Source organism: Sander lucioperca, chromosome 24 (genome assembly GCF_008315115.2).
Source record: "Sander lucioperca isolate FBNREF2018 chromosome 24, SLUC_FBN_1.2, whole genome shotgun sequence".
Lineage (NCBI taxonomy): Eukaryota > Metazoa > Chordata > Actinopteri > Perciformes > Percidae > Sander > Sander lucioperca.
The window spans coordinates 19,665,786-19,728,285 of record NC_050196.1 but is presented as its reverse complement, the minus strand read 5'-3'; the positions used below and the strand labels follow the sequence as shown (position 1 = coordinate 19,728,285).

The following is a 62,500-nucleotide window of genomic DNA, read 5'->3' as shown; positions in this document are numbered from 1 at the left end:
AAAGTCGAAACCATTATAAAATGTTGTGGAGTCCCTATTGGTACTCTTACTGCTGTCGGTACCCCTACCGACATCTGGATTCATAGTTTATCCTAACCCTAACCCCCCTAACCCTAACCCTAACCCTAAAAAAACATTATGGTTAAAATTTTGCACCGTCACAGAAGGGTATGTGCAAACAGAGTGGTATATATACAAAGTCGAAACCATTATAAAATGTTGTGGAGTCCCTATTGGTACTCTTACTGCTGTCGGTACCCCTACCGACATCTGGATTCATAGTTTATCCTAACCCTAACCCTAACCCTAACCCCTAACCCTAACCCTAACCCTAACCTCTCCCTCTCTTATATTTCCTCAACTTAACTCCTCTCTCTCCCCCTCTTTGGCCCTGACCTTTGACCTCTACTCCATGTGCTCTCATATGCATCTTAACAACTAAACATCTCGAGATTGATTGGTGTGTGAGTTTGGGGGCCTCGAGGAGGGGCGGGGATATCCTGGGCTTTTGCTCCTGATTAGTGGTTTGTGCATTAAGGTCTCACAGCCTTCGGCTGTGAGACTTTCTTTAATTTCCCCTTGCCCATATCTCAGCAATAAAACATTAAAAATGCAAAGTATTATACATTCCCGTGTTTGTCATCATGTCCTCTATCAGAATATGCTAAAAAAACATTATGGTTAAAATTTTGCACCGTCACAGAAGGGTATGTGCAAACAGAGTGGTATATATACAAAGTCGAAACCATTATAAAATGTTGTGGAGTCCCTATTGGTACTCTTACTGCTGTCGGTACCCCTACCGACATCTGTATTCATAGTTTATCCTCTCTTATATTTCCTAAACTTAACCCCTCTCTCTCCTCTTTTTTGGCCCTGACCTCTGACCTCTACTCCATGTGCTCTCATATACATCTTAACAACTAAACATTTCGAGATCCATTGGTGTGTGAGTTCGGGGGCCTCGAGGAGGGGCGGGGATGTCCTGGACTTTTGCTCCTGATTAGTGGTTTGTGCATTAAGGTCTCACAGCCTTCGGCTGTGAGACTTTCTTTAATTTCCCCTAACCCACTTCCTGCCTGCCTGTCTGTCTGCTTGTGTGGGCTCTTGACTCCCTCTTACATTTCCCGGTAACCATCAGCGAATGCGCTGATGGTTACCGGGAAATGTAAAGTGGTACCACTTTGAACCACTGGGGGTCTCTGATGTGCCTGCACACACACACACAACACACACACACAGACAGACACACACACAGACACAGACAGACAGACACACAGAGACACACACACACACAAACAGACACACACACACACACACACAACACAGAGAGACACACACAGACACACACGCACACAGACACACACACAGACCGACAAACAGACACACACACACACACACACACACACACACACAACACAGAGAGACACACACGCACACAGACACACACACACACACACACACACACAGACAGACACACTCTCAATAGTGTCATTTATCCCCTATTTACATTTTCTGGGAAGATCAGCATATGTGCTGAAGGACTCCAGAAACGTGTCTTGATCAGAAATATGTAAACAAAAGTTACACGACAAATAGCTACCAATCGACTCCAAATGACCTGAAACGCACACTTCCTAAAAATATCCTGGAGGAACATTTTCCGGGAAAAACACTTGGTCAAATTTTCACAAAATCCTACAATTAAAGTCTATGGCGCGAACATTTTCGCTTATAACTCCAGAACGGTACGTCCTACACACTTGGAAACGGACTCCGTCTGACATAATTTGACCACCCCGAACACACAGAACTTGTCCCCGAGTCTCTACGGCCTTCCGTTCAGGAGATACAGACGTTTTGACTAAAAAACGTAACGTAGCTCGGAAACGAAAGGTCGTAGAGACAAGCGGGTGGTACCACGGGAAAGCCCATCATTGAAAATTGGGGGGTAGGTCAAAGTTTCATCGCTCTAGCACCTTCTGTTCTAAAGATACAGCACAAAAGGTAAACCATTTCCCATAATGCTTTGCGCTTGCAAATTTTGGGACAAAATTGCCCATATCTCAGCAATAAAACATTAAAAATGCAAAGTATTATACATTCCCGTGTTTGTCATCATGTCCTCTATCAGAATATGCTAAAAAAACATTATGGTTAAAATTTTGCACCGTCACAGAAGGGTATGTGCAAACAGAGTGGTATATATACAAAGTCGAAACCATTATAAAATGTTGTGGAGTCCCTATTGGTACTCTTACTGCTGTCGGTACCCCTACCGACATCTGGATTCATAGTTTATCCTAACCCTAACCCTAACCCTAACCCTAAAAAAACATTATGGTTAAAATTTTGCACCGTCACAGAAGGGTATGTGCAAACAGAGTGGTATATATACAAAGTCGAAACCATTATAAAATGTTGTGGAGTCCCTATTGGTACTCTTACTGCTGTCGGTACCCCTACCGACATCTGGATTCATAGTTTATCCTAACCCTAACCCTAACCCCTAACCCTAACCCTAACCCTAACCTCTCCCTCTCTTATATTTCCTCAACTTAACTCCTCTCTCTCCCCCTCTTTGGCCCTGACCTTTGACCTCTACTCCATGTGCTCTCATATGCATCTTAACAACTAAACATCTCGAGATTGATTGGTGTGTGAGTTTGGGGGCCTCGAGGAGGGGCGGGGATATCCTGGGCTTTTGCTCCTGATTAGTGGTTTGTGCATTAAGGTCTCACAGCCTTCGGCTGTGAGACTTTCTTTAATTTCCCCTTGCCCATATCTCAGCAATAAAACATTAAAAATGCAAAGTATTATACATTCCCGTGTTTGTCATCATGTCCTCTATCAGAATATGCTAAAAAAACATTATGGTTAAAATTTTGCACCGTCACAGAAGGGTATGTGCAAACAGAGTGGTATATATACAAAGTCGAAACCATTATAAAATGTTGTGGAGTCCCTATTGGTACTCTTACTGCTGTCGGTACCCCTACCGACATCTGTATTCATAGTTTATCCTCTCTTATATTTCCTAAACTTAACCCCTCTCTCTCCTCTTTTTTGGCCCTGACCTCTGACCTCTACTCCATGTGCTCTCATATACATCTTAACAACTAAACATTTCGAGATCCATTGGTGTGTGAGTTCGGGGGCCTCGAGGAGGGGCGGGGATGTCCTGGACTTTTGCTCCTGATTAGTGGTTTGTGCATTAAGGTCTCACAGCCTTCGGCTGTGAGACTTTCTTTAATTTCCCCTAACCCACTTCCTGCCTGCCTGTCTGTCTGCTTGTGTGGGCTCTTGACTCCCTCTTACATTTCCCGGTAACCATCAGCGAATGCGCTGATGGTTACCGGGAAATGTAAAGTGGTACCACTTTGAACCACTGGGGGTCTCTGATGTGCCTGCACACACACACACAACACACACACACAGACAGACACACACACAGACACAGACAGACAGACACACAGAGACACACACACACACAAACAGACACACACACACACACACACAACACAGAGAGACACACACAGACACACACGCACACAGACACACACACAGACCGACAAACAGACACACACACACACACACACACACACACACAACACAGAGAGACACACACGCACACAGACACACACACACACACACACACACACAGACAGACACACTCTCAATAGTGTCATTTATCCCCTATTTACATTTTCTGGGAAGATCAGCATATGTGCTGAAGGACTCCAGAAACGTGTCTTGATCAGAAATATGTAAACAAAAAGTTACACGACAAATAGCTACCAATCGACTCCAAATGACCTGAAACGCACACTTCCTAAAAATATCCTGGAGGAACATTTTCCGGGAAAAACACTTGGTCAAATTTTCACAAAATCCTACAATTAAAGTCTATGGCGCGAACATTTTCGCTTATAACTCCAGAACGGTACGTCCTACACACTTGGAAACGGACTCCGTCTGACATAATTTGACCACCCCGAACACACAGAACTTGTCCCCGAGTCTCTACGGCCTTCCGTTCAGGAGATACAGACGTTTTGACTAAAAAACGTAACGTAGCTCGGAAACGAAAGGTCGTAGAGACAAGCGGGTGGTACCACGGGAAAGCCCATCATTGAAAATTGGGGGGTAGGTCAAAGTTTCATCGCTCTAGCACCTTCTGTTCTAAAGATACAGCACAAAAGGTAAACCATTTCCCATAATGCTTTGCGCTTGCAAATTTTGGGACAAAATTGCCCATATCTCAGCAATAAAACATTAAAAATGCAAAGTATTATACATTCCCGTGTTTGTCATCATGTCCTCTATCAGAATATGCTAAAAAAACATTATGGTTAAAATTTTGCACCGTCACAGAAGGGTATGTGCAAACAGAGTGGTATATATACAAAGTCGAAACCATTATAAAATGTTGTGGAGTCCCTATTGGTACTCTTACTGCTGTCGGTACCCCTACCGACATCTGGATTCATAGTTTATCCTAACCCTAACCCTAACCCTAACCCCTAACCCTAACCCTAACCCTAACCTCTCCCTCTCTTATATTTCCTCAACTTAACTCCTCTCTCTCCCCCTCTTTGGCCCTGACCTTTGACCTCTACTCCATGTGCTCTCATATGCATCTTAACAACTAAACATCTCGAGATTGATTGGTGTGTGAGTTTGGGGGCCTCGAGGAGGGGCGGGGATATCCTGGGCTTTTGCTCCTGATTAGTGGTTTGTGCATTAAGGTCTCACAGCCTTCGGCTGTGAGACTTTCTTTAATTTCCCCTTGCCCATATCTCAGCAATAAAACATTAAAAATGCAAAGTATTATACATTCCCGTGTTTGTCATCATGTCCTCTATCAGAATATGCTAAAAAAACATTATGGTTAAAATTTTGCACCGTCACAGAAGGGTATGTGCAAACAGAGTGGTATATATACAAAGTCGAAACCATTATAAAATGTTGTGGAGTCCCTATTGGTACTCTTACTGCTGTCGGTACCCCTACCGACATCTGTATTCATAGTTTATCCTCTCTTATATTTCCTAAACTTAACCCCTCTCTCTCCTCTTTTTTGGCCCTGACCTCTGACCTCTACTCCATGTGCTCTCATATACATCTTAACAACTAAACATTTCGAGATCCATTGGTGTGTGAGTTCGGGGGCCTCGAGGAGGGGCGGGGATGTCCTGGACTTTTGCTCCTGATTAGTGGTTTGTGCATTAAGGTCTCACAGCCTTCGGCTGTGAGACTTTCTTTAATTTCCCCTAACCCACTTCCTGCCTGCCTGTCTGTCTGCTTGTGTGGGCTCTTGACTCCCTCTTACATTTCCCGGTAACCATCAGCGAATGCGCTGATGGTTACCGGGAAATGTAAAGTGGTACCACTTTGAACCACTGGGGGTCTCTGATGTGCCTGCACACACACACACAACACACACACACAGACAGACACACACACAGACACAGACAGACAGACACACAGAGACACACACACACACAAACAGACACACACACACACACACACAACACAGAGAGACACACACAGACACACACGCACACAGACACACACACAGACCGACAAACAGACACACACACACACACACACACACACACACACAACACAGAGAGACACACACGCACACAGACACACACACACACACACACACACACAGACAGACACACTCTCAATAGTGTCATTTATCCCCTATTTACATTTTCTGGGAAGATCAGCATATGTGCTGAAGGACTCCAGAAACGTGTCTTGATCAGAAATATGTAAACAAAAAGTTACACGACAAATAGCTACCAATCGACTCCAAATGACCTGAAACGCACACTTCCTAAAAATATCCTGGAGGAACATTTTCCGGGAAAAACACTTGGTCAAATTTTCACAAAATCCTACAATTAAAGTCTATGGCGCGAACATTTTCGCTTATAACTCCAGAACGGTACGTCCTACACACTTGGAAACGGACTCCGTCTGACATAATTTGACCACCCCGAACACACAGAACTTGTCCCCGAGTCTCTACGGCCTTCCGTTCAGGAGATACAGACGTTTTGACTAAAAAACGTAACGTAGCTCGGAAACGAAAGGTCGTAGAGACAAGCGGGTGGTACCACGGGAAAGCCCATCATTGAAAATTGGGGGGTAGGTCAAAGTTTCATCGCTCTAGCACCTTCTGTTCTAAAGATACAGCACAAAAGGTAAACCATTTCCCATAATGCTTTGCGCTTGCAAATTTTGGGACAAAATTGCCCATATCTCAGCAATAAAACATTAAAAATGCAAAGTATTATACATTCCCGTGTTTGTCATCATGTCCTCTATCAGAATATGCTAAAAAAACATTATGGTTAAAATTTTGCACCGTCACAGAAGGGTATGTGCAAACAGAGTGGTATATATACAAAGTCGAAACCATTATAAAATGTTGTGGAGTCCCTATTGGTACTCTTACTGCTGTCGGTACCCCTACCGACATCTGGATTCATAGTTTATCCTGCCGAATTGTGCTATACAAATAAAATTGCCTTGCCTTTTTCCAAAAATTAAATCAAACTATTGTATATTATTGCTCTTCAATAAAACAAAAGTATTTCTCATCTGATTACTCGATTTATCGATGGAATAATTGGTAGAATATTCGATTATTAAAATTATCGATAGCTGCAGCCATTACGTTACATGTAATTTAGCTGATGCTTTTATCCAAAGTGACTTACAATTGCTATATATATGTCAGAGGTCACACATCTCTGGAGCAACTAGGGATTAAGTGTCTTGCTCAGGGACACATTGGTTAATGTATCGCAGTGGGAATTGAACCCAGATCTTCCACACCAAAGGCATGCGTCATATCCACTGCTCCATCACCACCCCAGCTGAGTTAAAATAAAACAAGCAGCCATGAAAGACACAGAGTGATACATGTTGCGCGGCGGCCATGATAGTTGCGGCACAGCGGCCAAGAACACAAATGCTTAAAAACAATAAAAATGGCACTTACTTTTAGTAGATCTACCTGAAAAAACATTATAGCACCAACATTGATCCAAGCTGATAAACAGATAGATGATAGATAGTGATGACACGGCGGCCACGAGAGAAATAATCAAAGATAGGAAGGCATGGCGGCCAAAAACACAACACAGAATAAAATAAGACAGATCATGTTTTTAGATCCAAAAGATGTATTAATGTAACACAGCAGCCTATATAGATAGATAGATAGATAGATAGATAGATAGATAGATAGATAGATAGCACGAGAGCATGGCGGCCAACTCAGAAAACAGACATTTAAAGAAAATAAAAACTTACTTTTGTAGATCTACCTGAAATTACAAACAAGATGAGACATGTTCAGATATGGTTTCACGTTTGGTTTGACACAAAACATTTTCATTAAAGGGCCCATATTATGAAAAACAAAACACTTTTTTGGGGATTCGGGGTGTTATTTTGTGTCTCTGGTGCTTCCACACACATACAAATTTGGAAAATAAACCATCCATGCTGTTTTGAGTGAGATACAAGTATTTTTAGTTTGCCGTACAACTGTTATCACCGTTAATGTGTTACATCAATGTCAAGCTAAATGTTTTAATGCTGGTACAAATTGCTATAATAATTAGGTAGATACACCCCGAGCTAACGTTAGGCTAACTGAACCTATCATTTAACTTTAGGCTGTTTGCTGGGTTGCCGTCTTTTGTGCAATTTGTGTTTGTAAAGTTTAATATCCGGTGGCATTTTCATCTCTTTTTATATGCTGTTAGTGTATATGCGTAACGTTAGCAGAGATTTATAAATTGGTGTGTTTATCAGTTGTAGCTGCAGGATGGGAGGTAAAGCTGCACCTTGTTAACTTCACTAGCAACGTTAAATTAAAGCTAAAATGTATGAGTAGTTACCCATGTAAAAGGCATACCATTCAGTAACATTACATTACAGCATTCATAACGGTAAACATCTTTTTCTTATCTTTGCTGTCTTTTACCAGGGACTAAGGAATAAACAGAGGCGGTCTCTGAGGATGGAAAAGCCAGAAGGGAGAGATGAGGAGGAGAGGGAGAGATGACGAGGGGGAGAGATGAGGAGGAGGAGGAGAGGGAGAGATGAGGAGGAGGAGAGGGAGAGATGAGGAGGAGAGGGAAAGCAAAAGACAAGCAGGGAGACAGAGGCCAAAGACAAATGTTGAATAGATTATTTGCTATATTAGAGATTGGCATTCAAAAAATAAATGCATGGCCGCTCGGCTAGCTCAGTTAGTAGAGCGAGTGCCCATATGTAGAGGTGTACTCCTCGACGCAGCGGGCCAGGGTTCAACTCCAACCTGCGGCCCCTTGCTGCATGTCATTCCCCCTCTCTCTCCCTTTCATATCTTCAGCTGTCCTGTCAAATAAAGGCCTAAAAATGCCCAAAAAATAATAAATGCATTAAATTAACAGTTTTGTCTGTGTCTAAGTTTTTGGGTGTGTATATATTAAACTGTTTTTGAAGCCGACGGCTTGATTCAGTCTAAAATAGCGTTAACTCAAACTAAACACTGGGAAAAGCAGGCTACAGCTAAATTAAGACTTTACAGTAGGGGTTGAACGGTACACTGAAGTCACAGTTCGGTTCATACTTCGGTTCAGACATCACGGTTCGGTACAATGGAGGGAAAAGCATATTAAAAATGCAGAAAGCAATTTTTTTTATTGTGCATGTCTCAGGCTGTACCACCTAGTGTCATCCAGTCTCTCCCCTGAGCTAGTTGCAACAGCCTGAAGCATATAAAGTAAGATGTAAACAGTAAACAATAAGTAGGCTACCCCACATCATCTCCAGACTCCATCTGGAACTTGTAAACAAAATAAGACAATCAGCTAGTAGTGTGACATGGGAGACAAGCTCTGCTCTCATATGTGAATGCACAGAGCAGGGGTGTTAAAAGAGCAGCTTCGGTTACACAGAGCAGTTGGTGAATTGTGGCGTTAGCTTCACACGCTAACAGCGGAGCTAGCAGCAAACAGCGAAGCTAACCGCGGAGCTAACAGCTAACGGCAGAGTTAAAAGCGGAGTTAACAGTGGAGCAAACAGTGAAGCAAATGGGCCTGGAAGCCATTTGTGGTCGAGGCAAGAAGGGATACAGCTACAGTACATCTGTGTTTGGTTGTATATGGAAGGGACTAGTTTGCTTCGTGTGGACTCACTGGACCAACTCGACATGTAGGCGGAGCTTGGGAGCTTCAGAGCTAAGGAGGGGCTACAGATTACCGGGGTACCGACAGTTAGTCTACACTTTCCCCGTTACCATGGTAACAGTTAATGAGTGGGGCGTGGGCAAATGAGCAGCAGCTCATAAATATGTAATGAGCAGCAGAAACAGCACACTCTGAAAGGGACTGAAACAGAGGGCAATAGAGGGAGGTAAGAACACAGAGACCTATTTTAACTTGTTGAAACATAATATGGGCACTTTAAAAACAAGAAATATGAGCAGCATTACTGAGCAGCTGATGTCTTCTTACCTCAGGTGGTAAAAGAATTACCACCTGTTGTCTGTTGAACTTCTATCAGGTTTAATATTAATATTCTTCTGGAACTCGTTCTGTGTGATTCAACAACAAAGAAACACATTAACTACATAAACATAACTGAACAGAGCTGATATATATGAGATATAAACTGTTATCTTCGTAAACAGAAGGTAATAAACTGATATATCAGATATAAACTAGCAAAAGTAAGCAAAAGTCTTAGGCAGGTGTGAAAAAATGCTGTAAACTTAGAATGCTTTCAAAAATATAAATGATTGTTTATTTCATCAATTTACAAGTGAGCGAATAAAAAACAAAAACTAAATCACATCATTATTTGATGTTACTACCCTTTGCCTTCAAACCAGCATCAATTCTTATAGGTACTTGCAAAAAGTCAGGGATTTTATAGGATTGTAGTCAGGTGTATGATCAACCAATTCTAGTATATAGGTATATAGGACATCACTCCATGAAATACGTCCAAATACGTCATAAGATGGCGGCTGCCTGCTGAGACTCGGTGCAACACTCTCCCAAAAATGCTTAAATAAACCTTGGTACGAGACAAGACTGGTATTTAAAGAAGGACAATTTTAGCTTAAACCTATATCTTGTCAATGCGAGAAACAAGACAGTCATCTGCAGCCAAACAACATATTATGACGGAAGTAAATAAGCAGCTGGGTGATACAAACACGGCCCTGACTCAGGTCAATGATGATTTAATGGCCAAATATTTCAAAGAAGCCGACGTGAAACCCGAATCACGCTTTAACAGGCTTGAGAAACGCATTGATAGTATGCATTCAACTTTGTCTAAGCACACGGAGGAAATACGGACAATACACTTAGATACAACCCAGTTAAGAGAGCGTGTGAGTGAGGCTGAACAAACTGTCTCACAGTGTGTGGAAACAATGCACAAATATCAAAGTAAAACTCACAGAAATGGAGGATCGCGCACAACGAGATAATCTCCTTATATTTAATCTAAAAGAAGGAGTTGAAGGTGCAAATGCTCTGGATTACCTGCAAGAGCACCTTCCCAGGTGGTTTCCTGCTCTCGCTGACGCCTGCCCGGAGCTGATGCAATGTCATCGGCTTGGACGCCTGCCTGAGCGAGGCACTGGGAGTGAGCTGCGGAGACCACGGCCGCTGATTGTTAGATGTCTCCGGTATATCGACAGGGATCGTATTCTCAAAGAATCCAGGAGAAATCGGTCTGAAGTGGCTGATATTCAACTTCAGTTTGCAGCAGACTACAGCGAAGCCACCTCGAAGCGTCGTAAATTATGCTACAAGGTGATGCATGAAGCCCGTACAAAGGGGTTTCAGGCCTTCTTCTTCCAGCTTGGAGGGGGGTGGGATGAGTGGGGGAAGAGTGGGAAGGGAACGTTCAATCACCAATATTTTGTTTTCTACCTATCTTTTGAATATATCTTTGGATACATGGAGATTCTTAGTTGTTATCATTTAAAACCAGATAAGTATAACACTGACAAGATTTGATACTAGAGAGCAAAGCATGCATGATTTTGATAAGGACCTGGACCCTGATAGCCATGGGTTGAATGAAACAGGTGACATTTCTAAATATTATACTGACTATGAATTTAATTTAAATGTTAATTCAAGGGACAGTCTGTCGCTTGTTCATTTCAACATCAGAAGTCTTTATGCAAACTTTAATAAAATGAAGGATTATATCATTACATTTACAAGTCAATTTAATATAATAGCACTTTCTGAAACATGGATTAGTAATGAAAAGGGTGTAGACTTTGAACTAGAAGGATGTTTTATACCATGTAAATAGATCAGAAAAAAGAGGTGTGGCATTGTATGTTGACAGTTATTTGAAATGTAAACTTGTTGAAAAAATGTCTATTGCAATCGAGGGAATCTTTGAATGTGTAGCTGGTGAAATTGATATGGAGAAAAACAGGAATGTGATTGCTGCTTGCATTTATAGAGCTCAAGGATCCAAAATAGATGTTTTTCAGGACAAATTTGAACAATTACTTGATTCACAGAATAACCAGAAAACACTTTTAATAAGTGGTGATTTCAATATTGATTTTCTCAATCAATCTAAATGTAAGCTTACTTCAGATTTCTTAGATGCATTGCATACAAGATCTTTTTTCTTTAATTACACAGCCTAGCAGAATTACTAGCTTGTGTGCCACATTAATTGATAATATTGTCACAAATGATGTTCAAACAATTGTTCAAAGTGGTTTATTGATAAATGACATAAGCGATCATTTGCCTGTTTTCACTAAAGCTGTCAAAGAAACCCCTTAAAAGTGATAAACCTTGGAGGACATTAGGATTAATCAAAGCATGTAAAAAGAAAAATAGATTGTATAAAGAGTTTTTAAAAAATGGGACACCTAATTGTGAGGCCAAATATAAAGCATACAAAAATAAATTGAAAACAATAAGAGAAACTAAAAGGGATTATTACAATAAACAATTGAAAGATAAAAATGGCAATATGAAAACATGGAAAATATTAAATAATATAATAAAACCAAGTCCACAACATATTAAGATACCTGAATATTTTGTGAACGATGAAAATATTATGAGCAACAGCAAAGATGTGGCCAATGAATTTAACTCATTTTTTATTAATATTGGGGAAATCATTGCAAAATCAATTGATATATCTAACCAAAGTCAAAATGTCACCTGTAAAATGGAAAGTAGAATAATGCAGTCCATGTTCCTGGGTGAGGTTAAGGAAAATGAAATTGCGTCGATCATTAGCAGATGTGAAAATAAAACATCTACTGATAGTGACGGACTGGACATGATCATTGTAAAAAGGACCATTGACTGCATTATTAATCCTGACTTATTTTTAATGTGTCTATACATTTGGGTGTTTTTCCTGAGAAGATGAAGGTTGCTAAGGTCATTCCACTTCTCAAAAAGGGAGATGTACATTACTTTAATAACTATAGACCAGTGTCATTGCTCTCTGTTTTCTAAAATCCTTGAAAAGGGGTTTGCTCAAAAACTAAATATTTTTTTTAGAAAAACATAAACTACTTACGGAAAAACAATATGGCTTTAGAGCAAAAAGATCAACAGCTTTGGCATTAATTGAACTCATAGAAAAAATTGCATCTGCAACTGAGAATAAGCAACACACAGTGGGGGTATTTTTTGACTTAAGCAAAGCATTCGAAACCATATATCATAGTCTGCTATTGACAAAATCATACAACTATGGCATTACGGGTTTTGCTCATCAATGGCTCAAAAGTTATCTCAATAACCGACAGCAGTTTGTTCAAATTAATGGTCAAAGATCTGAGTTAAAAGATATAATATGTGGAGTTCCACAAGGGTCCGTTTTAGGCCCATTACTTTTTATTTTGTTCATTAATGACCTGTGCGAAGTGTCAACGGTAATACAGTTTTTGATGTTTGCCAATGATACCAACATTTTTTATTCTGGAGATAATCTGTTAGAAATTACAGAAATTATAAATTCAGAATTGGGAAAAAATAAGAAATGGTTTGACAAAAATAAATGATGTCTAAATTGGGAAAAAAAAAATATGATTTTTGTTAATTGTAAAAAGAATGAAAATGTAAGAATAGCAATTGAAGGAATTGATATTGAAAGAGTTAATGAGATACAATTTTTAGGTGTTATTTTGGATGAGAAATTGAATTGGAAAGATCACATAGTTTATATTAAGAGTAAAGTTTGCAAAAGTATTGGGTCTTGTATAAAGTTAAAGATGGTTTAGATTATTCTACGTTGCTTATGTTGTACAATTCCTTAATACTCCCATATTTTGGATATTGCATAGAAATTTGGGGTAATACATACACTACTAATACAAAACCTCTGTTTTTGTTACAGAAAAAAGCATTAAGGATTATCAATAAGACAGGCTAAAGAGAACACACTAATAGTTTATAAAATCTGGACTTTTAAAATTCAAAGATTTGGTTGAATGGAAATGGGATTTAGATTTTTATTTGGAGAGCTAAGCAGAGAGTTTTGCCTATGGTTATACAAAATGTATTTACTCCTGTATCAGAGGAAGATGGCCATAGTAGGCAATATCATTTTAAAACTCTTTTCGCACGTACTACACAAAAACGGAAGTGTTTGTCCATTTATGGAGTTAAACTGTGGAATACCTTGGACCGTGAACTGAAGTGCTGCAACAGTGTTTGTAAATTTAAGAATTTGTATAAGATAAAAATACAGGAATGTTATAAGAACGATGATGACTAACACGCTTAAAATGATGATAATGAAATGTAAAGATAGGTAGTACTGATAACTTTTGGTGTTTGGGGTGAGGATTGGGGTTGATTCACTCATGAAACAGCTGTTTCTTTTTTTCTGTTGTGTTTTATTTAAGTGACAGGCACTATAAGATATTTCTTCTTCCTGTTCCTTTTTTTTTCTCTAGATGAATTGTAGATGAGTTCTGGCTGAAATAAACATGACATGACTAACTAACTAGTTATACTGCATCAGCAAGGTCTCTCCCAGACAAATATTTCAAAGCAGACTGGCGTTTCAAGATGTGCTGTTCAAGCTCTTTTGAAAAAGCACAAAGAAACAGGCAACGTTGAGGATCGTAGACGCAGTGGTCGGCCAAGGAAATTTAGTGCAGCAGATCAAAAACACATCAAGCTTATTTCCCTACGAAATTGGAAAATGTCCAGCAGTGCCATTAGCTCAGAACTGGCAGAAACCAGTGGGACCCAGGTACACCCATCTACTGTCCAGAGAAGTCTGGCCAGAAGTGGTCTTCATGGAAGAGTTGCAGCCAAAAGCCATACCTCCAACATAGAAACAAGGCCAAGTGACTCAACTATGCACGAAAACATAGGAACTGGGGTGCAGAAAAATGGCAGCAGGTGCTCTGGACTGATGAGTCAAAATTTGAAATATTTGGCTGTAGCAGAAGGCAGGTTGTTGGCCGAAGGTACATACATACAGTACAGTGAAGCATCAGTTGTTCCTCTATGTTTATTTGGAAGTGGCGGCCCGCCACGGCAAACATTCTGCCACCACAGTATCAGAAATAGGGCAAACGCACAATGTAGTCACCTTTTAAATTATCCTGCCTGTTGGAAAGCCTGTCCACGCCCCCACAGGTGGACGGCGATACTGCAGTCTGATGTCGGTTTAGTGAGCGGCACTGCGCTCTCTGTTTAGAGAGGCAGCGGACTTTCCTTCCCTTCCTGTGGGAATCAGAGGTGGGAAACTCGGGCTAGATTTGCTAACGAGTTTCCCAGTTGGTGACATGTTGTTGACAACTGACGTTTGATGTAGGCGACTTTGGTTCACTGAACATATTTCAATGACAATAAATTGTTTATTGTGGACAAATGCCTCTGCCAAGAAACATACACAGACATAACATGTTTCGAATTCATAAATAGGCCCATGTATAAAAAAACACCTTATCCGTGTCCTTTCCCGTTGGTTGTCCTGCAGATAACACAAACAAACACCTGTCCATGTGCTGTTTCTATGCTCGCATAAGAAAACAGCAGCAAATCTTTTGTTATTGTGGCCTCCATGTTTTCACAGACCTGATGCTCTAGGCTACGGCCAACCGTTGGTGGCAGTCATGCAAAAAGTTGTTATGCCAAACGCCAATATAACAGAAGAAGAAGAACATGCATCCCGGCCATGTGAACACTGGCAGTCGGAAAAACAACGTAATCATGGGGGTGGTCCCTGTTATTCACAGGTGGCATGAACGCAGCATCAGTTTCAGGCTGCGCAGCAACGCTCAGCCTTCACCAGAAAAGTGCTTTTCCGTCCAGAGTCTATGGGGTCGCTCTGTCCATTAATTTGACTTTATATGCGGCACACTCGTTGGAGTCTACTTAGCTAATCATCGTTAATATGTGATAACGCCGGTTTATATCACACTATGTGTGCTCTGAGTGTTTATATGTTAAAGTTAACTTTTATAATATAGTGGAGGAGGTTATTGTGAAGTGAAGATTTGGTCAGGATTAATGGCGTCCTCAATGCTGAGAAATACAGGCAGATACTTATCCATCATGCAATACCACCAGGGAGGCGTATGATTGGCCCCAAATGTATTCTGCAGCAGGACAATGACTCCAAACATACAGCCAAGGTCATTAAGAACTATCTTCAGAATAAAGAAGAACAAGAAGTCCTGGAAGTGATGCATGGCCCACACAGAGCCCTGATCTCAGCATCATGGAGTCTGTCTGGGAGGACATGAAGAGACAGAAGGATTTGAGGAAGCCTCCATTCACAGAAGATCTGTGGTTAGTTCTCCAAGATGTTTGGAACAACCTACCAGCCGAGTTCCTTCAAAAACTTTGTGCAAGTGTACCTAGAAGAATTGATGCTGTCTTGAAGGCAAAGGGTGGTCACACCAAATATTGATTTGATTTCTCTTCTGTTCATTCACTGCATTTTGTTAATTGATGAAGATAAACTATAACACTTCCATTTTTGAAAGCATTCTTAGTTTACAGCATTTTTGAAGACTTTTGCACAGTACTGTATAAAAATCTATCTATCAGTTTGTTACCTTGTTTACCGACACTAACACACACACAAATTCACACACAGAGAAACACACACCAAGACACACACACAAACACACACAAACACACAAACACACACAGAGACACACACACACACCGACACACACACACACCCCGACACACACACAGAGACACAGACACACACACAGACAGAGACACACACACACACACACAGACAGAGACACACACACACACACACACACACACACAGACATTTGAATGCTTTTATTTGGTTCTGAAAGGCATCGCAAGAAAACATACAAGATCCAAATACTATGAGAAGCGTCACTGACAAGGTGACAGGTCTACATGGACACATACTTTTACAAGTCTTTCATTTATAATACTCAACACATTAAGGATGAACAAAGCATCTTCGTCTCCATATCTGCATGCTACCTATGATGGCTGAAACAGCAAAATCTTCAAAGTCTTTTTGCCTCCTTTTTTTGCAGCCCCCCTAGCTGCATCCCCCTGACCACATTCTTATGGACATGTCCCAGACTTCCAAATACCAGAGTTATTAATTTACACTTGTATCCAAGACACACACACACACACACACACACACACACACACACACACACGGTCGTCGGACAAACTGTCTGCGGCCTCTAGACCCAAAAAGAACAATTTTGCTCTCATCAATCCACAGAATGTTGCCCCATTTCTCCTTTGGCCAGCCAATGTGTCCGTTGGCAAATTTCAACCTATTCAGTATGTCTTTTTTTCAGCAATGGGACTTTGCGGGGGGCTTCTAGCTAATAGCTTTGCTTCACATAGCCTTCTTCTGATCGTAACAGTACTCACAGGTAACTTTAAGTCTTCTTTGATTTTCCTTGAGCTTATCATTGGTTGAGCCATTGCCATTTTGACTATTCTTCGATCCATTCGAATGGTAGTTGACCGTGTTTTCCCACGTCTTTCAGGCTTTGGATGCCATTTCAAGGAATTTGAAATAATTTTGGCTGAGCAGCCTATAATCTCTGCACTTCTTTATATGTTTTCCCCTCTCCAATCAACTTTTTAATCAAAGTCCACTGTTTCCCAGAGCAATGTCTGGAACGACCCATTTTGCTGAGTATTTCAGTGTGAAATGCACTATAACCAGCATGCACAACATTTACTTCCTTCCTTAAATATGGGCCATAATTGACAGCTGTTTCTTCACAGAATCAATCACCTCACTAAGTGAACACAACACTATTATTTTGAACATGCCCCTCTCAATTACAGATTCAATTACATCTATGTAATGAGCAGCATGCATGTCATGGGTCTGTTGGTTTTCTATGACTCTACAACACTTACTAGTAAATTATTTGCCATGTAGAAATATCACTTCTACCAAAAACATTTAGTGATGTTGGACTCCTATTATTTTGAACACAACTGTATGTACATATACACACATACAGACATATACACATACAGAAATACAGACATATACACATACATATACACACATACAGACATATAAATATACATATACACACATACGGACATATACACACATAGACATATACACTTATAGACATACATGCCACCCCCCTAACTCCGGACAGCAAAGTCTGACAATCACCCAATTTGCTATACTTGCATGGTATGATGTCTACTAACAGTCCTGAAAAGTTTGTCTTTGTCAGCCTTTGCGATCTCAAGTAGAGCTTAGATCGGCCCAAAAAAAAATCAAGCCCGAACCTACCCGAGCCCGAGCACGTTGCGTCCGAGCCCGGCCCGGCCCGACACATTAACTGTAATTATGAGCCCGAGCCCGATTTAAACCCAAAATTTTTTTAATACGTGGGCCGTTATAACTGACATTCTCAACTACAATTCAGAGTTGTTTGAACTACAGAAATCTGTTTAGAATAATACAACAAGGACGAAGCATGTAAACTGCGCTGTTTGTTTAGAATGGAACGGATCGCAAATGGATCTGAATGAAGAAACGTAAAAAAAAAAAAAAAAAAAAGAAACAATGATGAACAACATATTGTTGTCACTGCCCACGACTTGTTTAAACTTTCCAATCCTGAGTTAGGGGGCACAGTCCTTTTTTGGCATGGGTTCATGGAGACTGCCGAAATGTGCCTGCCCCCACCCCTAACTCAGGACAGCAAAGTCTGACTATCACCCAATTTGCTATACTTGCATGGTATGAGGTCTACTGAATGTCCTGGATAGTTTGTCTTTGTCAGCCTTTGCAATCCTGGGTTAGGGGGGTGCTGTCCTTTTTTGGCATGGGTTCATGGAGACTGCTGAAATGTGACACCCCCCCCCCACAACTCAGGACAGCAAAGTCTGAAAATCACCCAATTTGCTATGCTTGCATGGTATGACGTCTTCTAAAAGTCCTGAAATGGTTGCTTTTGCGATCCCGAGTTAGGGGGCTGCAGTCCTATTTTGGCATGCATTCATGGAGACTGCCCAAACGTGACTGCCCCCCCAACTCAGGACAGCAACAAAGTCTGACTATCACACAATGTGCTATACTTGCATGGTATGAGGTCTACTAAAAGTCCTGAGAAGTTTGTCTTTGTCAGCCTTTGCAATCCTGAGTTAGGGGGCACAGTCCTTTTTTGGCATGGGTTCATGGAGACTGCTGAAATGTGCCTGCCCCCGCCCCCAACTCAGGACAGCAAAGTCTGACAATCACCTGATTTGCTATACTTGCATGGTATGAGGTCTACTAAAAGTCCTGAAAAGTTTGTCTTTGTCAGCCTTTGCAATCCCGAGTTAGGGGGGCGCAGTCCTTTTTGGCATGGGATAGCCTGCCGAAATGTGACTTTTATTTATATTTTTATTTATATATATTTTATTTGTATTTAAATATATTTTTATTTAAATTATATATACATATATATTTTTTTATTCATTCATGTTTATATATATATATATATATACATACATATATACATACATATATATACATATTATATATATATATATATATATATATATATATATATATATATATATATATATACACACATACATAATATATATATATATATATATATATATTTTATATTTATTTATGTATTTTTTATTTATATTCATTCATATTCTTTTAATTATATTTTTATTTATACATATTTTTATTTATTTTATTTTTATTCATATTTTTTATTTATATTTTTATTTATTTAATGAAAGTCATAGCATATATATAGTATGTAAAAAAGTGATTAAAGGCCATAGTATAGTATGTCAATAAAAACAGCTATAGTATAGTATGTCAAAAAAAAGTGAAAAAGTAATAATATAGTACGTTGAAAAAAGGCATAAAAAGCCATAGTATAGCACGTGGAAAAAAGTCATGAAAAGCCATAGTATAGTATGCCGAAAAGACTGAAAAAAGTTATAGAATAGTATGTTGAAAAAAAGCTATAGTATAGTATGTGAAAAAAAAATGATAAAAAAGCCATAGTATAGTATGTTGGAAAACGTGATAAAAAAGCCATAGTATGTTGAAAAAAGTGATAAAAAAAGCCATAGCATAGCATGTCGAAATAAAAATAAATAAAAAAAAAAAAAAAAAAAAAAAAATATATATATATATATATATATATATATATATATATATATATATATATATATATATATATATATATATATATATATATATATGCCTGTCACGATAACAAATTTTGCTGGACAATAAATTGTCCCAGAAATTATTGTGATAAACGATAATATTGTCGTTCCAAGACCATTTTCATCTAATATAATGATAATGGCATAATAATGCAGGTACAACTTTTCAAAGATCAATACTCTTTTATTTCTAAAGAATATTTAACACTGGAACTGGAAGACATTTTAAATATCCACAATATGTCTTTGATCGTCTTTCACGCTGTTGTACAGTTGTGGAATTGCTGTTTGTGACACGTATGTTCTCCCAGGCAATTCGTACTGGCTGTCAAATGTTTGCAGCATTCCTCGAGTGTTTGTGCGATAGACTACAGACTCTGTACTACATTTAACAATTATTTATTAAACACTAAATATTAAATTTAAATAATTTATAATTAATAAATTAAATCTAGCCACATGGCGAGTAAATGTTTGTATCAAAATAGTTCTGTTTTTCAGTCTTCATTTTGGCGAAGGTGCAGCTTGGAGCTTCGTGGGGGCAGGCCGACAGACACACAGACACAGACACACACACACAGACACAGACACACCTCTGACACACTTTCCGCACTCCGTGTCCACTGACAGCAGGCTGTCCACAGCGGCGTGTATGTCCGAGCCTGTCTCCACCGCCTCCACCTGCAGGTTGTCAGCTGTGGTTTGGAATGCACACCATCTGAGAGAGTTTTCTCCTGTGCAGGACATGCCATAACTCAGGAGAGGTGTAGTATCGTGCCAGAGAAGGCAAATATGATAATTTCTGCAAAAGTTAAACTGCTAAAGTTTGAAGCTGGTTGGCATACCAACTCAACATTTATTTAGTTGTTACTTGTTAATAGTGTAACTGTTATTTGTTAAATTATTGTAGTTATGTGTTAGGTGACTTACTTATTATATATTTAAGTACTTACGTTAATATATTGTTAAATTTAAATATTTTCAATAAATAAATAAAAAAAAAAAAAAGAAAAAACACTCCATAAAAGAGCCTTTCTTTGATGTCATTTTTCAGTTTTTCAAGAATCGGTTTAGGAATCAGAATGTTTTAAAAGTAGTGGTTCTCCATAAGGGCACTTGGGCCAGTGCCTAGGGGCACCAATCATTCACAACCAGTGGGGGGGCACCACAGGACACAAGCCTTAACAATATTTTCTGTAAATTGTTATATTATTCACTTGAAATTGTTGAAAGACCATACATTATTCATTTATGAACACTAATTTCACAATAATAATAATAATAATAATAATAATAATAATAATAATAATAACAATAATAATAATAACAACAACACATAAATAAATCAATATTACATGACCACTATCACTCCCCTCCCCAATCTGTCAGAGTTGACTTGGTCCACAAGTACGCGCAAATGTATCATTTGGGGGATGGGGGCGGTTTTAACAATAATCAAAAGTGGCCAGTTTAACCCCCCGAAAAATGTTATAATGATGAATGTAAAATATTAACTGTTATAAAATTATAAGTGGTTGGCTTTCTTAATTCAATTCTTAATTCAATTCAATGTAATTGGCAAGCAAAGAAAAACATTTTTCACACAAACCCCTCCCACCTCTGGTGAGACTTGGTTGGGTCCAACCCTTCTCCGTGTTTTCCTAGCACACAGAATGGCATGTGCTCTTCGTGAGTTTATTCAGTAAGCAGAGAAGTGTACAAGACACAGTCTACGCTTCTTCTCCTAGAACTCATATTTCTTTCAGAGTACTTTGTGCAATAAATCCATATACTTAGATCTAATATTGATAGTCTTTTGTCCATATCTTATTCATTTTCGGTCATTTTATTGCCGTTAGCTGTGATGCTAAAGCAGTTTTAGCTTTCCCATGATGCTTTTGAACGTTTTTGACCAATCAGAGGAATTGCTTTCAGGGCCGTGAAATAAAGTCGGAAAAAAATACATATTTGACCAATCCACAATGCTGCAATATATAGTATTGATTTTGGCTTTTTGAATTGATAGACATTTTGAATTGAGACATTTGAATATAGTGCTCACTCCGCATATATGCCTACATGTATGTAGTTGGATAAGTTAGTAAATTACATATGAGAAATCCTCTTGATTATGTCTGATGTTTTTGGCAGGGGGAAAGCAAGTGTTGGTTTCTCTTTGCATAATGAAAATGCTTTGTTTTTTGTTAGTTTTTTTTGGCTTGTCTGCTGGGCTGATGTACTGATGTGTTTTGATTTTGACATTTTGAATTGAGTGCTCTGCTTTTTGAATTTGACATTTTGAATTGAGACATTTGAATATAGTGCTCACTGCTCATATGCCTACATGTATGTAGTTGTACAAGTTAGTAATTTACATTTGAGAAATCCCATTGATTATGTCTGATATTTTTGCCAGGAGGACAGCACAGGTAAAGGGAGGGAGGGGGGGGGGGTGGCTTTGAGGTATAGCACCACATTGTCTTAATACGGGCCTGGTAAAAATTCAAACGGTACCCAACCCTAATCATGAAGCGTTGCACACACGCATTTCTGCCAAAATAGCAACAGCCAATAAGGGAAATGACTGATTCAATAAAGTTTCAACAAAGCTTTAATTTAAAAACACTGGATTAAAAAATATAAAATACAAGACGTTTCAGTGTTCATCTAAACACCTTGTATTTTATATTTTTTTATATTTTATATTTTTTAATCCAGTGTTGTTAAATTAAAGCTTTGTTGAAACTACAATTACCTGGATGCATAAATGAATCTCCATAGACATATTCAATAAAGTCTACATCATAACACATATAAATATATATTTAAGTTCTTGTAAGTCAGCTTATGACAGAAATAAACAGTTTTACTACACAGAAGTTAAGTTAACATGGGGGTGGAGGAATAGTTTTCTCCAATAAACACAAAATAAACTCTAAATATTTCAGAGCCATTTTCAGAACAATATAACCATACACTATATTAACTCAAGATTCTCTCTTTTACCGAAACAACAAACTGCAGCAGACAGGTGAAGGACTGAACAACAATGAGCAGGTAACGCTGATTGATTAATGAGCTGATTTGCTGATTGAACTCAACCTGTTGTTTAAACTGGACACCAACAGTCAAACTCACCGGAACCGGCTCTGTTAGTCTCTCCAGAGTCTCACCGCTCAGCGGCTCCGGTTTAGTTCCAATAATCCGGTAACTCACGGAGGGAGAAGTGGAAATGTTTGTCTGCTCTACAGCTGCTGGCCTCGGCTGCTCTCTAAACTACAGGCTGGGAGGGGTGGGGCTACAGAGGCCTAGAGGGGGGCGCTACAGAGGAAGAGGGGCGGGGCTACTGATACCAAGAGGGGGCGTGGCTATGGATACTGGGAGGGGGAGTTGATCTCAAGTTTGATTAAAAGGGATTGTCAAAACATCTCCTAACCTTGTTTAAAAACTGTATGAAACTAACTGCATGTGTTTAAAACATACTTTAAATAATGCTTTATATTGGTTATATAAATTAAAGCTGTTTAAAGAAAAAAGTGCTTCACAGGGGCAGAAAACAGGAACCATAACATAGTCTATATCCACGTTCCACTTCTGGAATTGCTCCGGTGCCGCTGGATGTCCCTCATTTTGGCCGGATGTCCGTCTTCTTCCTCTTTCTTTGTGTTTCAGGTGGGTTTATGAGGACTATGGTTAACTGCTCCTCAGATCTATGCAGGGTTAGGGTTCCAGAAGCTGGAAATTATTGTCTTAAACCACTGAGCTATCTGACCTGACAAATCGGTCTATGTTTGTGACATGTTTGTCTTTTTCTCACTGCAACATATAAGGTTTGAACACAAAACTTTCAGTCTCCCAAATGACTCTCTAATCACCCTGAGCTATCTGACTTAGTACAGTATTTTAAAAAAAGTCATAGTTAAGTATGTTGAAAAAAGACATAAAAAGACGTAGTATAGTATGTCGTAAAAGTAAAAAAACGTTAGTTAGAATTCACTATATATATATTACATGTTTATAATGACTCTAGCTTTCCTCACAATATCAATATATTTATGCACTATTCATAAAAATAAAAGATAATATCTAAATCCTAATGTCGGTTCCAACATTAGGGGAGGACTCTGAAGAAGCTTTCAGGCTTCCTTCCTCTCCTGCACTCAAGTAGCTTTATATAAGTTATCATGTTAACTTCTTGGTTGCAGGAACCATTGCACCAGGGGTTAAGGATCTTCCACTTAATCTTCTCAAAGAGCTGCAACTACAACATTTATTTTCATCATGTATTAATGTGTGGATTATTGACTGGATGAATGGATGAGTTGTTCGGTCTCTAAAATGTGGATCAGTGTTTCCCAAAGCCCAAGATGATGTCCTCACATGTCTTGTTTTGTCCAAACTCAAAGATATTCAGTTTCCTGTCCCAGAGGAGAGAAGAAACTAGAACATTTAACAAGCTAACATCACACAAGTTGACCTGTTTTCAATGAAAAAAATGACTCACATGCAAAGTGTGTTATTGCAGAGGGTTCTTAGCATATGTTAAGTTAATATATATTTCTGTGTGATTTAGCGTGCCTGTGGTTGGTTTGGTGGGTTGTGTCGACCTCCATCTCCACCTCTGTCCCAGTGATTACCAAATGTTAACCCCTCCCTGGTTTGTCAGTAATCACATCTGAAGCTCAGCTGGGCTGAGTGACGGCTGATGTTTGCAAATCACTTCCTCTGCTGTTAGCGTGGAAGAGGGAAAACGTCCTAAAAGCTTAAAGAGCAGCATCTTTAGCTGATGAGGAGGGGCTGGTTGTGTATTTGTCACCAGAATCAGAATCGGAATCAGAAAGGGCTTTATTGCCAAGTACGTTGCACATACGAGGAATTTGTCATGGTGTTGTTGGAGCATGTCACACATTCAAATATAAGAAGGATAAAAAGAATAAGAATATAAACAATATAAGTATAAACATATACACACAGTATGTATTACTAACGATAAAATAAATTTAAATAAATAGTAAAATAAGTTAAACAGTAGTAAAAAGGAACGCTACAGCAGAGTAGGTACAGTGGCATGAGGAGCCAGAGGAGTAGTTTGGAGAGAGTCAGGGTGGGTTCCGGACCTTGTTAATAAGGCTAGTGGCGGAGGGGAAAAAACTGTTTATGTGGCGTGAGGTTTTGGTCCTGATGGACCTCATCCTCCTGCCAGAGGGGAGTGGCTCAAAGAGCTTGTGTCCGGGGTGGGAGGGGTCAGCCACAATCTTTCCAGCACGCTTCAGAGTCCTGGTGGCGTATAGGTCCTGGAGCGGCAGCAGATTGCAGCCAATCACCTTCTCAGCTGAGCAGAATGACACGCTGCAGCCTGCCCTTGTCCTTGGCAGTGGCAGCAGCGTACCAGATGATGATGGAGGATGTGAGGATGGACTCAATGATGGCTGTGTAGAAGTGCACCATCATTGTCTTTAGCAGGTTGAATTTCTTCAGCTGCTGCAGGAAGTACATCCTCTGTTGTGCTTTCTTCACAAGGGAGCTGATTTTCAGCTCCCACTTGAGGTCCTGGGAGATGGTTGTTCCCAGGAAGCGGAAAGACTCCACTGTGTCAATTGTGGAGCCACAGATGGTGATGGGGGCAGGTGGGGCTGGGTTCTTTCTGAAGTCCACAACCATCTTCACTGTCTTTAGAGCGTTGAGCTCTAGATTGTTTTGGTTGCACCAGGTCACCAGGTGGTCAGCCTCCCACCTGTAGGCGGACTCGTCTCCATCAGAGATGAGTCCGATGAGGGAGGTGTCGTCCGCAAACTTTAGAAGCTTGACAGACTGGTGACTGGAGGTGCAGCTGTTGGTGTACAGGGAGAAGAGCAGAGGAGAAAGAACGCAGCTCTGGGGGGATCCGGTGCTGATGGTCTGTGAATCGGAGACATGTTTCCCCAGCTTCACATGCTGCTTCCTGTCAGACAGGAAGTCAGTGATCCACCTGCAGGTGGAGTCAGGCACGCCTAGCTGGGAGAGCTTCTCCTGAAGCAGAGCCGGGATGATGGTGTTGAAGGCAGAGCTGAAGTCCACAAACAGGATCCTGGCGTAGGTTCCTGCGGAGTCCAGGTGCCGGAGGATGTAGTGGAGGGCCAAATTGACTGCATCATCTACAGACCTATTGGCTCTGTAGGCAAACTGCAGGGGGTCAAGGAGGGGGTCGGTGATGGCTTTGAGGTGTGAAAGCACAAGGCGCTCAAAGGACTTCATAACCACAGGTCAGGGCGACGGGTCTGAAGTCATTAAGTCCTGTGGTCCTTGGCTTCTTGGGAACAGGGATTATGGTTGAGGTCTTGAAGCAGGCTGGCACATGGCATGTCTCCAGTGAGGTGTTAAAAATGTCTGAACACTGGAGAGTAGAGAATAAACAGATCGACAGAGAGCTGTCTCTGTCACAGTGTCTCGTTTGAAGAAACTCCAACACAAAGCAGAAGTTTGTCAAGATGAGATTAATTAACTGTTTGCTATGTTTCCAGTACTACCACTTCATAAAGGAGACACCTGAAACCAAACCAGGAGCCTCTATAGCCCAAACCTGAGGACTGTGGGGCTGTTGAAGAAGAAAACCATCCCCTTTAAGAAGCACAGGCCTTCTGGAGATGGAACAGCACAACTGCTTTACAAATCAGAATCAAAATGGGATGTTGAATCATTAAAATCTGTCCGTTATCTTGTAAAATTGTCCCATTTTTAAAGGCTGTAGAAAGTGAACCTGCTTTCCTGTGATGCAACCACTAGATGTCACTGTTCACCAAGGATAACCCCCTAACCCTAACCCTAACCCCCTAACCCATTACTATTATTACTATCCCATAAATGGACAGAGTAAGGATGAAAATGTTACTTTTGCATCCAGTTGAGGGCATGTTTCTGTACCTTTTACTATCATCAAAACAGAGATGACTTTGTGTCTCTAAGACATTCTCCAGACTTTTCTTTCTGACTTATAATATAGCAGAATATTTTATTAATGAAGATAATATGTTACCTAGGAATGAATTCCATATTCTATAATCTTCAACTGAAAGCAAACTGTTTACTGAATGGCAGCCAGCCTCTATCATCTACCATGGTCAACACTATGTCTGCTTTTATTGTTGTCAACAGCGCTGGAAGAAGTATTTAGATCCTGTACTGCAGTAAAAGTAATAATGCCACACGGTAAATATACTCTGTTACAGTAAAAGTCCTGCATTGAAAATGTTCCTTCAGTAAAAGTTTGTAAGTATCATCAGGAACATGTAGTTAAAGTATTAAAGCATTTTAGAAAGTGTAAAGGATCCAAAGAGTTGTGTGTTTAATGGTCTACACACACACACACACACACACACAGACACAGACACACACACAGACACACAGACACACACAGACACAGACACACACACAGACACACAGACACACAGACACAGACACATACACACACACAGCCAGCATAGCTCTCTCTCTCTCTCTCGTAGCCCTGAACACTTACAACATTCTCAATGCTTCTGTTAACATGTAGGGACCTTCATTATGCTACGGTTGAAGTTTGGTGATATTTTGAGCCTGTTTAGTGGTACATAATAGCGATTTATTTTTACTTTCCCTGTGCCCCGAACTAGCATTGTAACCCTAATGACAGAGTGGGTACATATCTGTTATTAACCCCTAGGTTTGTTTTGCGCCGGAATTGTCCTTTAAGGCATAAAACTATGAGATTAAAACATACGGTAACTTTTATGTGATAGTCACTGCTAAACAAAAATCAAAGTCTATGCAACTGCATGAGGGAACAGAAATCCCAGAAAACACGTTTAGCGTGCTGAAACACTGCAGTAAGATCTGGACATTACATTAATAAACAGCATGTGAGGTTATTGGACGGGCATATTACAGGGTAAACAAAGACAAATCATGGACAAAAAAACTGGACAAATGTCTCAACTTTACCAACAGTTTGTGTGTTTTTGGTCCAGTTTATCCTCATAATGTTTTTAAAAATATATATCATTTAAATCTGGACTCAAAAGATTTCTGTTTAGCTTTGTGGCTTTAATGGTTACATAACTCGGTTTTAATCTGTAACTAGCTTTGTTTTTATTGTCTTTTAAAACATTATTTTACATTTTTAATATTGCTACTTTTATTATTTTCTCTAGTTTTTTAACATTTTCCTGTACTTGTAATTTTAACATTCCTTTATTGTATTTTTTGTGTACTCACCCTAGTCTATATCTTTCGCGTTGCCCTTCCGGGATTGCTCTGGTGCTGCAGGAAATTCCGCTGGATGCATGTATTTTCCATTTCCTTATGCTTTTTTTGTGTTAGAATTTTAATTTCGGTGGATTTGTGAGGACTATGGTTAACTGCTCCTCAGATCTCTGCAGGGTAAATCCAGACAGCTAGCTAGACTATACAACCTGAGTTTTCTCTCGCACGACTATTTTACAGCGGAGTTTAGCACCACCAATGACGATTCTGATTGGTTTAAAGAAATGCCAATAAACCAGAGCACGTTTTCCTCCCATCTCCGAATGCTGTGTGGAATAGCCAGACCTTCGTCTGCGCGCTTTGGAAGATGGTCTGGCAAAGCAAGACTAAACTCACCCTAACTCCTGTAAATCACTGTGAACTGCTTCATGTCTGAACCCTGCTAAAGAAATAAAACTGCCCTGCCTTTATAAAAAGAAAGATAACTGATAAAACAAATCAGACGACCAGGAACCACAGGACAAGATGTGTATTTTCTTTGCAAGAAGGTTTATATTAATTAAAACCAGATGTGGAACATCAACAACGTGAAAACAAAGTTATTGTGGGAGAGAGACAACGAGCGAGAGAGGATGAAAACATGACCATATGCAGGCATCATTTATGGTTATATACAGTACAGATCAACACACATACTTAAAATGCTACCAACAAATGGTATTGTAGGAATAAATTAAAGCGTTTTATAAAACTCCATGCTGTAATGGTTTGTCGCTGTGGACAGTCTGGTTCAGACCGTTTGTAATAAATAAGGAATAAATCGACTGAATTATTGGTTTATTATGTCATCATTTTTGTCAGGTTTGGGCCCAAAATGAGTGAAGTCATCGTGTTTCTTTGTTTTGGGCTGAGTTTAGTAAAAAATATCACCCAAGAGTTAAAATAAACCATGGAAAGATGGACAGATGAACACAAACAGCTATCATAATCATCTATACACAACACTAACACCAACAATATTCATGTTATTTTACAAAGGAAGCTGACTCCAGATCAGTCCAGTGCTGCTGCATGCGCTTTTTCAGTGTACAACCTCCGTTTTTCGGTTTGTAAAACCTCCATTTATATGTCCGTAAAACCTCCGTTTATACTGTATGTCCGTAAAACCTCTGTTTATCTGTCCATAAAACCTCCGTTCATCCGTATTGAGTGTTTCCATTCAGCAGAAGCTCCACTGTTAGGTCCAGTCACTGCTTTTTATCAGGAGGACTCACTTGTCTGGCTCCTGGTCAAGTGATTACGTAAAGTTTTTCCAAATATCAGTGTACATATATAAAAAAATAAAGAGTCAGCAGACTTCCTGAGATGCAGTTTACCCAAGGAACACCTGGAGAACTGCATCGAAAGGTGACAATTAACATCACTGCTAACTGAAAGTAGCATGTGTCCCGACATTTCCTCCCTGCTCACTGTAACCACATTCCCATGGTACAACAATTTGTATGATATCCTACAAAATTAAGCGACTGCCAGCCGGTCACATGACAGTTAAGTTTAGCAGTCTTTACAGTGAAATGTAGCTGAGAAAAGGTGACTATGAGCCAGGATAGGGTGAGACCAGACCAACTGGACTGCCGGAGGGTTTCTCTCCTCAGGTCAAACAACAACTGGTGTGTATGAAACACACCCAGACTCTCTCTTGAAGGATACATCTGTAAATATTCAATATTTTTCTTATATATAAGTCCCATGTGCAGACATAAACCAACACTGACTGTATCTGATATATCTTCCATCATCTTTTTGGGGAAACCACTCAACCTTTTTATTAATAAAAACAATATACACAGTATTTCTGAGCTGTTTTTAAAGGTTTCTGTCTTCAGTAGGAACCAATGCGATTAGAGCTGAGTAGTAAAGTCAGAAAGTATCCAGAGACGGACTAATGCTGCATAACATTTACCTCGGGATTCAGAAGCCGGAGCTGGGAATGACGTCACACCCGAATACGGATTCCAGTTTATCAAGTCAGAATTATTGTTATTTCACGGTGGGGTTAGCTCTAGCCAGGTTAACCACTGTTAGCCATTGATAACAACGCATTATGCTGTTTTTGTGCTTACAAACAGCATGTCCACAGATAGACGTTGGACAGGACTGTGTGTACAACTGATTTAATGAGACAGAAATAAGACAGCAGAGCTATTAAACTGTATATTGCTACAACTTTCACTGCTGTTGATACACAGATCGCCATGTTGGGTTGTTAAGGTCGGGGCCGGTGAGGTTCTCCTGGGTTTCTGTTGGTCTGTTGGGTTTCAGTTGGTTAGATGTTCAGTCCAGGGTTAGGTGTTCAGTACGGTCTCCAGGGTTAGGTGTTCAGTACGGTCTCCGGGGTTAGGTGTTCAGTACGGTCTCCGGGGTTAGGTGTTCAGTACGGTCTCCGGGGTTAGGTGTTCAGTACGGTCTCCAGGGTTAGGTGTTCAGTACGGTCTCCAGGAATAGGTGTTCAGTACAGTCTCCAGGGTTAGGTGTTAAGTCCGGTCTACAGGGTTAGGTGCTCAGTACGGTCTCCGGGGTTAGGTGTTCAGTACAGTCTCCGGGGTTAGGTGTTCAGTACGGTCTCCAGACAGCTTCAGCTGCGGCCATGTTGGTCGGCGAGCTGCTGTGGCTGGACTCCACCTCCACACCGACTACTTCGTTCTGATTGGGCAGCGAGGGGTGCAGGAGAGTGGAGCCTGTGGAGGCGTTGGTGCATGGTGGCAAGATCCTTGGCGGGGAGCGTGAGTCGCCGCTGCTGCCCCCGGCCATCATAGAGAACTGGTAGGAGCCGGCGGCAGTGGAGTAGTACAGGTGGTATGGCGAGGACGTGGACTGGAAGCTCTGCGCCTGGTGAGGCGTGTTCGTCGGGTACGGAGGAGGCAGGTAAGTGTGGTACCTCCCTGCCGGGGTGGTCGCCATGGCCGTCGCCATGGTGATGCCGAGGGCGCCGCTGGAGACAGCGTTGTGAGGCGGGGTGTAAGTGAAGGCGGCCGCAGTGGGAGGGTAGTGCACCCGGTGGTCGGTGAAACGCGAGTCAGGCAGGGAGGGGAAAGGTCGTTCTAACGTCATCCTCGGGTCGCCAAACGCTGTGAGCTCAGGACCTGAGAGATGGCAAAGTTCGCAGAGTTAGGGTTATTTTATTTTTTCATTTTTGTCATGTTTATTTGAATAGGGACAGATGCTTAGACATGGACGTTTGTGCAATAAATCTCGAATGTACAGCATCAAAGCATTTATAGCTATTGCTATTTTCCAATGCCCGTCACTTTATATTAGTTATATGTTTGTATGTATGTGTTTTTTGTTTCTGTATTTAGTGTTTGTATACATTATTGTTTTAATGTTTGCAACATCAACCAAAGTGCTACTTACCTGGCAATACATCTATTTCTGATTCTGACTGTTTTTAAAGTAAAGAATGGAAAATTGTTTTAGTAAACTAACTAAAACCTTTAAGAAAAAAACTTTAGTCAGGTTAAAAACTAACAAAAATGTATTTCTTTTTAAAACTGAGTGTATATTAACATCCCAACAGATGGCCCTGCAGATTCACATCGGACAGTAGAGTATTAAACATTAAACATCACGGCCATTCACACACAGTTCTTCAGCCTGCTGATGACATGCTGCTCGCCATGTTCCTACCTGAGAGTCGTGAGGACAGGTCACTGAGCGAGGATCGACCAGGCGAGAGGGGATTGGCTGTGTGGACGGTGGGCGTGGTTATCTGGCCAAGGTAAGGATACGATTGGTCGTAGGACCAGGACGGAGACGACTGCATCTGTCTGGAGTCTGGGAGAGAGGAATCATCAAAGGGTTGGTTAAGATTGAAAGTGCTTGAAAGTTAGGGTTAGCCTTTATTTAAATTCAAACATTCTGCACAAATCGCTTTTAATCCGTCTCTTTATCGAGGTGTAAAACTACATCTCTGAAGTAAAGATGGTGTGTGAACTCTTAAAACTGCAACGCAATACTACGAGCTTTGAGGTATGTTTTCTCTGGTTATGTGGGCATTATCCAAAGAGTAGTGACATTAACTCATGGTAATTAAAAGGCAGAACGTTTGTTCACACAGCAGGGTGTTCAACCCACCTAGTTTCAGTTTAACTAAGGGTTAAATAAGTTTTGTTGGGGCTGAACGTGGCCCTGTAAGTAGTGAGGGAACAAAAAAGGAAGCTATTTGCTTTATGTGTGTGAGTGAGATGTTTCATTCAATCTAGTCTTTTCCCCACAGTCTAATAAAGGGCACTGATCACACACAGACTTGCAGACAAGAGTGTGTACATGTGTGTGAGTGTGTGTGTGTGCAGCCAGACGAGGAAGCAAACTGTACACAGCAGCCAAGACGTCAATGAAGGCTTTCAAGTCTGGCCAAGTTAAATCTGCAGAGGGTAGAAAGAAAAAAAAGCCAGGATATGAAGCTGAGTGAGAGCTCTTGTATTCTGCGCTCATAAGTTCACTTTACTGTTCTGGGTTATTTTCTCCGTCTGTCCTGATCTGTGAAAGGTTTGGGCTCAGGTTAGAGGAACTGAGATATTGCTGCCACATGTGCACACTAAAGAACCAGAGTACATGAACACACAGTATTTATCACTCACAGTTAGGAGGAGTAGAGAAGTGAAAGGAAGACAATATTAAAAGAGAAATGAAAGCCTAGCTTTAAGGGGGTGATGACGGGGAGAGAGAAAAGGAAAGAGAGAGAGGTCTAGAATGGCAGAGAAAACAGGAAGCACTCAGAGCTACCTCTCTGTTTCTCTCCCTGCAGAGCTACAGTATGTTTCACACCACTAATTGTACACACTTGCTATGTGTTTTACAGTTCAGCATCCACAGACACAGTTAGAGATCAACTTCATCTTATTCCAGATCAAGTTTAACTCCTAACAGTTTAACACGGACAGTTTAATGTCGGCTACCAATGTATTCTGACTGAACCTGCACACATAATAATACACAACTTATGCACTTATTTTCCCATTTCCATGAACAAAACCAGAAAAGAGAGTACTTGGTGAGACTAGTCTTTCTGTCAAACAAACCATTTAACATAATTTCTACTAAACCAGACAGAGAAGTGTGCAGTTTAAAGTGATGAAACCCATCACACCTCTAAGAGTGACTTTTGTTCTTGTTTATTCTGAGTTATGAACCCTGCTTTGGACGACGGTTTGTTCAAGAGATTTACGCTGAAATCTGATGCATGTTGATGGGAAAAAACTGTTTCTCTGTTTCTATCTTTCCTCCACTGTTAGCCCAGTGTTAGCATTACATAAACACCGTTACACAGTTACAAGTGTAGAAAAACTAAACCTTGACAAAGACAATATTTACTTTCTCAAATTCTGAAAGTTATATGTTTGCTTTGCTTTTCTTTTTTCTCACAGTAGCACTTCCTGCCAGCTGACTCTCATTTCCTCCTTCCACAAACACACACACACACACACCGTCACTACCACTGAAGGCAGAAGAGGAACAGATTCTGTATTTCTGTGCCACATCGAGTATCCACGGCAACCGCAACACACTCACAAAACCACACCCACACACGTAAATACACATACCCACACAGACCACAATGGATCTCTCTGAAACCACAAGGAGGAACAACGAGGTTTGATGCAAGCTGAATGCACAAGTTTGGAAAACACACGCCACAGTTTGCAGAACATTATTATTCAACAGTCGGTATAGTTATAGTTATAGCCATGGTTATCGTTGGTGTGGACGGGCATTTAGTCTTCAAAATAAGCCACATTTTGAACAGAAATAGAATTCATTCAAGTTTTATATAAGAAGAGAAAAATGTATGGGAAATGCTTTTCTTTTCTATAAAAATATGATTCAGGTTTCCGCGCAACATAAATGCTGCGTGAGTCAGAGTTGGTATGAACTATTCTGGTGGCCACTTTACTGTACTTCACAATCCCCAGCTAACCACATCAGTTCAACATGCCCGCTGTCATGCAACTGACTGTTTAAATACAACTTGTTTTAAAGTATAGGTTTCTTTTTTTCAGACTACATTGGTACCGTTACACCTACCAACACCTTACCGAGAAAGCACCATAGGATTATGGTAAAGGAGATGTATTGTAGTTTTAAGGCTCTGTGTTTGAGCTCATAAAGAATCTGCAGAAGAGTAGTTTCCTATTACTAAAGTAAGAGCACTAGCTCCGGTCGTAAACGGCTCAGCTACTGACTGTAGGGTCTCCTCCTGCCCACATGTTGAAGAGTCAATGAGCAAGACACTCATAGTGTCTGCCGTATGGGGCGCATTCACACACGCACATACATAAATAGTTCTGTAGACTCGGTGCGATTCGGGGTCAAGTTGCAGCATTGTGTCATTTTTCATGTGGTTTTGTTTGCGCTCACACTGCATTTTTTCAAACTCCAAACATTGTGAACAAATGTGACACAGTGGAAATGGTCGCTCTCTGTTGGACAGAATATCTGAGTGAAACTGGCTGACAATTCTGCTCTCAGAAATAATGGAGCAACACTACATTTATAAGGTCTTGGGTTTTCTGGATCTACTTCAAGGTTTCTAATATTTTAGAAGAAGGCAAACAATGAGCAGCTGACAGACAGGAGAGAGATGATGATGTCATACAAACGACCAGCGATGTATGTTAACTACAACTTATGGTTCTGAAAGTTATTATCCCTTCATCAGATATAAGGTCGTAAACTGTGTGAAAGGTGTGAAACTGCAGGCTAGTAAATGCTCTGTTATTGGTTCTCTTCCTGTATTTGGGATGGATCGTTTTCACCTAAAGTGAACTGAAATCTAGAGCTCTGTGAAGGGAACAGAGAGCCCTGTTTCAGACCAGAATTCAGTTGTTTAGACCACACCACAATTAGAATTAGCTTTGACACCGCCCCAAACCAACGGGACTATCAGACCAAACACTACCAAACTGAAGTTAAAATGGACCAAACTGCTCAGGTGTGTAAGCAACCTAAATATAATGCACAGGTGGGTTGTGCTCTGTATAGAAATGATGGGAATCAACAATTTAAGAAGGTTTGGGTTTAACAACAGCCAGTTCTGATCCAGGAGAGTCACATATACAGATGCACAAAGAAGATTGCTTTAGCACAGCTTCCAGCTTTATTTCCATTGATAAAACACCTGTCTTGGTCAGAGTAGATTGTGTTTTACTCTGCATCTGCCTGAAGTCGCTTTATCCTTACCTACTACCGTAAGTCTAAGACAGTATGTATTATCAACTCTCCAGTTGAACATGATAAGAGCCATTAAGTTGAATGTTGGAGTTAATTAGATGGAAAACAGCATATGTATTCTTTTCAGTGAAATTAGAAAATATGTAACATATTGGCCTTTAGCAACAGCAGGATGACTAAACTCATTGTTTTTAAATGCAAAGAACTTCAGAAGTCACATTTAAGTGACATCAGTAAATGAAAGTGGTGCTCTTGTAGCATTATTCTTTAACTTTCAATTTTCTTTCCCCAAATGTTCAGAAAGAGATGCAGCTGCAGCATTTAGGCCTCATAATAAACTTAGTTCATTTTAAGGTGGAATTTGGTTCAGCAAGAGGAAACAACATAACGTCTTGCTCGCCATACCAGCATGGGAGCTGTTCAATATACTGACAGGATGACTGCCTTCTCTTCATCGCTGCCTCTTGGCTTCATTTCCTAATCAAGGTTGACAGACGTAAATCACGTTTGTGCTCTTACCAGCAGTTATCTGAGCGTGTGTCGGGCTGGAGAAGGGGGCAGAGTTCAGTGCTGCAGATTGGCGAGTGTTGGCCGAGTGTTGATGATGATGATGATGGTGGTGAGGAGGCGTCACCCTCATCGAGCCCCGTCTCAGCTGTTCCAGCTCTGTTAGCCGCTCTGAGAAGGCCAGTGAGCCAGGTTTGACTTCGTCCATCTTCTGACGGTGACCTGGGACAGGGAGACAACACAAAACTGTTACATTTCATATATATATATATATATATATATATATATATATATATATATATATATATATATATATATATACACACACACACACACACACACTACCGGTCAAAAGTTTGGGGTCACTTAGAAATGTCCATTCCACTCCATTCCAGACAGAATACCAGCTGAGATCAGTTGCATTGTTTTTTTAATCAGGGAAGCAGTTTTCAGATTACATTATGTTCTTACATAATTACAAAAGGGTTCTCGACTGTTGTAGACAGAAGTGGCTGAAGAAACGCTTGAAATCCATGCTTTTTGGTCTAAACGTCATACCCAAATTAAAGGTGGTACAGCTCCCATATACGTTGACACTCAGGGTTGTCAGGGTGATTCTAGGCCTTACTGACACAGAGTTACAGAGGCTAGAATGGAGTTTTTCTTATTTCTGTCCAAGTCATACATCTGTAAAATGATTAGAATACACTGCTGTAAACACATCTGACAGGTGACAGACAACACAGTCATTAGCCACATGTCTCAGCTTACTACAGAAAAAACCCAGAAGCCAAAAGACTCAAAAATGGATTTTATATGATTTCTTTTCTACAGATATGTCTGTGCGTTTTTTTATTTCCATTTAAAAGTGCAAAGAAAAAAGAGAAAAAACTACAAAATACAACACTTCTCAAATACACAAACACACCCACATCAATCACCTTTCCAATGATATCAGGCATACCCCAGAGTGTCAAAGTATATGGGAGCTGTACCACTTTTAATTTGGGTATGACGTTTAGACCAAAAAGCATGGAATTTCAAACATTTCTTCAGCCACTTCTGTCTACAACAGTCGAGAACCCTTTTGCAATTATGTAAGCACATAATGTAATCTGAAAACTGCTTCCCTGATTAAAAAAACAATGCAACTGATCTCAGCTGGCATTCTGTCTGGACTGGGGTGGAATGGAAATTTATAATTGACCCCAAACTTTTGACCAGTAGTGTGTGTGTGTGTATATATATATATATATATATATATATATATATATATATATATATAGGGATTACAGTAACAGTTAGAACCAACAGGCTTTTACAGTGTTCCTACACTGTTAACACACTGTGTCTGCTAATGCGCTAGGGAATCTGCCGACAGGCACTGCACAGGGCTCTGTGTGTGTGTGGTGGTCTGTCACGGCGTCTGTGGTGCTGGCTGCACTTCAAAGCTGGGAGACGCAGCTCCAGTTACAGCCACTTCCTCCCAACGGGGGAAGTGTGCATGTGTGTGTATTTATACTGAGTGTGTGTGGGCGAGTTAGAGATGAGTGATGGTTATTCACAGCTGAAGGGAGCTGGCAGGAGCCGTCCTGTCGTCTGTTCTGAACACTGTCACTCAATTTACCTCCATTCAATCCTAATTATTATTATTAATGTTAATTAGCTGAACAAAATCTGTCTTCCTCTTCTTGCTTTCCTCTGCCGTTAGAATTCCCCCTGTTTCATCACACTGAGTGGGAGAGGAACTCGTGTTGCATCAGGTTCCATATTGACTCACTCTGCTGAGAGTTTTCTGTAGTGATTAGAGCCATGTCTTCACTAAGCGACTACTTTATAGACTACTATACACACATATATGTGTGTGTGTGTGTGTGTGTGTGTGTGTGTGTATATATATATATATATATATATATATATACACACACAGTGGGGAGAACAAGTATTTGATACACTGCTGATTTTGCAGGTTTTCCCACTTACAAAGCACGTAGAGGTCTGTGATTTTTATCATAGGTACTCTTCAACTGTGAGAGACGGAATCTAAAACAAAAATCCAGAAAATCACATTGTATGATTTTTAAGTAATTAATTTGCATTTTATTGCATGACATAAGTATTTGATACATCAGAAAAGCAGAACTTAATATTTGACCATTACAAATATCATACAGGTGATACATGATTACATCATATAGGAGTAGGAGGGCTTCTTAAAGAAAAACTAACAGGTCTGTGAGAGCCGGAATTCTTACTGGTTGGTAGGTGATCAAATACTTATGTCATGCAATAAAATGCAAATTAATTATTTAAAAATCATACAATGTGATTTTCTGGATTTTTGTTTTAGATTCCATCTCTCACAGTTGAAGTGTACCTATGATAAAATTATTTATCAGACCTTTACATGCTTTGTAAGTAGGAAAACCTGCAAAATTGGCAGTGTATCAAATACTTGTTCTCCCCAATGTGTATGTGTATATATATATATATATATATATATATATATATATAAATAAATATATAAATATATATCACTATATATCAATATATCAATATATATCACTCCCTACAACTCCTAACCATTCCCAACAACTCCATACAAATCCCAGACTCCAAACCACTCCCAACCATACCCAACAACTCCCTACGACTCCCAAAAACTACCGACAACTGCCAACAACTCCCACCAACAACTCCCTACGACTCCCAACCATTCCCAACCATTTCCAACAACTCCCTATGACTTCCAACCACTCCCTACAACTCCCAACCATTCCCAACAACTCCCAACCACTCCCAACCATTCCAAACAACTCCATACAACTCCCAAAGACTCCAAACCACTCCCAACCATTCCCAACAACTCCCTACGACTACCTACGACTCCCAACCACTCCCAACAACTCCCAACCATTCCCAACAAATCCCAACAACTCCCAACCATTCCCAACAACTCCCGACAACTCCCAACAACTCCCAACCACTCTCTACAACTCCCTACATCTCCCAACCACTCCCAACCACTCCCACCAACTCCCTACAATGCCCAACTACTCCCTACAACTCCCAACCATTCCCAACGACTCTATACAACTCCCAACGACTCCAAACCACTCCCCGCCACTCCGTACAATTCCCAAACATTCCCAACAACTCCCTACGATTACCTATGACTCCCAACCACTCCCAACCCTTCCCAACAACTCCCTACAACTCCCAACCATTCCCAACAACTCCCTATGACTCCCAACCACTCCCTACAACTCCCAACCATTCCCAACAACTCTCTACAACTCCCAACCACTCCCTACAACTCCCAACCATTCCCAACAACTCCATACGACTCCCAAAGACTCCAAACCATTTCCACCCACTCCGTACAATTCCCAACCATTCCCAACCATTCCCAATAACTCCCTATGACTCCCTACGACTCCCAACCACTCCCAACAACTCCCAACCATTCCCAACAACTCCCAACCATTCTGAACAACTCCCAACAACTCCCTACGACTCCCTACCACTCCCTACAACTCCCAACCACACCCTAAAACTCCAAACCAAACACTCCAAAACACTCCTAACTACTCCGTACAATTCCCAACCATTCCCAAAAACTCCCTACGACTCCCAACCACTCCCTACAACTCCCTACCACTACCTATGACTCCCAACCACTCCCAACCATTCACAACAACTCCCTACGACTACCTACGACTCCCAACCACTCCCAACCATTCCCAACAACTCCCAACCATTCACAACAACTCCCTACGACTACCTATGACTCCCAACTCCCAACCATTCCCATCAACTCCCAACCATTCCCAACAATTCCCTACAACTCCCAACCACTCCCTACAACTCCCAACCATTCCCAACCATTCCCAACAACTCCATACGACTCCCAAAGACTCCAAACCATTCCCACCCACTCTGTACAATTTCCAACCACTCCCAACCACTCCCTACAACTCCCAACCATTCCAAACAACTCCATACGACTCCCAAAGACTCCAAACTACTCCCAACGACTCCCTACAATTCCCTCCAACTCCAAACATTGTTACTACCACCGGAATAACACTAAACATGAACGCTGCAATTGTTTTGTTTTAGGTAGTTGTGTTCAAGTGGATCCATGGTGAATTTGATTGGAGCCACAATTGAACCCTGTGGGACTCCAGATGTTATTATCTGCTGAGGAGCAAACGTCAACATCTGTGTGTCAGTGTCACTTACGTCGTGGCTCTCTCGGACCATCTACGGTGATTTTAATGGCTCTCTGGTATGTGGCCACCTGAGGAGGGTTGGTGAACACGGTGATGGTAAGAGTGAAACTCTTCCCTGTGAGAAAAAAAGGAAGAAAGGGAGAAAATATGGGGGAAGGAAAAGAGAAGAAGAAATAGAATGGAAAAAAGTGTTAATCAGGATCTTTTTCAAGTAATACTCTCCGTTCGATCTCTCCTCCCTCTCTCCTGTTCTCCCCAAATATCCTCTTGGTCAGCTTAATGCATTAAGTCATGGAAGTCATGGACCCCAAGGCAGAAATAACCTAGATACCACACACACACACACACAGCTGACGTATGTGGGTAATGCCAGGTGTTACTCTCACTTCTCTTTCTCTTATATTTCTGTTTTCTATCGCTGTCTCTGAACGATTCCCTTTCACATTATAACACTGATGACTTAATAATTATTGTCCAACATTATGTGCATACATTTAAATGTACAGGTATTTGATTACATCATTTCATTTTAAACTAACAAAGTACAACAACTGGAAAAACCTGTTGCAACAGTTGACAGAGTGAAGCCTGTTTCCCCATGATTTGCATGTTATTAAAAGGACAACAGAGAGAGTTTAGCTGTGGAAGCTTGTACCATGTTACCAGCTGAGCTCTATTAGTTTTGTTTGTTTCACCATGCTATAGACAAACATGCTTATATAAGGTGCAAGGACGATGCTGAATCAGCTAATTATCAAACAGCTGCTGTCGGTAGAGAAGCCTACATGACCATCGTAGTGTTTAAATGTCTGATAGACCTCCAAATCAAATATGTTTAATATAAACTAGATTTTAGAAACTTTGTTTGTTGTCATTTCTAACCCTAACCCTCATTTGAGTGGTTTTACGTGACTCATGTTAAGCCAATCCTTGTTTTACTAACCGCAAGTATTTTTGTTACCTAAACTTAAAGGGTACTTCACCGATTTAGCATTAAGCTTTGTATCAGTAGAAACCCGGTAGTATTTTTGAATGACCGTGCTTCCCCTCATGTCCCCCTGAGACGAGAGATCTCTGTATTGTGGGTCTGGAAAAAAGCCTCTTATGACGCAAAAATCGTCATTTTGTGTCATAAGAGGCATTTTTGCCCAGAGGCTATGGACTACAGCCAGTAGTAAGAGCTTCTTCCACATGTTTCCAACCCGCCCATAGGGGGTTGGACTGTCGGCTTTCCCCGAGTATTCCTGAGGCAAAACGAAGGTCAGCCATCTTGAAACATCGCTAACAGGCTCCGTCTTTTCCATACAGTCTATGGTCTTTTCAACAGAAAACTTTAGCGAGCAGTAGCGGCGGCCGTAGCGGGCTGCAGCGGCGGCCGTAGTGGGCAATCAGACTGGCTGGAGTGGGCGATCATGGGCGGACATCCTCAGCGGTGAAACGCGAACGGGGGCTGGAGTATAACCTAGCTAGGTGGAAAGCTAACGCTAGCCGGCCACCTGTTCAATCAATCCTGCTTGCAAGTGTCCGCTCATTAGACAACAAACTGGACTACTATCCAACTTCAACGAAACTCCCAACGAGAGTTCAGAGACTGCTGTATTTTTTATTGTTGTGGAAACATGGCTGAACAACATTGTACCGGACTATCCAGCCTGCTTCTCTGTCGCCAGGTAAGAGTGGAGATGGGCTGTATTAACACGGACTTGTGCAGAAATGAGCTGCTTGTATCCAACTAAATGCTAACTACTGGTGGACTTTGTGACTATTAAATGCTAAGCATTCTACATTCCACGCAAATTTACGACTATGTTTATAATCGGTGTTTACAGTCCACCAAGTGCTAATGCTAGTATGCGTTAGCTAAAGTTTACGGAGCATATGTGTGTGCACTAGGTAAATGTAGCCTGTTTCGTATGTCGTTTTTATTTAATGTCGTTTTTATACATTTTAAATGTGTAACCACTAGAGCCACGGTGAAACGTTGTTTCGTGTATGTGGTTGAAATGACAATAAAACACATTTGAGTTGAGTTGAGTTGAATGCTGCCTCACTGTCTGTCTGTAAACTGTAGGCGTGGCTTGGGAGTGGAGTCTAAAGCAGCGAAGCAAGTGCATTCTGGGATTTGGTGTCTTTCATCCATATGAGCCAAAAACACATTTTCTGGCTTATCTTGGCCTAGAAGGCACCAATTTCTATAATTTTCTCACATTTCTACACACACAAGTGAACCAATTTAAAGATATATTCGTCTTTCCAACAGTGAAATATCCCTTTAAGAAGTTCTGTTTCACAATGTTAACTACATGTTTAAAACTTGCGACCGTTACGTTAAAAAGAACGCCACCGTGCAGCAGTTTCACAACGATTACCAAAACGCTCATATAGGCCTATGTCGTTTTTGGAGTCATTGGCAATGGACCTACAGTAGAGTGTCTTTTAGGTATGAGGACGTGTTGTGTGGTAACACTTCTTGTTGAGAATAATGTATAAAAACAGGTGAAATAAACCGTGTTTGGGTTTATTTAATGGGATGAATCTTTGACTGCTATGGTTGAGACATTTATCTCTCTTTTGAATTCAGACTGAGCCGTGACGAGCCACGATAACGTCTTCTCTGTTGTTTTGGTGTTGGTAGATGTAGGTTGTAGTTAACTTGAAGAGATACACAGATGCCACAGATGCTAGTTTTCGTGCTGTATTGAAATGCAGAGTAAACCTGTAAAAATGACACCACACTGATGGCCAGCAGAGTGAGAGACAGAGAGAGAGAGAGAGACAGAGGGAGAAGGAGACAGAGAGAAAGAGAGAGAGAGAGGGAGACAGAGAGAGAGACAGAGAGAGAGAGAGAGAGACAGCGCGAGAGAGAGAGAGAGAGAGAAAGAGAGAAAGAGAGAGAGAGAGGGAGAGGGAGACAGAGAGAGAGAGAGAGAGAGAGAGAGAGAGAGAGAGAGAGAGAGAGGGAGACAGAGAGAGAGAACAGCTAAAGTCTTCTCTACTCTATCAGCCAGTTAACTGAACTAAGTTTTCCGGGACTTTCTCTGTAATCACCCCTATGTTTCTCTGAAGATAAGAGCAGACATTTCACACATGAGGGGTGTGTGTGTGTCTCATGTCAGGGATTGCAGAGTCGGGGTAGTAGTTTTCTTTAATCACGTGTGTGTGTGATCACACAGTGAGATATTGTGAAAGAAAAAAATGATGGTCCGGTTTAAAAAGAGGAACTAAAAGAGAGACTAACAACACACACACACACACACACACACACACACACACACGTAGTAGCTGAACCATCGTATGAAACAAACACGTGTTCCGTCATCAAACCTCACACTCATGTTTCATTTCAGACAAACTCACCACTTGAGTTTCAGAGAGAAAACATGCTAAAAGATAAACTAAACTGTAACTTCTTGCAGCCTCGGCCACAGTGTATGAATGTGTGTGAATGGTTCCTGTACTATGTTAAAGCGCTTTGAGTAGGCGTGGTCTTACAGGGAGGTGTGTTCAGGTGCATTCTGGGCGTGCTGGTCTTATAGGGAGGTGTGTTCAGGTGCATTCTGGGCGTATTGCTATCTTGAGGCAGCGGGAAGTGATCGCGCCATTGACCAACAAAAACCTGATCTAAAGTCAATAATGAATAAATGAATCCGAGATGCCGTTTTTTGTCGTATACGACAAGCTTGGGTGCAGAGGGTTAAAGGGAGATGACACTGATTGGTTTATTGCATGTTACGCCCAAAACACACCTATGATTAATGAAGACACTAAGTACAACCCTTTTGAACCATGCGCCCGGCACACGGTCCCTTTTTTCCACCGTCAAACTAGCAAAAGTGGATTTGGACACGCCCTAAACGTACCTGCGGCAGGCGCTTCACGGCGTGTGCTTACATCGTTAAAATAAGGCCCCATGTCTTAGATCTGTGTAAATTTGCACTTCGGGGAAAGCACCGAGAAAAGACCGGGAACTGAACACCGGATGTGTCCAGATATGTATACCATCATTTAATCAGCAACGCCCTCTGAAATGATATTGTGGTGTTTTCAGACATTAGAAGTGAGATCTGTGAGTGTTTGAATCCTCAGTTAAAACCTTCAGGAAAAGGATTTAGTAAAACAGTTGCATGCAAATCCACAGCGTCAGGGAACACACACACACACACACACACACACACACACACACAACCAGTCAAACCACTAAACCATCATTGGTGTGGGCAGCTAAACTAACCACTTCCCATACCGACCGTTAATGACATTCAGAGGTTTCTCTGTTCAACATGTGGTTATCATAAAACACATTAAACACATTTTCCTCATCAACACAGAATCCACCCCTGAATATTATTTCATCCAACCAATCTTATAACCACAACTGTGAGGAGGCGCTGTCAGTTAAACAAAAGGTAAACTCTGGCGATGTTCTGTAGTTTTCTTCTTGTAAAAACCTAGAAAAAAAAATTGGAGCACCTAATGTGGCCACTGGACAAAGTCACAGTTTCCTCCTGTTTGTTTGATAAAAACTACGGTGAGCAGCTGTTTTAGAACATCACTGACCCTTTTATAAAATGTAAACTAAATGTGTCCCCCAAAACCCGCCGGCAGCTTAGAAAAAGCATGTTTTGTTCAAAAATTGCCAAAGAAAAACCAGTAACCCTAGAAAGAAGCTGAAAAAAACAAATTGTTCGTCGGATTCTCAAAATTCCGACGGTCCCTGAATGCACCTCGAGAGACTCCGCTGACATTATGTAAAAAAAGCTCCAAAGTAGGCCAAAAAACCACTACGAGGATAAAAAGCTCACATAGAACATATCCAATTTTAAAACAAAATTGTATAAAATCAAACATTTGAATGATCAAGGAGCTGTAAAATGCATAAAATTCTACAGCACCTCAGCTACGCGTAGGCAGCCATGTTTGTTTACTGCCATGCACAGCCACATGATGAAAATTCATCCAAAGTGACTGAGCCCAGCACCGAAACACAGCTCAGTTCTCCTAGTGGTGAACAGTGGTAGAAGAAGTATTCAGATCCTTTACTTAAGTAAAAGTACTAATACTACACTGCAATAATACTCTGTTACAGTACAAGTCCTGCAGTGAAAATGTTACTTCATTAAAAGTATATAAGTATCATTAGTAAAATATAAATATAAATAAACTATATATAAATAAAATATAACTATAAGTAAATTGAATTGAATTAAAATGTAGTTTAAGTACTAAAAGTAGGGCTGTCAAAATAACGCGTTCATTTCGATTAATTAATCTGAGAAAAAATAACGCGTTAAAAAAAATAACGCAGATTAACGCAGATTAATCCATTCCATATTGAGGTTTGACCCGGAGCCGTTCTAGCCACCATTGGACTGTAAAATGAAAGAAGGAGACGAGAATGTGCTGCCTGGATCATTAACTGGAACATTTACTTGTAAAAATCTTCTTCCTGCCAACCCTGGCTACCGAAATCTGGTGCCGCTGATATGTCTGCTCTTCTCTCTGGTGAAGACGATACAGGAAACACAAACACCGCTGCACGTGACGCTAGTTAACACTATACTCGACAGCAGCTAATGTTAGCCTACTGCTAGCTAATAGCTGGATTAAACACGGTTACAATGCTGACAGCTAACGCTGAACGGTGTAAAGTTTGACTGTGTTTTACTGTAGAGGACTGTGACTCAACAGCGGGATGTAACAATCTGCAGCTGCCGAGCTGCCGTTGGAAAAACAACACAGACGGTGCGTTCAATGAAACTGGTAAACTACAGCTTCGTGGTGCATTTGAAGTTATTGTAAATGTCCTTGGTGGTTGTTTTTGTCGTTCAACAGCAATTTACTAGTGAAATAAGTTATTGTTATTGTTATACATTATTATTAAATCATTTAATTTTGACCATATGGCCTTAGCAATAAACAAGCCGTTCTTTAATGTCACCAACTGTTGTTTAGTACCCTTTGTTTTCTTTTCTTTTTTTACTTTCTTAAAAAGTATCGGTTCAGGCACCGTTAATTATGTATGCGATTAATTTCGATTAATTAATCACAGAGTCTGTAATTAATTAGATACATTTTTTTAATCGATTGACAGCCCTAATTAAAAGTAAAAGTACTCAATGCAAAACTAGTACCTAAAGCTGTTACAGTCCACCACTGGTGTTACCTTTGTAAAAATGTAACTAATTATTTGTAATGTAACTTATTTATTTTCCTTTATTGTATATACATGTGTTGCCTTATAATATATATATATATGCCAAAAGACATTTAGGAGTTATTCCTGCTTCTGGCCATTTTTTATTTTATATACAAATGCATGCAAAAGCCAGCACACCAAGCGTCATATCATTAAGTTCGCTGACGACTCGGTAATAGTGTCACTGCTGACACACAACGATCCTGAGTATGGCGCTACCTTAACTGATTTTACAGAGTGGTGCAAATCGTCTTTTATGAACATTAACGCGGCAAAAACTAAAGAAATGGTGATTGACTTTAGGAAGAATCCCCCCACCCTCTCTCCCACCCTTATTAACGATCAAGCTATCGAAGTAGTGAAGCAATACAAATACCTTGGTATTATAATAGACGACAAACTCACCTTCGAGTCTCAAATTGACGCTGTATGTAAAAAGTCACACCAGCGCATTTTTTTTTATCGTAAACTTTTATGAGGATGTTTTATTGTTGTTTTATTGAAACTATTCTTTCTTTTGCCTTTGTGAGCTGGTTTGGGTCCCTCACTCTTAAAAACAAAAACAGGCTGCAATACATAACTAAAGTGTGTGGCAAAATTTCCCACAACTCCCTGACTGACTTAAAATCGCTATATGAGTCAAAGACCCAGTCAGTCTTGTCTGATATAAGCCCCCCCCTGAACGGCTACTTCATGTTGTTGCCGTCTGGCCGCAGATTCTGTCTGCCTAAATGCAGGACAAACAGACACAAAAACTCCTTTGTCCCTGCTGCTATAGGCTTTGTTAATAATTCAGTGTGAGATGTGGACTTCTGTGTAGTATGTATTTATTTGTGCCCTCTATTGATAGTGTCTGTTGTTTGTATGGCTTATGTGTTGTTTATGTTGCATTCTATTGCTGCACAACAAATTGCCCCTCGGGGATAATAAAGACTCCTTGACCTTGACCTTGGTTATGCTTGTTACTTTGAGATGCAAAACTTGCAAAAAGAGCGAAAAATGAGCTCGCAGTGAGTAATAATTAGACAGGAGCAAAAAACACTCAAAAATTGCTTTGGTTTCAGAGGGTTAATTGATTTTAAAGCAAGCCGTCGTCGTAGCTGAACAACAGAACTGACTGTTCTGTTTAACATCGTGAACGTTTAGGCACTTTGGTATGGTTAGAAAAAGACCATGGTTTGTCATGGACTGAAGTTGGTAAACTTATAAAACCTCTCCGTTTCCTTTTAGTTTCATAAAGGACATGAACCCCGGTCTCCTGGGTGAAGTCCTGAGTCTGCTTAAAACCTCCACCTACTCAGAGTTTGGTCTATAACTTGGTCCACTTACTTCCTCGTTTGCTCCCACAATAACTACAAAACAAACATGGATATGGGTCGTTATAAGCTGCTTGCAAGGTGAAAACTTTCTGGTTTAGAGATTTACATCTCAAGTTGGAACCAATGGACTATAGGACTCAACAACTATAAAAAGAAAAGAAAGAACAACATGAGTGTGAAATAGTTTGGATGACTTTCAGCTTCGGTCTGCCCTCGCTGCTGTTGTATGTAGCATGATGGCAGTTAGTCTAAAACACATAGATAGATATGATGATAATTAGAGAGAAAACATCAGTTATTAACCATCCTGTCTTGTTTTTAACCTCCTGCTCAGATGCAGCGGTGCTGGGAAACAAAGCTCATTGTTCTCTGTGCCGGTACATTTGCATGGAAACAAATTTCTACTCCTCAACTTTCTTCATTTGAATTCTCCTGCACATGAACATGAAATGTGTTTCAACATCAGAAGGGGGGAATCTGTCAAATATTGACAGGTGTTCTCACATTTCCATTCAGCCGGGGAGCACTTGTCACTTGTCCGAGTGAGTGTTAGCAGAGTTGTGTACACAGGACACTCACTGTTTTAAATAGATTAGTTGGCACATTTGCCTGTGACTGATTTAGTGTAACTGTGGTCTCTGTGTCCGTTAGAGAAAGAGAGAGGGGTGGGGGGGTGGGGGAGGCAGAGCCAGGCAGACGTTGGATGGCTGTTCCGAGGAAGTTGTATGAATACTGTTTTTATTCACATGATGTACTTCCCCTCCTGTAATCTCTCTGTGTGCCGTGTTGTGTAAAAAACACAGTTATTAAAACCTAGACATGGCAGACAACGATCTCACTTTTTTTCTAGGTTTTTACAAATATATATATAATATATAATAATATATATATAGTATATATATATATATATATATATATATATATATATATATTCATTGTCTGTGTGTGTCAGTACTGTAGTCAAGACCAGCTTCATCATGTCCAAGACAAGTCGAGGCCGAGTCCAAATGAGAGACAGCCGAGACCGAGACCGAGACAGAAACCAAATGATCCTTTCCAAGACCTGTTTACACTTCCTGTGATGCAGAGACAGTTCATCTTCTACTTTACGATGATCTTTTTGCAGCTTTTTGCAGAGGAACAAGCTGTAGGATCAGATTAGGCCAGATTATTAACTTTAACTTTCATAAAGCTGAAGTGCAGCCTCACATTTCAGACACTAAGACTTTTTATTCTGCTGTAACAAAAACACTATTGAACTTATTTTGACCTGAAGAATCCAGAGTACGAAGTATTGTCAGAGACAAGTCTGAAACAAGGCCGAGACAAGTCAGAGACAACACCGAGACAAGTCAGAGACAATGCCGGACAAGTCAGTGACAATGCCGAGACAAGTCAGAGACAATACCGAGACAAGTCAGAGACAATGCCGGACAAGTCAGAGACAATACCGAGACAAGTCAGAGACAATACCGAGACAAGTCAGAGACAATGCCGAGACAAGTCAGAGACAATACCGAGACAAGTCAGAGACAATGCCGAGACAAGTCAGAGACAATACCGAGACAAGTCAGAGACAATACCGAGACAAGTCAGAGACAATGCCGGACAAGTCAGAGACAATACCGAGACAAGTCAGAGACAATACCGAGACAAGTCAGAGACAATTCCGGACAAGTCAGAGACAATACCGAGACAAGTCAGAGACAATACCGAGACAAGTCAGAGACAATGCCGGACAAGTCAGAGACAATACCGAGACAAGTCAGAGACAATGCCGAGACAAGTCAGAGACAATGCCAGACAAGTCAGAGACAATGCCGAGACAAGTCAGAGACAATGCCGGACAAGTCAGAGACAATGCCGAGACAAGAATTCTCTCTGACTGTGTATAGTTCTGGTGTCCTTGTTGTAAATATGTTTCTATATACATGTCTGTATGTTCACTGTTAATGTAATTGTCCATGTATATTGCCATGTGCATGAAACAGACTTTGAAAACAAATTTCCCCCACGGCAAGATATCTATCTATCCATCCATCCAAGTTCGAGTGAAAATACCAGTCCAAGAAACTAACCTCGTCCGCTGCGGCCGACAAAGCGCAGGTCGTTGAATCTGGCCACTTGGTTCTTGATGGCGGCCGTGGCGTTGCGAAGCTCGGCTGAGTAGTTCTCATCGTTTCCCGCCATCACCGTTACCAAGGTGCCTTCAGGTGTGTCGCCCAGGGCAACCACCTAGTGACATGACAGAAGAGAGGAGGAGAGAAGATAGAGCTTGAAATGTTTGTCTTATTTCTAAATGTTTCAGTTCCTGGAGGATTATATTTGATTTGCAGCAGGGGACAAAAACCACAAAGAAGACAGTTACAGAAAACAACCAAATCTCTGTATGTTTCTGTTCGTTAAAGCATCAAAACAATGAACTGGAAGATGTGATAAAGTGCTGCTAAGCAGAGCAAGGTTCAACGCCAACTAAGCATTTTTATTGCACTTTAAACACAAAGGAAAATATAAACCGATTGCTTTTAACTCAAAAGGTATCTCCGCGCTGAAAGGAGAAGAAGCTGAAAGATGTGCCGGCACATAACTAAAAACAAGCAAGCAACAACAAGACGATGATGATTCAAAAGAAAGGTAAAACAAGACATTTTAATACCAAGTGGACAGTTGAAGACAACGGCAAAGTCAAAAAGGCGTCAAAAGGCGTCAAAAGGCGTCAAAAAGGCGTCAAAAAGTGTTGAAATGCGACAAAGGTGTTCCTGAGTGTTTGATTACGACAGCAGATATTGGTTAATAACTTGACTTTAATGTGTATTCTTAAGAAGTTCGAGAATGTTGCTTGTTCATTTCTTGTATCTTACCTTTATGAGGGAAAAATAAAGAGGCTGGTAACACTAAACAAGTTCAACTTCAGGCTCTGATAATGATGCATTTAGAGAACAAAAACTACAGATCACTTGTGTTGTTTTACTTCTGTTTGGGCTGAACATGTTCTAGGTTCTGGCACTACATTTCCCATCATGCTTTAGGGTGATACAAGCCTGCGAGGGAGTCTAGCCTTCATGTGCTGCACCAATTCTTTAGTTTGTTTCTCAAAAGCAATATAAAGACTGTGTTTCATGTGGTTTCTATCTGATCCTGGGCTGGATCCTTTGAATAAACACACGGTCACACAGAGAAACAAACGGCTCTCAAACTTCATGGAAAAGATGCAAGTCATGAAATAAAAGGTGAATCATTTTTGCCTGAAAACAACACACGTGTAAAATGTAAATGTGTAACACTTACTCTAGAGAGCACACTCTCCTTCTCCACTCCTACACAAATATAGATTTCCATATCGACACTAATCACTTCAGAGCATCAAAGTGCAAATGACCGCGGCAGATACCCTACTACAGACTGTTTCTCTGTTAACCTGTAGATACTACAGACTGTTTCTCTGTTAACCTGTAGATACTACAGACTGTTTATCTCTTTGAGAGAATGCAGTCCAGCTAACTGGAACCCTTTAACATAGATAGATCTTGTTTTATATTTTTATATGTATGCACTTGAACCTGTATAAAAAACTGACAAAAAAGGTGACAAAGCTCTCTGAGAGACCACAGTCTCATAGGTTAGGGTTGAACTGTGAATTTAGAATGTGTGTATGTGTGTGTGTGTGTGTGTATTTCAGTCTTCTTGTAATGTGTAAATATGTGTGTGTGCATCAACAGTCATCCATTATCAGTAAAAGGCAGTGACATCCGCTCATGACACATCCATAATGATGCATAATGCACCACACACACACACACACACACACACACACACACAGTAATGTATGAAACTCAATAAATCAATCAGCTGTTCTGCGGCTAAAAGCTGCTTTTCCACAAATGCTTTTTGTCTCAAAGGCCAGCGAAGCGTCCGGATGATGGAAACTGTTTACTCTTCTCTCTTCTGTATCAAACCTGTCACATCAAACTGTCATCTATCAGCCAAGGTTTGACTTTAAAGGAATTATAATAACGTTATATTGTAATTTAGTAAATTGTCCTTCTGGTTTGCAAACAGTTTAAAATCTTGTCTGAAGAAGTGCCTCGTCGTCACTGAGCATAAGAAATATTTTGGTGTTACATCGGCGAGCAGAAGGCTTGATCCTGGACATGTTGTCTGTTAAAGCAGACTGTGAGGCGTACCTTGAAGGCGATGGGCAGCGTCTTGTTGCACCTCCAGTGTGTCGGCAGCACGGAGCACAGGAAGTTAGGACTGTCCGTCTTCACCAGCTCACCTGGATGGTCCGAGATCACCTGAGAGACAAACACAATGTGAGGAAAACTTTCATTGGTGGGTTTGAAAAAGGTGAAAAAATGTTTTAACAAAACAAAAATGTTAAAAAGCGACAAAAATAGTGTCAAAGAAGGTGAAAAAAAGGCCACTAAATTGTGGAAAAAGGGAACAAAGTCAAACAGCTTTGATTGGCTGACGTTGAGCAGTGAAACAGAGACTCTGATTGGCTGACGTTGAGCAGTGAAACAGATCCATTTGAGCCGTACCTCCACCATGCCGCGCTCAGCCAGGCGTAGTTTCCCCGCCAGCGAAGCCCCCCCTCCGGCATTGTCCTGCGCGGCGCCCAGAGGCAGCGCCTCGGCCATCTTCCCCCCCGAGGCCAGTGTGGTGGAGGGGGGCGTGTACCGCCGGCCGGGGGCGGGGTCTGCAATACAGCAACATGAAGTTAAACATATGCAGACAGACTAACCCTTCATACAGAGCATAGGGAAAACTCTGCTCGCCATCGTCTTCTTTTTTGTGTTAGTTGAAAGAAAATATCAGCAGAAAACTGAACTTTCAAATGTAAAAACTGAACTTTAAACTGTAACTGTCCTTTTTTCATAGTCAATTCAATGTTCAATTTGTTGCGTAAGATAAGAAGAAAAAAATGATTCCTTTTATTAGTTTTAAATCCAACAAGCAGTTTGTTGTATTTTAGCAGAATACTGAAAGCAGCAGAACTGAGAACACTTCAACATCTGTTTATTTATTGTTATGAAGATATTCAACAACGTTATCACATACTTTCCTCATATACTGCAGCCCTAATCCAAATGATCTTCTCTTGTTGGGCTCTATAACGGATATCTTTTACTGTTTTCTGACTTCTTTAAAAGTACAGGATTCAGAGATTAATCAAGAAAATTATGATTCAGCCCAAAATTAGCGGGTTCTGTGTGAAATATAAACTTCCAACAGAGCCAAGATCACAGAATGGCTTCAATGTTCAACGTAAATGTCAATGTAGAAGAAAGAGGATGTATAAAATATACACACACACACACACACACACACACACACTTGAATAGCAGAGTGTGAAGTCATCAAACTGAAGACAGCTGCAACACTCTAAATTCATAACCTGCAAGCTGAATGTTAAACTCTCTCTTTCTCTCTTTATATACAATATATACAAATATTCTGTAATGTTTGAATAATAAGACCGATAAATGTAATCTGAAAGCAGCTGTGATATTTAGAGCTCAGCTCTGTTTATTTATTGAAATAATAAGAAGTGTAGAATGATAACGACAGAGTAGTTTAAGCTCTCTAACGAGTGATTTACATCTTTGCTTCAGATTGAATGGCTGTCCTTCCTTTAAAAGGTGAACATAAACATATATTACAGATATATTCCTGTACGCATCGTGTTCTTTGGGCTGTTTTATCTGATTCAAATATAAAGGAAATATGAACATTACACACACACATTTCTTCAGTTTGTTCTGGCTGATAAATGAATGTGTTATGATCAGAAGAATAACATCAAGAAAACATATTCTTCTTTCTAACCCTTGATATTAAAAATCTCTCCGAGTTACAGCAGACGGGGGTCGGCTCACATTCATTATTATTATTATTATTATTATTATATAAAGAAAACTTCTTCTTTAACTAAACTAAAACTTTGGTAAATGATGAGTCTACGGTTGTTTTCACAGAAGAGATGTGAAGTATTTCTTCATATTTTCAGCTTTAGGGCCAAATGATCTCTTCCCACATGGTTCTGGGACAGATTTGGGCCTCGCTGTTCAGAAAGCTGACTTTGTTCTGAACATTTTGATATGAAACACACAGGGATCACATATATGCAAATACATGAAAAGATGCATTGAAGAAGATGAGTGTAAATGGAGAGACTCACAGAATCCTGGATTTAAGAGAAGCCAGAACTAAACAAGATAAACTTTTATCACACATCAAATGTGAGAGATATTAAAAGTTGAGTTTTAATAAATATAAATGTCCACACGAAGCCTCATGAAAATAATACGGCTGGAACTAAAGGCAACTGTCTTCTATTTTATTATATTTTATAACGCTTCACACTGCACAATATTTAAATATTATTTAAGTAAAACATAACGGATCCTGTCCATGTGTTTTTATCTGATATTCTGACTAAAGAGAGGACAAGAAGCTGACATTTTCTCATGAATCTATCTTTCAAAAAGAGCTGAATAATCCTAAACATTTTGGCTGCACAGACTCACATTTCAGCCATAAAACTCAGAAAAATATGTTATATCATAACTTTAAATCCTCAGAGAAATATGTTATATCATAACTTTAAATCCTCAGAGAAATATGTTATATCATAACTTTAAATCCTCAGAGAAATATGCTATATCATAACTTTAAATCCTCAGAGAAATATGCTATATCATAATTTTAAATCATAACTTTAAATCCTCAGAGAAATATGTTATATCATAACTTTAAATCCTCAGAGAAATATGTTATATCATAACTTTAAATCCTCAGAGAAATATGCTATATCATAACTTTAAATCCTCAGAAAAATATGTTATATCATAACTTTAAATCCTCAGAGAAATATGCTATATCATAACTTTAAATCATGACTTTAAATCCTCAGAGAAATATGCTATATCATAATTTTAAATCATAACTTTAAATCCTCAGAGAAATATGTTATATCATGACTTTAAATCATGACTTTAAATCCTCAGAGAAATATGCTATATCATAACTTTAAATCATGACTTTAAATCCTCAGAGAAATATGCTATATCATAACTTTAAATCCCCGGAGAAACGTGCAGTTTGTACCGTATTTTGCGTCCCACAGAAACACCATCTGTGCGGCTCAGTCTGTCTCCAGATCTTCTCTCTGTCTCCTGTTTACAGAGTATCTCTGTCTGTCTGTGTTTCTGTCTCTGTGTGTCTGTCTCTGTCTCCTCTGTGTTTCTGTGTCTCTGTCCTCTCCGGTTTCCAGAGTCTCTCTGTGTCTCTGTCTCCTCTGACTCTGTCCTCTCCGGTTTCCAGAGTCTCTCTGTGTCTCTGTCTCCTCTGTCTTTCTGTGTCTCTGTCCTCTTCGGTTTCCAGAGTCTCTCTGTGTCTCTGTCTCTCTCTGTCCTCTCCTCTCTGAGGTGTAAAAGTCTCTTTATCTTTATCCGGTCCGCGCGTAGAGTTTTAGTTTGAAGTCCGGACCAAACGTCCCGGAGAGCAGTTATTAATCTTCCACGTTACAAACATGTACACAGAAACCTGCAGTAAATTGAGTATCGCTGCACGTGCCCTCTCTCTCTCTCTCTCTCTCTCTCTCTCTCTCTCTCTCTCTCTCTCTCTCTCTCTCTCTCTCTCTCTCTCTCTCTCTCTCTCTCTCTCTCTCTCTGTGTCTGGGTCCGTGCAGATGAATGGAGACCCGCTGACAGCACGAGCCTTTTACCCGCACACATGACAGCCGCTCTCAGCCAATCAGAGGCTCGCTGCTGCCTGCCACTGCAGGGCGGACCATTCAGCGCGCTGTCCGTCCGAGAGAAGGCGGGGCTTACGGCGAAAGAGAGCGAGAGAGCGAGAGAGAGAGAGAGAAAGAGGAGGGGTGTGCACTTCCGGCACATAGCGAGTGTTTTCACTGCGGCTTCATACAGGCAGCAGCACGGGAACATTTACAACACAAAACACACGGCTCAGAGGGTTTAAAACACCCCAAAATTCAAACAAACACACACACTTTAGACAGGTGTTTCACAAATTAACACAGATCCACAGTCACAAAACCTGCAGAACAAAGTGATCAAACCGTCTCCAAATGTAACACACACATCAGGAAACTTTCCACACAACAACACAGACACACAGTCACAACTGATGTTTCCAAATGTCCCAAAAACTCAACACACAGCTGCTGATCTGTCTCTCTTTGCTTCAGTCAAACCTCTTTTCTTCTGGAGCAAACATTCACATCTCCAGCCCATGTGGTGTGTTTCCTCATGAAGCTGCAGCCTCTGAACTCAGAGAGAAACACTCAACTCTTCTTGTGTTTGTCGGTCCGAGAATCTGTCAGAGAATGGGAGTGAGTGTGTGTGTGGATTTCTCTGTAACATAGTCATTTCCCAGTTTGGATAAAGGCCATGTAACTATCTATCTATCTATGTAATAATGAAGGGAGTGCAGTACCAGCTGTAGGCGACAGGGGGCAGCAGCAGATCTGAGTCCCACAAAGAAACTCTGCAGGTAGAAAAGTCAGTTTAATAATCTGTAGTTACTGACCAACAGTGAGAGATGTTACAGTGCTCTAGGGTGGAATCTGTCCCATGATCGTATCAGAGTTACGAGGTTTTATTTGACTCTATAATGCATGTATTAGTGGGATCTGTGTGATGTTGTTGCTTCTGATCTCGGCACGTTTTAAAAAGAGGAGGGGAAATACAAGTTCAAGAAACACCAAGGGTGGCGGATGAATCCGGACAAAATACACAACAGCTGACATGTTTCTTTAAGTTCCAAACCATGTAAAAAAAACACAGTTTGTCAGCGTGACATTGGTTCAAATGATTCAGCAGTAAAATATATTTTATTTGTTTATTTGCTAACTGTCACACAACCCTAAAACAATTCAGCTTTTGAAAATACACCACTTCAAATTACTCACACTCTAAATTTATAATAATAATAATATCAGTATATACTGTAAAGTGCTTCTCAAACACGGACAAATACCAGAACGCAGGAGAAGAATTGTATAGAGATACAATAAGCACCAGAGAGAATCATGTTTGAAGACACTGCAGTTTAAACTGACAGATAACCTGCTGATTACTCACAATAACACTATTATTTTCTGTGTTTTCTGAAATGTTGTGTTTAAATATGGAAATGAGGCATTATCTGATACTACCTGCTGGTGGATTGAGGAGAAATCTAAAGACACAAACAGACAAAGTGAAGAAAACATCAAGGTTTTCTGAAAGAAGACATGTTAGGGAAGAGAAATACTGAATAGAAATTCCACTTTGGGTTTCTTTAACCACGTAGACATGTAAATGTCCACGTAGAATCTCAGCATTCACACGTAGATTCTCTGATGTGTCAGAACAGATATGACCAATAACTGCTCCCGTTTTGCTGCGTTAATAAACAACTTAGGAAGCATCTTCATCTTTTGGGTTAGTTTATAAAATAAAAATGTTTTTGCCTGAAGTGTCTGACCTTAAGAAGAACCCTATTTATTCATATAGAATCAGTTTTTCAAAGTGAAATGTTTAAGGGTTAGTCTGTCTGTCAGCGTTTGAGATTTATTTCGATTTTACGAAGGGTAATTTTCCTTTAGATATCTTTTATATAAAAATGAAATGTTCTTTCACCGGTTCAGTGTCTGTCTTCCTGTCTCTGAGGTCTTTTTTGGGAGTCAGCTGATTGGGTTTGCTGTCGAATGAGTTTTAGAGAAACGCCAGTCTGCCTTCGTCCCTGCGTCGCCGAAGGGCGGATGATAAAATATGTAAACGCTTCCACGCTCGTCTCGGCCTGAGATGGACAGGATTCGCCCCTCGGAAACATCTATTTTTCACTTCCTCATCCAAACTTTATCTGTGCTTCTTCACTTCTTCACATCAGCTGATTGTTAAACTGCATAAAAACAAGAGGACACCATTATCATAAACCCTGTTTCCTCTCATTGTATTCAGGAGTTTCTTCTATTAAAGCTGCAGCTAAAGCACTTCTGTCAACCAGCAGTTTCATCAAAGTAAGTGTTATTAAATCTGACACGGGACGTTTATTCCTCATAGAACCACACTTATCAATAATTCAGCCGCTGAAGGATGCTTTGAAACTATATATATCACTGTATGCCGAGTGCACGGACAGTTTCTATAGAAACAAAGGCAGTTCAGACGCTCCCAGCGATTCATACAGTCATACATCACTGTACATGTACGTCCTGCTGGGTATCTGTGCCAGGAGATACAATTCATCATTTAAGTCCTTTAAAGATCGAAGATTAAAGTCAAAATATTTGTGCCAGGGAGAAATAATCAGATTAGAAAACGACGTGAACATCTAAAGACTCTGGAGAGAGAGAACAAGAGTACATCAACGGGTATTTGGGTTTGGAAAATTATGCTTTAAAAAGCTGTGTGTTGTCACAAAATTTCTGACATTTTAATATTCAGTTACTGATGAGACAATAAAAATAGAGTGTCTGCAGAGTCCTTTTCCTCCTTTAGAGACTGAAGACTACGTACGGGGGAGAAATAATCAGAGAGAAACTGTGTTAACGTTTAAAGATCGAAAAAGAGAGAGAGAGAGAGAGAGAGAGAGACAGACAGAGACAGAAAGACAGACCGAGACAGACAGAGAGAGACAGAGAGAGAGACAGAAAGACAGACAGAGAGAGAGAGAGAGAGAGAGAGAGAGAGAGAGAGAGAGACAGAGACAGAGAGAGAGAGAGAGAGAGAGAGACAGACAGAGAGAGACAGAAAGACAAACCGAGACAGACAGAGACACAGAGAGAGAGAGAGAGACAGGAAGACAGAGAGAGAAAGAGAGAGAGAGAGAGAGAGAGAGAGAGAGGGAGAGAGAGAGAGAGACAGAGAGAGAGAGAGAGAGAGAGAGAGAGAGAGAGAGAGAGAGGGAGAGAGAGAGAGAGAGAGAGAGAGAGAGAGAGAGAGAGGAGTTGTATTTTGCCCGGCCAGCGTTTCTCTCTGACGGACTCGTAACATAATCCGGTCAAATCAAACATCAAAGTTATTGATACTTGACTTTCTCAGCTGCAGAATAAATACCTTCTCAGCTGTGGATCAATCACATACAGAACCAAAAGATTCCTTCAAAAAGAAATGTTTCTGCAGAGTGAAGGCTGACTTTATCTGTTTGGAATGCCTCTACATTTCTTTGCAGATAAAAACAAAGCTTTTTTTCCTGTTACTGTAGGAATGTCCAACAGAGCTGTGTTTAAAATGCTCACCTTTAAATCATCTGCACATTCAACTACGGTAGAGTTTAGAGAAGTAAAACTGGTTCTGGTTAGGGAACTAACACAAGGTTAGGAAAAGATCAAACTAACATTTAAAGGCTAAAACAGGATGCAACGTCTGGTGGCCTGCGTCAAAGCCCAACCTCCACACTCTGACTTTCCTCCCGCTACACAAAAGTCACACAATTCCTGCATGGCTTCGGAATCTTGCATTGGGGGAAATGTCTTTATAGTCCAAAGGGAAACTCGGCTGCAAAGGATAAACAGAACCTGCAGAATCCAGTAGAATCCAAGAACACTTTAATAACCTCTCAGGCTCTCCACTGCTACGTTTTTGGTTTCAAAAGGAATATCTTCTGCTACGTTTCCCCCTCTCATTCCCCCTGCTCTGGTGTTTCCCCCTCTCATTCCCCCTGCTCTGGTGTTTCCCCTCTCATTCCCCCTGCTCTGGTGTTTCCCCTCTCATTCCCCCTGCTCTGGTGTTTCCCCCTCTCATTCCCCCTGCTCTGGTGTTTTCCCCCTCTCATTCCCCCTGCTCTGGTGTTTCCCCCTCTCATTCCCCCTGCTCTGGCGTTTCCCCCTCTCATTCCCCCTGCTCTGGTGTTTCCGAGCCCCTAAACCGGAGACCTTTGGAAACACTTCTGACCCGTTGTGGTTTGGAATCTGCGGGGTTGTGTTTCAAACGGAGACCTTTGACAACACCGACACTGACGCCAATGTTTCTCCTCCTGATTGGGTCTTATCGGTCACGATGTCTCCACGCTGCCTCCTGTTTATGCCCAGTATACCAGGATGATGATGAGATATGAGGTTTGGACGTGTTAGTTTAAACAGAGATTAGATCTTCTACTGGAGATAAAAACACTTAATGCACAGGGATCACTTTTGGCCAAAACGTAGCGGTGGAGATGAAGCTTTAACCCACAAAACATCTGCAGTTGATGGCGTCCACTCTCCAGCACTCTGACTCTTTATGTTCTGTATTTATACGAGAGAAACATTGCCCCCATCACTCTGTAAATGTAGCCTAAAACCTCTCCACAAACTGCCCCAAAACTAAGCCTAACACCTAAAACTCCAGATGAGCCCAATATTATTATTTTATCGCCTCGGATCTCTTGGAAATAATAATAAAATAGTTCAGGGTGGAAAAGTCTTCACCAGCACATGTAAGTTTACCCTGTAGCCAGACACAGACTTGTGTGATGTCAGCTTATTAAATGTGAATATTTTCTAGTTTCTTCTCTCCTCTGGGACAGTAATCTGAGTATCTTTGAGTTGTGGACAAAACAAGACGTGAGGACGTCATTTTGGGCTTTGGGAAACACTGATCCAAATGTATCACCATTTTCTGACATTAAAGAGATGAAGGCAGGAAGTTTAAAGTCAGTCTTTGTTACAGAAACAGTCTTTAACATATAAACTACGTCCACAGAAAGTCTGTCTCTTTGTGTCACAACTCTTTGCAGAGACAACTGATCTTAAAGTCCTCCAGACACGTTTCAGAGTCAGGTTCTTTTTGGGGGGTAAAATGTAATTCAGACTCTGTTCCCTGTGCTCTAAACACCCAGAAGGTTCCTGGGAAAAGATCCAACTCTTATCATCTCCTTCATTAACCGTTTGGTCTCTCCAACATCCGACCAAACAACTCATCCATTCATCAGCCACAGAGTGAAGTGTGAAGAGACTACCAGCTTTAAAGACCAAGGAGATTAAGATCAACAGAGAAGAAGTACCGTTAAATGTAAAAGGCTTTTGAGTTTCGCTTTTCAGGAACAAAGTCACAGAAACTGAACATGGATTATTGGATAACTGTGAAGGAAATGTTTCTACACACAACATGGAATAAACAACAAAAACATTGAGTTCAACATGAGACAAACTGCATATATAATATATATATAATATACATACAAACTGCAGGTGGTGATGATGAAGATGACTACGAGCTGGTTTTTGTCGGTCTTTACGTTTGTCAATTGTTTTTGTGTTTGCGTCAATTTATCTTAAGTTTTTGTCAATTTTTCAATGTTTTTATTTTTTTCTATTCATTTGTCTATACTTGGTTCCTTTTTTGAAATTATTGTCACCTTTTCTGCTTTTTCTGTCACTTTTCTCAATGTTTTTGTCTTTCTTATGTCCTGTTTTATATCTAACTGTTCTCCAACTGTCTTCATTGTTCTGAAACCAGAACACAACACATGTGAGGATGACTCATTTTGAAGGAAATGTTTTCTACACAAAACGTGGAATAAATCACAAAAACATTGAGTTCAACATGAGACAAACTGCCATGATGATGATGATGATGATGTTAAAAAGAATAATCTTTACCAAAGAGTGCGCCGCCCGTCCGGCCCTTCCTCATCAGGTACACGGCCCAGGACAGGGGGCCCGAGCCCGAGAATGCCCCAGCGTTCATGCTTCAATCCTGGGGGCAGAAACAGCCACAGAGGGGCAACTTTCCGATGGGGGAGAGGGTATCAAGGGACAAAATAACAAGCCAAAGAGGGAAACTTTTCAACACTCAGAGTGGAGAGAAAAGGGAGAAAATAACAAGACAATGAGGGAGATGGGAGGAACTAGAAAAGGTAAATGAGAAGGAGAAAACAAAAATATAGTAAGGTTGTTTTTTCACTTTTTTTTTTTTAAGTCCAAAGTCCAAAATTTGATGTCAGCGAGAAAGAGTCAAAAAACTCGTTAGGCAAAGACGAGCTGCAAGAACTGCTTTTATAGCTCTCATCACCCCCTTCCCCCTCCTTTATCTCACCCTACGTATTAGTAAAAAACAGAAAGAAGTGAGAGAGACGGAGGAGAGGAGCCAGTGAAGCTGAAATCATTCCCTCCTTCTCTAAAGCGTAGCCACGGGGGACACCACTCCACTCTGCCCTCGGGCTCTTTAACGCTGATAATTTCATTTAGCTTCTCAAATCATTTCCTCCCCAGGGTTTCTGCAGGTTTCACCAAGTCAAATTTAAGACTTTTTACTCGGCAGACCGGCTGATGGCTGTTGTTTGCTGGAGACCATTCACAGCAGTTAGATGTTTCTCACTTTCTGCATGAGACTCCAGCGCTCGAACACCCAACGCTCCCTGTTTAACTGCTTTCTCACTCGCATAAGAAGCAGTAGGCTTCAAATACATTGAAAGCAATTGGATTTTTTTTTTTCAAGACAAATATCGTTAAACTTGCACTTCCACATACCTAAAAAATAAAATCAGTTTTTTTGTCTATGATACAATCTGATAGAGACTTGCAGCAATAACACGAAAGCTGATTGGCTGAAATATAAGTTTTTTGTTGGTCTCATTTGTAGTCGTTTGGACTGGCAAAAGAAAGTATAAAATGTTAATATAAAATATTCGTCTTTAACGCAAATCATAGCAGTGTAGATCTAGCCTTAAAGTTAACAGAACCATTGGTCTCTGTTGGCTAAATACAGACCCAAAACCTCGAGGTGACCGCTGTGACACACTAACACACACCGGAAAAGACAGCGGGCCACTGCAGTCTATCCCAGAGACCTCCGGCTAGTGACATCGCCACAAAACTGTGTGTGTGTGTGTGTGTGTGTGTGTGTGTGTAGACGTACTCATGCTCTGGTACAGCAGAGATGATTGCTTTTCAATGCCCTGCTTCATAAAGTAAGGACACTCTGTGTTCTCGTGGTTTACTTTTCCTGTCTTAAACATCCAGTTCCTAACAGGACCAATGTGTCGGTTCCTTGGATCTTCAGTGATCAAATGGTTCCTCTCTAAAAAGTGTCATTTCTTTTCCTCATCAACAGATTTGAGATTGGCCGGTCCTGGTTAATG

The 62,500-nt window shown here is 40.6% G+C and overlaps 1 protein-coding gene across 4 annotated transcripts; it reads right to left on the bottom strand.

Moving 5' to 3' along the window:
• Window positions 1–28,471: 28,471 nt before the first annotated feature.
• On the bottom strand, window positions 28,472–61,290 carry runx1 (RUNX family transcription factor 1). Of its 4 annotated transcripts, none has more exons than XR_004101605.2 (9): window positions 61,020–61,290; window positions 51,970–52,127; window positions 51,613–51,723; window positions 49,507–49,663; window positions 39,924–40,028; window positions 35,691–35,900; window positions 31,629–31,775; window positions 29,132–31,084; window positions 28,472–29,080 (listed from the first exon to the last, which is right to left on the bottom strand). XR_004101605.2 is itself a non-coding variant. In XM_031279960.2 (8 exons), exons 1-8 carry the CDS (start codon window positions 61,105–61,107, stop codon window positions 30,555–30,557), a joined length of 1,506 nt encoding a protein of 501 aa, XP_031135820.1. In that variant the 5' UTR covers window positions 61,108–61,290; the 3' UTR covers window positions 28,472–30,554. The 4 variants fall into 4 exon arrangements, 2 of the variants coding, with proteins under 2 accessions (XP_031135820.1, XP_031135821.1); XR_004101606.2 differs by having other exon boundaries at window positions 28,472–29,796; window positions 30,189–31,084; XM_031279960.2 differs by having other exon boundaries at window positions 28,472–31,084.
• Window positions 61,291–62,500: the final 1,210 nt, after the last annotated feature.

Coding starts and splice junctions, on each gene's coding strand:
- runx1 (XM_031279960.2), bottom strand. CDS start 61,107: ATGAACGCTGGGGCATTCTCGGGCTCGGGCCCCCTGTCCTGGGCCGTG. Junction 40,029..49,506: donor TGTCGGCCGCAGCGGACGAG/GTTAGTTTCTTG, acceptor TTTTTCTCACAG/GGAAGAGTTTCACTCTTACC. Junction 31,085..31,628: donor CCTGTCCTCACGACTCTCAG/GTAGGAACATGG, acceptor GCCATCTCTCAG/GTCCTGAGCTCACAGCGTTT.